The following is a 60,948-nucleotide window of genomic DNA, read 5'->3' on the forward strand; positions in this document are numbered from 1 at the left end:
TTGGTCGTCTGTCTGCAAAGCCACAATATCCCTCTGACATTCTATGAAGATCTTTTTAGAAAATAAAATAAACATCAATTGCAATAAAAGACTCAAAGATAACCTAGCAGCTTCCTGCAAACTGAACCTTAACTGTTATAATGTTTAATCAAAGAAAGAAAGAAATGCTGATGGGTTATGGTCAGAAAAACATACATTTGTTTAACAGACTCTCATCGCTCGTCTGCATTGATAACATCCACATCTTCATTGTGTTATTAGACCCTCCAAAGTCCCATGCTTCACCGGTCTGAGATGTGAATGATCATCTTCATGTTTTCCTAGCAGACTAAAGATATCTACCTCACCGTAAGATCCCACGCTAACCACTATTAGCTGTGCCCTCCTCCACATGTACATCCTGTCAGTGTGACACCGTTACAGACGTATATATGACTTGATAAGACAGCACCAATATTACCACAACAGAGCGTGTCTGTATCTAAAGGAACATGATGGAAATGTGAGACACCCCAGCTGACGTTTCTTTGGATGACTGGTAGCGTCACACACTGTACAGCCTCGGTGACTGAGATAACACATCATTATCTATTTTCAGTTGGCTTTACTGCCTAGTCTGTCATTATGTATGCAGCACAGAGATGTGGAGGAGAAGGGTTATAGACAGGAATGTGACACAGCTATAATTGTTTGGTTGTCACAGAATGTAAAATCTCCACTTTGGTGTTGATCACATCATTTCCATCTTTACTGCTGAGCATTACAGATTTATAGCCTGAACTATAAACAACTTATTTTTATGATAGCAGCACTCCTGGCATATTGATTGGCCGCTATTCTTTCTTTCCTTCTCTCTTGCTTTGTTGTTTTTTATTTGTCTGGATTCGATTTAACAAAACGTTCTCTCTAGAAACAGCATCTCCCAAGGGCAAATGTATTACAATATCCAGATGAGAAAAATGTGCTTTTTGTTTTTGATTTTGTTTGTAATTTGAGCAAAGTGGCCTTTTTAAAATGCATTGAAGTGTTTTAGAACAGTTGGCTGATTTCAGCTGAGGCAGGTAAGATCCTCAGTCTTTTTAGTGGCACTCTTGAGAGCAGCTTGAAACTGGACACCTAGCGTTGCACTTTTGTCTCCTGACACCAACTCTCACAGCTCCTCCCCCCTCTTTCACTGGAGTTTCGCAGGGCCCTTGTTTTATCTAATTTATCTTCAAAATGTGGTAATAAAAAGTGGGAGAACAACTTGCAGTTTCGGCTCCATTGTATTTGGGATTTGGGATAAGAGCCAGGCCTTCTCTGAACGGGGAGAAGTTGCGCTAATAAATGCTTCTCATGGTTTATCATCGGTGACACATGATGCAAGCTGCTGAACGTGGTTTGAACATGGTTTAATGTTTTACTTTTCCCTGCCTGTGAAAGTCTGTGTCCATATGAATGGAATGTGTGAACAACACCCAGCAGCTTTGACTGTGGCACAAAGGACGCCGAAGTCACTCCGGCATAATGTCGAGTCCAAACTGAAACATGAGGTCAGTTTGCAAAGTACACAAAACCTCAGTAAGGCCTCAAATGATTTCTGAAGTGTCCTTGGGCAAAGTCCTGCAGCACTAACCTTGTGTTTGATCTCTTGGAAGGCAAACTATGCTTGGGATATTGTGAAATCTTTCCTATTTTAAAATGAGTTGGAAATACCAGAGTGATAATGAATAACATGTTGATACAGCTGACATATAAAATGAGCTCATTTTGTGTTAAATATTCAGAAACAAATGGTTTCTTTAATGAAGCACTAGTGGTATTTATTGTAATATTTGTATTTATAGTGGATAATATGAGTCATGTGTAGAGAAGGTACGTAAATTCTTTAGTCATTAGTTGTTTTTAATACCTTCAGTAAAATAAATTTCAGCTATGAGATCAAAACAATCTAAAATGCAAACATATACTCACCAACCACTTTGTTAGGCACGCCTAACACCATGTGATTTTTTTGCTTGCATCTTTATGGTGTCGTTTCAACAAAGTGTTGGAAATATTTCATGAGGTTTTGGTTCATATTTACTTGATAGTATCACACAGTTGCTGCAATCAGCAACGATCTCATTCCTCTACATCCCAAACGTGCTCTAATGGATTGAGATTTGGTGACTGTGGAGGCTATTTGAGTACCATGAACTAATTTTTATGTTTCAGAAACCAATTTGAGATGGTTTGTGATATGGCACAATATCTGATGATGTGGTTATAAAGGGGCAGAAATGGTCATCAAGATACTCGGGTAGACTGTGGCATTTATATGATGAGTTTGTACTACAGGGTTCAAAGTGTGCCAAGGAAAAGCAGAATGTCTTCCTGTTGTTAATGCTGAAATCTGCCCCTTACATCAGCAGAAATCAAAACTCGTTGAACCGCGGATTGTTTTTTTGATCTTCTATTGTCTTATTTTGGTGAGCCCGTTTGAACTGTAGCATTAGTTCATAGTTCTTGTTCTTAGCTTCACACAGTGAAGTCTCCTGATGCGATAACCCAGCGGTCCCCAACCCCTGGGCCACAGACCGGTACTGGTCCATGAGTCGTTTGGTACCGGGCCGCGAGATTTGAGGCTCAGGTGTGAAATTTATGGTTTTCAGGGTTTTTATCGAGTTTTAGCGTAATTTTTTTAAAATCGTTTTTATTGTTAACTCGGTTTCCCTGGGTCTTTTCCCGTGTGTTATGAATAATTATTCTGTTTTTTGGTACCGGTACTGGTTTTATTTTGTTTTATTTATTCACGACACCTTAAAGGCCGGCCTGTGAACATTTTGTCGCACATAAACCGGTCCGTGACACAAAAAAGGTTGGGGACCGCTGCTATAACCTATCCTATCTGCTTTAAGATTTGACGAGTTATGTTCAGAGATGCTCTTCTGCACATCTCAGTTGCAACGAGTGAAATTTGAGCTACTGTTTCCTTCCAATTAGCTTAAAGCGGACTTTTTTCCTAACCTTTGGCATCAACAAAGCATTTCTGCCCAGAGAACTGCTAATCACTGGATTTTTTCCCAGTAGATCAACAGTTTCTGAAATGCTCAGACCAGCTCACCTGCCACATCTAAAGTCACTCAAATCAACTTTCAGCAGGTCATCATGAGTTGCTCTAATGAGATTAGCTGATTAAATATTTGTATTAACAAACAGCTGAACACATGTATCTAATAAAGTGGCTGGTGAGAAGTCCTTGAAAGACCACTACCCTCAGTTTGAGAACACACAGCTGAAACAACAAATTAGTCTTTTTTCCAGATGTTACCTTCCCAGTATCAAACATAAGATAGGAAAGTTCCCACCTAGTGTAGTGTAAATAGTGGAGTAAATATTGGACTTTGGCTGGAAACATTTGTCCATCTGAATTCTCGTGTCACTTCACATCTGCTGGATGTGGACATAAGCAACTGTTAGTTTGCTATATCAACCTCAGGAAGTGATACTTTGCTTATTAAATCTGCTTTATTTGTAGTCTGCAGCACAAGAGGAAACATGAACTACACATGAGAACGCAAACTGCAGAATATAAGGTGTGGTTTACCCCTGATAAAATCTGTCTTCTCTTCTACAGCGGGTGCCAAATTCCAGCTGCATTCCTCAGACTGCTTTGCAACAGCGATTTGGGCTTTAGTAAACGAGTAACCTCCTGCAGCAACAAGTCTTGAATGTACATTGTGTTTATAGAGAAAACAATACAGGACCTCTTTAACAGACCGGCCACTAGTCAGGGTGTTGTGGACCTCACCTTGGTAAAGTGCCACATGAGCTAGATAATCCACTCCATGTGCCTGTAACCCGACACAATGACTGAGAATGGACCATTAGTTGATGGACGACTCCCCAGTGGCCCATCAGTACAACACAACACTGCCTAATGACGGATTATTATAGTTAAGGTTAAACTAAACTAAAATGAGGAAAAGGCAATTTGAAAAATTAAATTTAAAAAAAGCTGAATGCCATGAAATTTGGTTGTGAGATGAGGCATAGGCACTCATACAGTTGAGGCAGCGTTGAGGACAATGGGGTGGAGGAGTTGGAGGTCACGTTTCAGTTCCCCGCAGCGGTTCCTCCTCTCTCTCAGCCATGCTGCAGAGCTTTCCTCCTCTTTTGGTTCAGTTGAACAGTCCTTCACAGAGAGAGACTGAGCACATCTGGAGCCGCAGCCATGGGGCCAAACACGGCGCCAGCCCAGCTCCCAGCCAACACCACAAACACACACAGAAACACATACACACACATATGTCCTAAAATGCTGCCGTGTGATGGCATTGAATAGTTTGTCTCTCACTCGTCATTTGTGCAAACGGGAGGCCAAACAGTATTTCATGTATATTTTCATTAATGCAGAAAGCTATTTTTATTCAGTTCAACAAAGCAGGCAAAGAGTTATACTACTTCAAAAAAAAAAAATCCTTCCAACTGAAGTGCTCTTTAAAAGCTTCTTAAATTAATCCTGTGAAATTAACATAAGCAGATACCATTCCTTTCTTATTGAGGCAAAGCAGACCCTCATGCACGTTAATTGTTCACAGCTTTTCTAATCCAGTCGTGCACATGTGGGACCTGATCCAGTCTGCCTGTTTCTGATTAAAACTAGTGGGACAGGAGATGCTGAGAGCGCAATCCAGAGTGCATTTTTCTCGGTTTGTGGGATCCGAAACTATTGTCTTGACTGGCCAGCTGAAACGTTTCTGTCATGCTCAGAGTTGTGATTATTGCTGATTTAACCAGCTGAATGAAAATGATACATGCCAAATACAGCTGGGTAATTACATCTGTCGAGAAGGCGCGCAATTGGTTGATTGCTCCTTTTAGGGGGAGGAACATTTTTAACGTACACCACCCTAAAATTTCTAGTCTTTGGGCTTCCACTTTTATTGGGATTCAGTATTCAGCATTCTTGGTTGGCTCCACATTTTTTTTCCTTTGGCAAGATTAAAGATTAGAAAGTACAAAATTATTAGGGCTTAAGATGAAAACAAAAAACAAAAACAAGAAAGCACAAACTGATAAGGGATTCTGCTTACATAGCATATTTTCTATGTGAGTGAAACATCAACAATATGATGGATTGCCATTAAATTTTGTCTCCTGGGGATGGCCTACTAAATCAGAGGGTCCCCTGAGCTTTGTATTTGTCAAAATGAGATAAATGAGATTGCTGTTTGTATTTTTGAGTAAAATGTCTTAGCAATCAATATATTAAGGAGGACTGGATAACTCAACAGTTTAGCTGAATGAAAATTACTCACCTGGTGCATTGGCAGGGAACCATTTCCTGCTTGATCCACAGAATTTATTCTGTGGATCAAGCTGTCAAAGCTGTCAAAAACAGAACAATTTTTTTAAAAATTTCTGGACAAATTTAAAATTTAAAGGCAATTTAAAGGATAAACAGAGGAAAACAGAAGCCAGTGCAGATGTGTCCAAAATTTGGATGTCCATATGAAGCTGAACAAGCTGTCTCCACCTCATATTGAAAATATATAACTTGACATTTGTGGTGTATTAAAACTTAAAGATATGTGTACAGGCTGCAATACTGCTTTAAACAACAAGTATAGATGCTCTATGCTAGTTATGCTTTTATTGCATTGGTTATATTTAGGGGATCTTTGTCATGCTAGAAAATGAAGCTGTTGCTAATCAGATGCTTTCAAATGCTGTTTTCCCTGTTTCCGACCCTGAGACCATTTCTGAGGAGGCTTTAGCAAACAGTACGTGGATCAACCAAAGGGCCAGATGGATCAGCAAACAACAACAACAACAACAAAATAACATCCCCTGAAAATGGTCAAGTACAAGGACTGAACTGAAACTGAGTGAAAAAGCAGCCAATGTCTAAAGTAAATCATTGAAATATCTTCAGAAAGCCTGGAAAACTGTTTCTTTTTCACCAATATTTGCTAATATTTTTGGAAGTAATTAAATGATTTATCCTCATCCAAAAGTAAATTAAAGTAAATTTTAGGGTGAGGAGCACAGTAGTTCAACAGGGACTCAGGGTAGTGCTGCTGCTGCTCCACATCGAAAGGAGGCAGTTGAGCTGGTTTGGTCATCTGACTAGGATACCTCCTGGATGCCTGAGGTATTTTGGGAATTTTCTACCAGTAGGAGGCCCCAATGCAGGCCCAGGACTCATTGGACAGGTTATATCTCTCGGCTGGCTTGGGAACAACTCGGTGTACCCCTGAAGGAGGGAGGAGGGGTAAGGGAAGCTTGGCCTTCTCTGCTCAGACGGCTGCCCCTGAAACCCAAAACCACAGAAAGGGTAGAAAATAGATGGATGGAACAAACAATTTAGGTTTCAGTAAAATAAACAAGACCTTTTAGCCTTTCTCTTATATCCAGATGAAAAGTCAAGACTTTTTTAGGGAATCTAATTTATCCTCAGTTTTAACTTTTACCTGTGCTATTGGATTGCAAATATGTCCTCACAGACTGAATACACTTTTAAACCAGAGTAAAGTGAAATGTGATTGCTGCACTGATTTTTATGGTTATGAAGCAAACAAGCAGATCCTTATTGTCTACATAAGTGATGGCTGTCAGGTGTGCTGTAAATCAGCCAAACTTGAGACTTTTTAAAAAATCAAATTAACTCCCCCCTCTTATTAAGACTCAAATATCACTGATTTACATGTACAATTAGCATTGTTGAAGGGGTACATTTCAGACTGACAGTTGTTGTCATGGTCCAAAAGAGTAATGTAATTAGAGGCCATTGTTTAAGCACACCCGCCCTGTTCAATTACTCGTGTGCAGCTGACAGTCACAGCCTGGCTGTTTGAGATGCACGACTAATGAATGACATCAGGATGTGCTGCCACCTTGCATCACTGCACAGCTGACTTTACACACACGTACACAACCATCAGCCAATGTAGAGGTTTCTTTGCAACAAACAAATAAGGAAATCTTGTTCAGTGATTTATGCTAAACAAGTGAATTCGTATTTGCTTGAAAGTTTGCAATTTCTCCTCTTAAATGTAAAACATGATCCAGTAAATGAGAGCAGAAGCAACAAAGCTTCATACTAACATTCATGAGGCCTTTTATATTAAATTTTACTGTTTTTCATGCAAAGAAAAAATAGTCTTTATTGAATTTGTTTCCCTGCTCACACCCAGCTTATAAAAATATGAGAAAGTGAAACCTTGGTGGAAAATACTGAGCTCATTGTTTTTTAGCCTTTTGCACAAAGTTGTCATCATACAACTTCCCACAGCCTCAAATCACAGAGGGACAAAGTTTTATTAAAAACAGGGAGGATCTGTTTGTATGAGCTGCTCTGATTTAATAAAGGATGCAGGGAAAATAACTATCATACATATTACAAACCTGAAATGCACACTGTGTAGTTTTGAAGTATTCAGCTGAATTTAAGTGTTCTGTTATTTTAATAAAGAAAGGGGTCAGATCAGCCTCTGTATACACTTAGCAACAACATTTGTAGCTAGTTGTTTCATGAGCTTTGATGATAAAAAAAAGACTGCAGGAGCTCCAAGCAGATGTGTAGTGATGTTTCTTTCTTTATTTAGCAGGCAACCTTCAATAATCGATATCCAGGTTTATATTTATAGATAGGAGCAGTTCAGCTGCTGGGTCTCTTTAAGATGGGTGCATTTTTTGTTATTTTGTTTGGCAAAAGAAGCATCGACCGCTGGTTGAACTGGAAAATCAAATCAACATTTGAATAATTTGCCTAACAGCTGTCCTTCCTGCCTTTAGCAGAAGAGGTCAGGTCTCAGAAAAGAATTAGAAATGTTTTGTTTTTTTTACAGAGGCTTTTATGTTGTTTGGGCAGAATGGAATATGAAAACAACATGTAACTTTAAAAAAAACAACCATTAACAAACAAAAGTAAAATATTTAATGATCAGTAAGAGCACTTTGTAAAAAATGAAAAATAAATAAATAAAAATTGCTCTTTACTCCACTGCTGCAAATCACAAAAGATACATTTAGTGTTGGAAAAACATGAGAATATAGTATCTGAGGCGGGAACAGAGTTTGCACAATTCTAATGAGCTTGAAAGTCAATATTTGACCACTTATAATCTTTAAAACAGCTTGAACTCCCTTCTTTGAATGTTGGCTGCTTTTTGTTCCATTCTCTGTCAAGATGATCCCACACTGCTTCAACGAGCCAGGCCAATCCATGACTAATAGTTTTCAATTGTGTGTTTTTCAATCCAGTTATGCTTTTACTGCACTGACAGTGTATTTGGAATCGCTGTCATGGTACCACATGGTAGATTGAAATCTGGCACTACGGTCCACATTCATAATTCCATCAATTTCATCAATTTCTCCAACACCATTGGCTGACATGAGATCCCAAACCATGATAGAGTCTCCACACTGTTTTACAGATGTCTGTAGACATTTACTGTTGTACCTCTATCCTGACATCCTCTATACATACTAATAATGATGTGATCCAAAAATTTCTAATTTGGATTCTTCACTCCATGAGAAATGCTGCCACTGATTTTAAGTACAATCCTGAATACCAAAGCCCTTTTTGTTGCTTGAATACCTTAAGAATGACTTCTTGACAGCCAACCGTTCACACTGCACACCATGCTGAAATATAACAAGTTTTTGGCTGATAATTCTTTGGGAATCACTTTGTTACTGCAAAATACTATTTTATGCCCATTAAGCTGCATTATCTTTGGCATTTTCCACAGGTTCAACTAAAGAAATGGGAAAAAAATTATCTGTTTACAAAAGGATGCTAGTAACCAAGTACCCAAAGATTGGTTGTTTGCTCATTGGTCTGATAAAGTTGTAATTAAAGTTTGTTATGGAGTAAATTTTAATAGTCACTCTGTGTGAGTGCAGTCAGCAAATGCTGCGCTCAGCTACAATTATCTGACAGCGACAGTCACATTATCCAGGTTCACCCCCTCAACCCCAGCCTGGATTAACATGGTGGATTAACATTTTACATAGAAACTATATGAAAACATTATAAAACAGGATGTTAACATTGTAGATTAAAATACAACAACCTCTTAACCCTGAGTCAAGAGAAGCCATGAGTAGATTTTTTTGGAAAACATATACAAGTGAAAAAAAATCCACATGTAAGGGTTATTATAAAAAAAAAAAAAGGTTTTTATAAAACTTGTGTTTCAGTATCTAAAATACTAGTTTGAAAAAACTAACAGAGCTCTAGCAGCTTGTGTTAATGAGTAAATTAAGTGAGTGGTTTACTTTGTGTGTGTGTTTTCTTGATGCCCTACAAAAAATGAGATGAAATTCAGTTCAAATAGTTTAAATAGACTGAGTTAAAAGGATAACTTTGTTGGGTTTCTTTCTTTGTGTGTGTGTGTGTGTTTTACTTTATATTGCTCAAGAAACCCCACAAAAGCCCCATTTCACTCAAACCATGTTCCAGAAATGTGAATCCAGTCACTTTTATTATCTCTAAAACTGCTTAAAAACAAACCCGTACATTTGTTTACTCATTATGAGTTCCACTGCCTTTGCCCTAAAGCACAGCTAATCTTTCTGGAGTCTATGCAATGCACTGTAATGAAGGAAAATGTCGCCCATTTCAAGGCCCAGTGCCCAGCGCTGTAATTTTTCACAATAGCGGGGCTAAATAAGTCTTTGGGTAGACAGACAGTAACTTTTAATTGGATCAGTTCATTGTTTTTCATCCTTTCTGAGGATTTATAGAGTAAGAAAAAAATAGAGGAAGACGCCATATTCATCCTTTAAAAACGTTTTAATTATGTAGATTTATTTGATAGACTTTCAAAATAAAAATGCAAAAAGTTGTTTAAATAAACAAAAGGTTTCTCTGCATTATTCATTCATCACCAAAAATACCCCAACCCACAAGAGCCATGTTTATTTCTCTGAGATGCTTGTATTTAAATTGTTATCTGCAGAAAATCATATAAAGAATTGATGCATGTTTTTCAGTAAAATCCTACTGGCACATTGGCTATATTTTGCTGACAAATCTGAAATTGCAGTTCTAAGACTTTAACTTTAGTAACGTATCAGATGTGTTGGATAGTCTGGCACTTTTTTGAATTTCTTTGCAGCACAACCTACCTTATTTACCACCTTTGCAAACCTGAGGTGCAATCTTATAGGTAATAAACATCAGCTTTGTATCAGGACAGCTTGGCCCGGCAACAAAACATCAATTGTTTCCAATTGGCAGAATCTCTTTTCCTCAGTCGTGGCTGCAGCCAATCAGAGGCTGGCTTAGTGGAAACGGAGCGTGTTCACCGTGGCAACCGCGCCACTCTACCTCTTCTCACTGACAGTCCCTACACCCTCCTCTCTGCCTCCATCAGACGGCCAAAATAACACCCACCGGTGCACTAACACCGGCCTTTCCAGCAGATCAGGATGAGGTAAATCCTAACATAGCAGAGGACGGGGATGCGTGTGTGCCAAATCACATTAACGCAGACAATACTGGGCTTCCTTTTAATCCATAAACTCAAAGCTCCACATTAATAGCTGAGAGTATTCTCCCATGGTTGAGGGTTGTGACTTCCAGGGAGTCTTCGTGCAGCAGATGCTTGTGGGGGAAGCAGTGATATTTGAGCCACAGCACAGATGTGGGGAATACAACTCAAGACAAGTGTGGGTGGTGCTGCGTGTTTCAGTGCAGCGAGATACAAAAGACAAACCACACTTGTTTAAATAACCCTGTGCTGACATCTGTACATGGGAACAAATGTTCACGGAGGTACTGAACGGCCAGGCCCCCAGAGGAGAGACCTGCTCGACAGAGAGCGGAGAGTGTTTACTTTGAAACGACGGCGGTGTCATGAGGAGCTGAGAGAGGTTGGGAAGCCACGTTTAGCCGATAATCTGGGTCGGACCATCTGGTCAAGAGTGTCAGTGCGTTTCTGATTTCCTGTTTTACTAATTAAAAACACAAGAAGTACCTTTTTGTGAGGAGGATGATGGATTTGATTTACTTCTTCAAATGGATAACTGAATGACATTTGTTAGAGGGTAAGCTTATGTAGCACCCAAAGCCAGTGTGGGAATACTGTATATATAATCTATACTTGTAGTATTTCTGATCACTTCCAGTTGTATCTGCCCATCTGGATGCCTCAGCAAGTCCATTGCCCTCCCAGTGTAATCGCTGTTGACACAGGAAATTTAATCTAGAAATCTTGGTGATTATGAAAGTGGTTGTAATAGGATTAAACTTGGGCTGACAGGGGTGTGACATCGTTACTACAGGGCACTACTCCATAAGTACACCACTGCTGATGGGATAAAATACGGCTTGGCTCAGGAGCTGCCTTGTGCCCACTGGTATACTGATGTAAAAATATACAGATATAGATATTTGTATCATTGAAAGCAAAGGAGCAATACATTATTTTGCCAATTTAATGTTTATGTTATGTGCCACAGGAAGTTCAGTATAGGATTTGAGGACATAACAGTAGAGGTATCTGGGTAAAAAAGAAGACAGACGGAAAGCTGGCAACACTTTTATATTAAAATTCAGAGTGAAGGAGATCATCAATATCATTGCTGAAAATAAAGGAAAGCAAAACAGCTCAGAAGATGGTGAAATCATTAACTAGGTCTTACGCAGAGCTTGCGCACATGCTTTGTGTACTCTCATCCTGTTTACTGTCAACAGGAGGCAGTGTTAGTTTCTGTCGTCAAGGGCCGTGTCATTACCCGATTCATACCCATAAAGCCGATTTGTTTTAAACATCCACAAAATGCCCTGCTAGAAACTCAGTTTGTCATACATGGTATTCTTTCTGTTACTTCCTTTCACAATAAAAGTCCTTATCATCTGTTTATGTACAGTTATTTAGACACCATTACTTTAGTAGTGCTGTAGTAGTTTTTTATCAGCGTATGCATCTAAAGATATATATAATAATCAACAAAATAAATCATGCCGTTTTAATTGAAACTGTCTTTTATAAATTTCTACATTTAAGAAACTAAAACTCGTACACATGCACACAAAGAAAAGTATGGAAGCTTGTTTGTGTCACTGAAACAGATACTTATGCCTTGCATAAGTCAAAAAATTTCAGCTTAATAACTCTAAACTTCTAAATAAATCATACAAAACTGAGAAAATAACTTCACCTTTGGAGCTTTAAAGTTGAAGTTTTGAAATGACCCCAAATTTCAATTCCTCTCTGCCTAGCTCAGTGACTGAAACAAATTTCCATAAACACAAGACTGTACTGCAACAGAACAAATCAGCTTCAGTAAGATGAAATAAATAGTTTACATTGCCGTACACATGCACATGTGTATAGGCTGCACGGCCCAAATATATCATTCTGCAGAGTCAAACACCTACACAAACAGACACAAACACAGCACCATGAATAACCTATTTGCCGAGTGAAGTCAGCAGCTTTGTGCGGTATCTTTAAAAGAATAATAATAAAAAAGATAAACACACACACACCAAACCAAAATAAATGCTCTCGATTCATTTAGCCTACCTACCTGTTAAAGCTCTACTTGTGGCACAGAGAGAACAGCGACATCTGTGCCCAGTGAACAAGAGGAGATAGACAGTGTGGAGTATAGTTAACAGACTTTACCAGTCAGACTGCCCAATCATGGTTAAGCAATGAATTGTCTAGCCTGCAATAACTATGTATTAGGGGATGAGTGAAAGTGTATTTGCGTGTTTCTTTATTTTGTGTTTAAACTTATTTAAAGTTATTTTACATTTGTTTAAATGCACTCAATGGGATCAGTATGCCAATATTTATTTTGCTAATTTAAAGGGGTTCTATTTTTCCTGATGCTCATATATACATACAGTATGTATGTAAGTAACCCCTGTAGGCAAAGAGCTGAGGTTTCAGACATCTCTAAACACTTCTCTTTTTACAGTTTTTTCCACTGTTCAGTGTTTATAATGTCAATGCAGTCAAAGCTCCACCCACAAAAGCCCCTCTCACCTCCAGTTTATAAGACACAGCCAGTAGGAAGAAAGTTAAAGGAGGAGGGGCTAAAATAGATTGATTCAGTCAACGAATGTACTGTAGGGTTTTATAAAGGGTTATTTTGAACTTCACTGAACAGAGAAACACTAGTAGGATCCAGTAATAATATTATGGAGCTGGAAATGTGGAAGTTAACATGTGAAGGTTGTGGCTTTTGTCTAAAATATATATTACATGTCTCACTCTCACTTAAAACGAATCTACAGTACAAATATCTACAGTGAGATCTGTTACTGGTATTACTGTGAATGAGATCAAATGTCCAGTCAGGCTAATGACACATCTGTGGGATAAGAGGTTTAAGATGAATGAATGTGTAGCAGCTTCATTGTGTTCAAAAATAAATTCATATGCCATTTTTAGTAAGATGATACCTGCTAGTTACAGTTGTGTGCAATTATACTCCAGAAATGGGAAATAAAAATAGGTCAAAGACCGTAAAGGCTCTATTTTTTTCTGGACTAAGGTTCTTAAAGTCTTTTTCTCTGCTCATGTATCTGCCTTTGTGGCCTGTTACCATACGGCCAGATTATGGGTTGCATGGTTCGAGCCACAAAAAGCCATTACTTAGGAGCTAAAGGCTGGAGTTAAGATTATCTGCAGGCCTCCAGGCCAAAGAGATTTGTTTCCACAAGCACAACACATCAATGTGTTTAGTAGTGAGAGGATTCTGGGGTGGCAGCGGTTAAATCCAAGATTAGGCTAATTCTGGCTGATGACCATTTTGGTTGAATTTCTGTGGAGATCCACTAACACTGAATGTGCCTGCGCATATAGAATTAAACCAATTCATTTCGTTTAGCTACAGCTGTCAGTTTGAGAAAAATAAATGAGCTTGGCACTGGTTACATGATGGTGGAAGAGATGGGGCATCAACTCGCCATGAAATGAGGTAGAGCAAGGACACTTAAAGGCAGGTGTACAGTTACGTTCTTAGTGTGCAACACTGTTCCTTTAAAAGCAGAGTGACCCAACACTACCTCCCAAGAGTACTGGGGGTCTTCTGCTCATATGTCGGTCCTTCACACCCATTGGCAATGGCTTCAAATACATTAAGAGTTAGCTATTCAACTGGGTGTCCACTAGTGACTAACCATCAGCTACAAAGAGCTGCACAGTTTGTGCATAGCTTCATATGTTGATGCAACACGTTGTCTTGTGTGCCTGTCATAATTACAGTCACTAACTAACCATATATGCACAGTTTGCCTCAATTTTAAAACTTTAATCATTTTTATTATCATTCAAATTTTCCTGGAGAGTTAATCACACATTTCTCTGCTGAGTGACAACCACAGAACACACTTATCATTGTTTTATATGGAATTAAAAATGCATTAAAACCCAGGTTGGGTTTAGGACTGCCCACTGTGACCGAGGAACACTCATATTGTGTTCTGCAGATACCTGTTCCTTCTGACACTGACCAACTGAAGCTAACTTAGAAGAAAATAAAGCTTGTGATACTTATAAATTTCAGATTTAAATCTTCTGCATGCCATCCTCCCCTACATCCATGAATCTCCTCTGCGGGTTTCTGTCTTTCCCCTGCCTGGCAGCTCCATCTTCAAATTCTTTTGTCCAAGGTATCCACCTCTGGACATGTCCAAATCATCTCAGCTTTGTCTCTATTACTTTGTCTCCAAACTGCTCAACCCGAGCTGTTGCTCTGATGCACTCTTTGCTAATTTTGTCCATTCTGGTCACTCTCAAGTATCTTCAAGTCTGCTTCCTGTCTCGTTGTCAGTGCCACTGTCTCCAATCCATGCATCATACCAAGTCTCACTGCCATCTTGTAAACCTCCCCTTTCACTGCTATCTTCTGTCACAAATCACCCCTGACCCTGGTCAAACAAGGGCCTCAGAGCCGATCCCTGATGTAATCTCACCCCCACTTTGAACCCGTCTATCTCTCCTCACCACTGTCTCGCTGTCCTCACACATATCCTGCACAACCCTCACATACGTCTCTGTCCCTCCTGACTCCCTCATGCAGTCGTACCGCAGTTCCTCTCTCAGCACCTTATCATATGATTTCTCTAGATCCACAAAGTCACAGTGTGATTCCATCTGACCTTCCTGTACTTCTCCATTCCCACTCTCCCAAGCAAACATCACATTGTCGTGCTCTTTCTCTGCATGATTCCATGATTCTTTTAACCATCTATAAAAGCATTTGTGTACAAATCTTAAAAATGATCAAGTTTAACCTTTGTCACCATCATGTGTCTCTTTCATCTACTGCTAAAAATATGACACTAATCTCAAAGCGGAAACACTCTAATGACCATTTGTATAATTATAGAAATTGAACAATAACCTCTCGTTTGGGGCTCTCCTCAGCTCTTCCCAGGAGGGTGGCACACTTCCCCCCCTTTTGGTGGTCCTCCTCGGGTCCTTGTACTCTGGGGCCTCTGGATGTCTGGGGCCTGGATCTCCTCCATACCTGCTTCATGCCCTGGGGGACGGGGCTATGGCTCCCCACACTCCCAAGCAGATCGTTACATGGAGAAACCTTTGGAATACAAGCATGCTGATCCACACAGATGTACACACGGGTGTTCACAGACGCGGACTACACCTTTCTTGGCTGCTGCCTCAAAGCACATTGTGCGCTGTCTATCTTGCGTGCTGCACAATAGCGTTTAATATTTAGTATCTACTGTTATCTACTGCTAGCTAGTTTATTGTGATGGTGCTGTATTTATTATGTTGCTCTTTTTTTGTTTGCTTTCTCTTCTGTTATTTTTCTCCATACAGGTGATCCAGGTGTTTGGTTTGTTTTTCTTTCTTTCTTCCCCCCTTTCTCACTGTCTCTTCTCCCCTCTGTTTTTCTTTCTTTCTCTCCCTCTCTTTCTTTCATTCTTTCTCCCTGTCCTATCCCCCAGTCATGTCTGTCCCGTTTGTAGCAACCGAAAATAAAATAAATACATAATTATAATAAAGGTCAATCAAATGGACCAATATGGCAAGGCCATGATGATCCACTTGGTAAAATAAATCCGCTTGGCATCTTTCTTGGCCTTAAGACAACAATTCTGATGGCTAAAGATCCAAACGGGACACACAAAAAAAGAAGAAAAAAAAAAGAAAGAAATTGAACAATAACAGCAGTTATGCAGGACAGAGTCAAACATTTTGTATTGCCAAAAATCTTGAACAACAGCGCATCATTGCCGTGGTACACTATGACTTTGTTTTTAATCCATTTTTGCCATTATTTTTTAAGGACAAATTGTATTCCTGTATTTGTCATATTCATGTTGTGCACAGTTTCATCACTGATGCTCATTTCTCTTATATTACTCAGCTCTCATGATGATAAATTTCAAATATTCCAGGATGTTTTCTTCTTTAAATGTGTTTATCTGCAGTTCATTACTAAAAGTGGCCCCTTATTTTCACACTAGCCTTGAATGTTGTTACTAGAAGACAACAGCAACTTTAAGCTGCTCTTTATTTTATGATGCACAAGGCAAGTGATGGTAATAGTCATATGTGATGTGGTTATTACTGTCAATCAATGTCTTCAAAGTGGTGTATCATTTTTAAAAATGTACTTTATGAAGTCTGAAAAAAGAATGCAGTGAAGGTTACTTGAAAAAATACACATTTTAGTCATTTAGTTTTAAAACGACAAATTTATGAACTGAACACAGACAGCTGTATGCTATATTTTGAAGCACATTTGTATTCATCAGCCAGAGATCTCTGTCTCTGACATGAGTGGGTGAGCCCCTCTTGGTTCCTCACCCGAAGGCTCTTGTTTTATTTTTCAGTAATCAAAGCCAGTAATTGATCCACACTTGGCAGCGGTGTAGTGCTGGAAGGTAGCCACGGTAGGTCGGACTAACCTACGACCTCAGGTCACTGTTTCTGGTCTTACACGACTGGCTTTAAAAAGAGATGAAATCTATCTATCAGTCACCAGATGGATATTTATCAGATGTATGTCTGACCTCTGACAGAGGCTGCATACATGCAGGAGAGGCCATCTTTCTTTTACTTTCCACACACTATATCATGCAGCTGTCTTGCACTGGTTTATCGGATTCTGTTGTAGTCAGGTCGTGGTTATAACTGGTCAGGTCAGACAGCCTCATCATAACATATGGTCGGAATTTCAAGGAGAAGCTGAGAATACCAACATTGAATTTTTATGGAAAAATAAGTAAAATGACACCCCCACGTAAATCTTACAAGCTGTTAATTTGGTTTACACATTTAGCTGCGCATACCAATAATGCCGTAGGATTAAGACGGAGAGAGCATCTGTCATTGAATTGAATGAGTCATACATGGTCGGGCTCACGGCTGACTGTTTTTTTTTTTTAACGATTTTTAATGTTTTTTATATGAGATGCTTGTTTGTTATGTATTCAGAACAAGTCGCAGGTCTGCACCTTTACATCTGCTCCAATTTAAAGATAAGTGGGATTATTTCAGTGAGTCACTGAGGGAGGAGTGGGGTGGGGCTGCTTCTGATTCAAAGAAGATTATATTATGGATTACCAGACAAAGAACAAGCATGAAGGTCAAATTAGTTATTCTGACTTTTAATACGCAATACTTTTTAGTCGTTCTCAATAACTGTTGTAGGGTCTCTTTTTTAGAGAAGTTCACAGGAAATATTTACTTAATACTTAATTAGGTGCTGCAGCCTACTTGTTCAGAATATTAAAAATACTGACTGCCCCCAGTGCTACCCCTCAGCCCCCTCCTAGAAGATGCACCCATCGTATAAATTAGAAAATCCTTGGTGACTTCCTTCTCGAGTTATTGCATTCACAGGATTTTCAGAACACTTGACCTCTTACCTTGACCTTGAGATTGAGGTCATCAAAATTCAATATTGTTTGAGATTTTCAATAGATGGACCTGTGCAATCAATTTGAAAATCCAACAATTTGGGAAACCAACAACAAGAAAACCTGGGAGAGGAAGGAGTTTTGATGGCCCGTGTTCTGGTTTAACGCCTCTTTGGAGAAGGAGTCTTTTCCAAGTGTCTCAAGTTTGATTTGTGCTATGTTATCATTAGTCATCTTCTCTAAGCAGATGATGTGCTCAGGCTGAGGGCTATTGACATCCTCAGACATCATAGAACAGCTTTGCACTTGTACATATTGACGTTTTTCCCCTCATTTCTTTTGACGGTGGGTTGCAATAGTGGTTAGTTGTTTACGCCACACAAGAAAGAAATCAATTTTCCCCACTCACATATCTTGTTATCTTTCTCCCTATCATTCAGGCCGCTGTATTGGATGTCAACAAAATATTGATATGCAATCTTTTGAGAAAAGTTTTCACAGGCCTCTGAAAACCTGCAGGATTTTTTTTTAATGTTAAGAGGACCCTGAAAACTTGCAGTCCTGTGAAAAATTAAACGTAAGCTGTGCTGCCATGTCCTTTTTAGAGAGAAATGGCTTTTCTCTTAGCAGCTCTTCAAAACATCCTGTGCTTGTTCAGTATTTGTGTAATTGTACTGTCATGAACTTTAACATTTTACATGCTAACTAAGGTCTGTCTGAGATAGTGAAACAAAAAAAAAAGAGGTGCTTACACTTTTTGCATACTCCATCTTCAAATTCTTACACCTTCTATATACAAACTACTTTTTCTTTATTTTTTTCATTCTACGGCCTTTTTATTAAATGTGTAGATCAGTTAAAACATTGAAATCAACAATCCTTCTGGTATGTTTAGGCCATATATGAGAATATTTTTCTGTAAATATTTAACTTTAGTTAAGATATCTTTTTTTGCCAAAGTCCTGCTCATAGGCCAGGAACAAACTGTCATGCTCACGTTCATGTCTGATGATTTATCTGACTCCTGAGGAAACTCCTGCTGTGTAGCACATATGTTTACTTCTGCTAGGATTTTTTTTTTCTGCTGTAGGACACCATCTCACTCTTGTACCACCCCGGTTCAGTTCCTGCTCTGTGAGCCACGATTGTTTAACTCCAGTACGAGGCACGACAGCATGGCACCGCTTCATAAACCGCAGCTTCTCTTTGATGTGTGTTTTTTTTTTATGGGCGAGGAAAGCCTCCATGGGTTGGGCTCCTCTCCGCCTTCACCACAACCTCCTTCTTTAACCCAGATGGCATCTGATTTTTAGCTTGAGTTTACTAAAGTATAGGTGAGCTCAACAAACAGGAATGATACTGGTTTATATGAAAACGTGACTGTACGTATAAATCGTTAACCAATGGGAGCTGAGGGTCAAAATGTGCAAAGCCAAAGGGCAGCATTGTACATCAAACTGCACGTGAGTTTGTGCTTCATGGGAAACATGGAGCCTGCTAACATGTAATTAGCTGTTACTATTTTGATTCTGCATCGCCCTGAAGCGGCACAGTGCTGTTGGTTGTGTGCCTTTTGCCAGGAAAGTATGAGGCTGTCATATGGTTTTTCAGCCTCATAGTGTTCTGCCTTTCTTTATTATTGAAGAGAGGACCCTTTTCCTTAAATGAATGACTTCTATGACTTGTGAAAAAAAACAATCCTGAATGAAAAGTAAGCCTTCTTAGGAAGTGTTTTTTAAGATTATTGGCAATTTCCTCAAAAAGCAAAGGAGCAAAGGGAACAGTCATGCGGTGCTCCTTAAACAGATGGTGTTTTCATCCTTCAATGAAAAAATAAAAAATATGGGACAGTTGATATGATGGGTTTTTAAAAGACTTTGGCCAACTCCTGTACAGTAAGTGGAAAGCAGGACTGTCCTCCTTAGGGACCTCTCAGTGACTGTGAGGATAAAAGCTCATTTTCCTCTTCCCTAAATCCTGCTGCACTGAACATCATCCAAACTGCAAGCTAATGCAAACTCCTGGCAGAACTTCAAAGCAGGGAGGGCTGGTGTCTGTCTCACTTCCTTTGCCCCTTTTCCTCCCCTGCCCTACCCCCCTCCAACTCCAGCAGAGTAACAGCAGACTTAAAGAAAGACACAACTGAAATCAAACTGATCCCTGACCTAGAATAGAGGAAGTGACTCTGTTTGTATAGGGGGTCAGTCATGTTTGCTCTAAAAATACAACTGCACTTGAAGGGCAGAAAACCTGAGGTGGATTGATCGAGTCCAACAAAAAAAAATGTTGTAGTTTTGAATATTAATGAGTTTTTAAAAAAAACAGACAGAAGTCAAGTTTGCTAAATGTGAATGTTAAGATGAACTTTATAGCTTTTTAGTATCATTTAGTTTTAATGGTGATAATATATTTCATCAATAATTCAGAGGTATTTTAAGTATGAGTGTATTTTAAATGCAAACAGTATAAATCTTCTTCAGTCCAAAATCACATTAAACTAGAAAGGCATTCAGGGGGTGCAGCACTCCACCAAGGTCAGTGCAGTTAATATTTTAAACAAAGTTTAATGGTTTAATGGTTTAGCCAAGTCTCCATCTCTCCAAGAAGCTTTACGACATCCAGCCTAGTAGTTGTTATATAGACAGAAAAACAGACAAGCCAACATCGTTGAAACAGCCCAGTGCTTTATCCCAAAATTACTTTTATAACCAAGAAAATGATCTAGAGAGTTTGCCAAGATTTTCCTCCTTGGCAGTGCTCCACATCTCCACCAAGATTCATGAACTTTAGCCAGTTCATTTTTCCATAATATTGCTGACAGACTGATAAATAGTACTTAAAAATCACCCCTGCTGTGGCTACGGAACAGAAACACACAATTTCATTATCAAATCATAAATGCTTTCATTACTTGTTACTAAAAACGGTCATCTCAAGTCACTAATCACAGATATATTAAGAACTTGATTCAGATTGGTTAGATGGCTTCCTTTAATGAATTGGAATAAAAGTAGTTCAGTGGCTGGACCAGTGGACCAGTTGGCTGACTTTCTGTTGGCTCCACATAAACACAAACAGCGCTTAAATAAAATAATCAGTGACTCTTCGTTTCCAGATGATTTTGAACCCCATGGATCAAATTAAAAAGGTTGCTGATCCTAGAATATTTAATATTGTTGATGATCTGGATCTGGAGCCCCAGTCACACAGGCATAGAGACTAGTTGGCAACCACTTGGCAAACACCTGTCGCTAGGGGAAAATATATAGTCCCAGACTGATTGTTGGGCGTTTCTGGTTAGCAGACAAGTTAGTCTTCCATGCAAAATAGGAGACCACAGCAATCTGTTAGTGACCAAAACAATCACAAGAAGGAAGCACGTTCTATGGGACTGATTTCACCTGGTAACTACTCGCCAACCAGTCAGGGAATACACATTTTTCCCTAGTAACTGGATGCTACCAGGTTTTTCTGACCAATTTCTAGGCCTGTGTGAGTAAGGTCTAAACATATAAAATAAGCATCACTGACTTTTGTCAGGGCACTGTCACTGACTGACAGTTTGTAAAGATGTGGGAGGGTGCTAGGTCACATTTGCAAACATACCAGTATACATGATGTCTGATGATTTAATTTAGTGGACAAATGTGATCAAAAGATAAAACAAAACAATTATAATATATGGTATTTTATTTCAGTTAAGAAATTGACAAGCACTCATCAGTCAACATATTAAAACATTTGTGCCACGTGTGCAAACTCACACGACGGCTCCTTAAAATAAATACTTTTAAGAGGAAATAATACAGACAGAATATGTGAGGCGCAAACCACACGGACGAACAAATTCTCCAAATGTCCAAGAGACGAAAGGGTCTGAAAGTTCCCAAAGTCACCCCGACTCTCCAATGAAAGGTGTTTGTATAAAACAGCTAGGTACTTTTAAAAATACAGAATCTTACAAAAAGTTTTATTTTTTCACTTCTTTAAATCACTGGAAAATATCAGCTGGTATTATGACAAGAAATCAGGAAATTTTTCCATGTATAATCATAAAAAGACAGAATGTGCTTCTGCATTTTTACATTAGTATTCACATACATCGTGAGTGAACTGCATCGAGAAAGTCTTCCACACCTCGGATGGCGCTGTGATGGAGAGTGATGTTTAGCGCAGGGCCTCTCCCCATTGTTGCATTATGCATCGATCTTGCCATCTTTTCAAAATAGCTGCAGTATACCCTCAACGCCCAGGCTACGTAAAACACACTTCACAGCCAAGTGTTCATTGTCTTTATAGGTTATATTAAAAACAGTGTTCACATTTCTGTATATAAAAACAAACCAAAAAAAGTAAAAAACAATATTCTTTTCGACAATTTGTCATCTTTCCAATGGTCCAAAAGAAAGAGAACAGCCATCAACAGGAGAGGATTTTACAAGTTACAGTACAAAAATGTGATCCCGGTGGTAGCACATGAAGCATGCATGTGTTTATGTCGCCCTGCTCAGCCCTAAAACCCTCATGCGAAGACATACTGTATAAAAAGGCCACATGGCTTTTCCTTCTTTTTTAAATGCACAGGTACTCCGACAGCTGACCTCTTTGCTCTGCTCATCCGAAGACCAACAGAAGGTGAGTTTGTTTTTATCTTATTTGGGACTCCACTGTAGATATGAAGCCTCTAAGGGTCAGTACGAGTGTTTGTTTGGTTGAAGCTACTCACACCGGGGGGGTCAAACTAGCTAAAAATACAAAGTCATGGAGAGGTCCTGTGATGGGAAGAAGAGACAGACCTGTAATTTCATTGTTGGCAGGTGAAAAAACGCTTTGAGAGATTTTGAAAGCAAACATCTCAATGCTGAAAAACCTTTGACACACCATCTTTTCTCAATGGAAAGAGAAAGTCGTACAGTCGACATGACTTTGATGTCCTGAATGTCCTTTTTGGACTTTATAGTGATGAAAGGTTTGTGAAGAAGAACCATTTCATAATATTTTTTTAACATTTTTTTAATAAAACAATCATTCCTAACCCGTTGCACTGGAGGCCGTGGTTGGCCTGATGAGCTTCGATGCTGTGTAGCTGACCATAATCATTTCATAACCAAATATGTCATCAGTCAAATGTTTGTATGAACAAAATCCAGAGATACTTGTCTGCTCTTGATAATCAGATCAATAGTTCTTGCTTTGCAAGAGACGATCTGACTGAACAACTGTTGCACTGAAACAACATGAGCAGGTCTGACTGGGAAGATAACGTTAATGTTTCAACAGCTTGCTGGATATTTATTGTTTCAGTGGTTTAAGTCTAGCAGTTGATAACACTCGTATCTTTTGTTACAGCTGGTAGGTAGTTAGCTTATCAAGAGGAAAAGCAGTTAGAAAGTGATGTATGAGTGGTTTACAGTTTCTGTGAGCATGCTAGGACTAGCTTGGTCCAACTTTACAGTACACCATACATACAAGACACCACACTGTCTGGCATTAAGGTGGACTTCAAAGAAGTATAATATGAGTGACTACTCCTCTGTGTTGTCTAAAGCCATCCACAACTGAGTAATCCCCACATGACTGTTGGCTACAGTTGCTTGAAGGCTAGCAGGAAGGCTAGCTGTTAGCCACGCTAAGATTATAAGCTATAGCAGCTGTATCTTTTCCAAAGAATTCATTTTCTTATTCAAGCCTAATCAAGTTGAGTAAGCTGGATTGGTAGTTCAAAAGGCTAACCTAGAAACTGTGATCCACTCATGCTTGCATTCACAACTACGGCCAATTTAAACTCACCAGTTAACCTAACATGCAAGTCTTTGGACTGTGAGAGGACACCGGAGCACCTGGAGGAAAGCCATGCAGAACAGCCAGCCAGAAAGTTCAAATCCAGAACCGTCTTGAATCATTATTCCATTAAAACATGAAAATGATCAATATTTGAGCTGGAAGTTTCTCACCCGTGAACACTGACCTGTTTGTGTGTTCACAAATCTCACAAGCAGTTCTTACTGCGTATTCAGGGTTCATATATACTGTATGAGCACATGTACAAAAGGCAGTTGGGCTTGAGCTTGAGTTCTCTGCTCCCTCTTCTTTAGATCATCCCAGATAAAAATGGGACATCTCTAAAACAGCTTCTTTTTTTCCTTTTTTCCTACTCTTAGTGTAGAGGCTAATGAAGCCCTTCAGCTTTATTTTATATCTGTTCCATAATCTTTTGCATGGTAAAAACAAAAACAACAAAAGCATAACTTAAGATAAACTCTTTAGGCACTGTTTGATTTCCAAGGCTTTCAGTTGTAGACTGTGATTAAAGGTCAACAAACGGAAATTGAAGAAAAAAAAAAAATTAATAATAAAAGAAACAACAGAGATTGATGGCTCTGCAGACGAAACACTTTCTCCTCTCTGATATATCAAGGTCCTCCAAGTCCACTTGCACAGCCAGACAGACTCACTACAAGCTCTGTGGTGGAGAAGTTATAAGGGCAGAAAGTGTCTAAAGCAGGGGTCCCCAATCCCAGTCCACGAGGGCCGGTGTCCCTGCAGGTTTTAGATGTGTCCTTGATCCATCACAGCTGATTTAAATGGATAAATTACCTTCTCAACATGTCTTGAAATTCTCCAGAGGCCTGGTAAAGAACTAATCATGTGATTCAGGTGTGTTGACCCAGGGTGAGATCTAAAACCTGCAGGGACACCGGCCCTCGTGAACTGGGATTGGGGACCCCTGGTCTAAAGGGTAAGTTTCAGTTCCAGTCTTTAACGAATCTTTCTCCTTCATAAACAGAAAACAAAGTTTGCATCTCAACCCATTATCTTCTGGGGAATCTCTATAGAAGCCTTGATGAAGATGCAGTTGTCCCGGATGTAGTTCCTCTTCTTGATCTCCTCGTGCGAGATGAACTTGGGGTAACCGAAGCCCAGCGTGCTCTCGTCCAGCGAGTTACGGCTGCTGCAGGGCTTCTGGAAGTTCTTCCAGTTAGGGTCGGGGTTGAAGGTCTCCGTGATGTGCTGGGGTTTTGAAAGCGACGGGTCGCTCTGGTCCAGAATGGAAAACGTCACCTTGTAGGAGAAGGGCCACTCCAGCAGGTTGTCATATTCTCCGGGTAGCACGCGGATATAGACAGAGAGGTGAGAGCCCTCACCACTCCCGTTACCATTGAGGAAGGCTGACACCTGCAGCTTGTAGCCATAGCGGTGAGTGTAGAAGGGCGGGCTGAAGAACTCATGGTTACTTCTGAGTTTGGCCTCCTGGAGTTTCCGTGAGTAGTCACTGAGTTTCCAGATGAGTACGCCATCGTGGCTTACAGACAACTCCTCCATCTCCCTCCGCAGCTCCAGGATCTCCTGCCGCTGACGACCCACCAGGTTACACATCATGGTCAGGTGGGACTTAGTGGTGTCTTCCAGGTGACGACCAATAGCCAGTTTGGGGCACTGCAGAGAACGGGGAATCTGATTATAAAAACAAAAATTGGCTTCCCATCAGTGTAAAAGAATACTTTTGTGCTAATCTTAGTTATTTATAGTATTTCTCCCAGGTTTTATATAGTAGGGGACACTTAAAACTTCCTGTGTATCAATTAATAATAAAACAAACAGTAATATGATGAAGATGAGCATGCTCAGACTGCAAAGTGAATCTGCACTCTGCTTTTGTGTTTGTACTTTCCATCAGGCCATCTTTAAATAGAACAAGTCAAGCTCTCCAGATGCTTTTTAAGTCTTAACAGAACACCAAGCCGGAGTTTGGTGCTCATCAGTCACTCTTTCTCAAGCATATTCACATTTCTCCAGATTGATGTGGGTTTTATAAATAGACAGAAATGCACTGTCAGAGTGTAGAAATGTTGATCTCATTAAAATAGACCCTACAGCCACAGCAGTGCATGTCGGAGAAGAGGAAAGGCAATACTTTGGACACATTTACCAAGGACCAGAAGTTTCCTTCTTGGACAACAAAGGCAAAACATTTGGCAAGTCATCTCTTAAGGTCAAATGATGCAGGTCTTACCCTGTGTTTGCACCCGGCATCTTTAAAGGGGCAGAGAACGAGGGCGCTACCGCAGTTGTCCTTCATATGGTTAGCAAGGTCCTCTCGGGCAATGTTGGGTGTGCCGCATTGGTTTGGGCACTGGACAGGAAAGCGAGGGCAGTGGTACTGATGGTTCTGCAGAGGACAGACAGCATGACCAGTAAGAACACAGACTGCACACCAAGGCTCAGATTAATAGCTGTACAGGGGAAAAGAAGCCCTTGAAAGTACCCCCCAAAATACACTTGGGTTTAAAAATGAGGCTACAGACATAAAAAGCAAAAAATTACTTTTATTTTAGCTTCAAAGAAAAGAAAAGAAGCTATTTGTTATCGTAAATACATTATGGTTTTAGATCTACAGCTGAATAAACCAAGTAAAGCAGTGGATCTGGTTAATTGTGATTAACATTTTTATACATTTTCATCCGTTTTATAAATGTCGGCTGATCATTTCATCAACTGATTTCATTAAAACTAGTCTATAAAATGTTTTCCATATCTTCATGTGACGTATTAGATTGCATATTATTGTAAATTAGTGTATGTTGTCATGGTAAAAACAACAGCTGTTTGAGATACCCCATTATAGACTAGATGGTGACATGAGGAAGCAGGATAACACCTATCTTTGTAAACCAATTCAGTTCAGTTCAGTTCAGTTCATTTTTATTTCAAACATTTCAAACATGAGCCTTCACAATCATTACAATATATTATTCCATTATTTGTTTGAAAAGGAGTAGGTAGAAGTATTCACTTATTTGTCCCTACCCCCTCAAGTTTTACCTCTCATTCATAAATTTTCTTAAATTAAAACAAACAACATATGAAACAAAAGCAAAGCAAAACAAAACAAAACATACATAAATCAAAAACAAGAAATTAGCAATCCCCACCAGGGTATAGTTTCTTTCATATGAAAAAAAACAGAAGGTTTATATTTGCAGATGCACAAATTATGGAAAAACAAACAACCAAAACAAAACAAAACAAAACAAAAAAAACCCCAAAAAAGAACCACAACACCATTACCAGCAACATTACCGTCCTGGGTTAACCCCGTTTTCTTCATTGTTATACTTATTTAAAATCAGGTTTTTATATTTTACTTTAAACTGTTTTATGTTTTTACTTTCTTTTATTTCTTCTGTTAGACTGTTCCATAATTTAACTCCTGCAATTGAGATAGACATAGTTCTTAAAGTTGTTCTAGCACTTTGTATTTTTAAATTCCATTTCCCTCTTAAGTTATACCCACCTTCTCTTTCTATGAACAATTTACAGATTTCTTTTGGAAGCAATTTATTTCTTACTTTATACATTATTTGCGCTGTTTTAAGCTTCACCAAGTCTTGGAATTTAATAGCTTGCATTTTGACAAAGAGTGCATTTGTATGGTCCCTGTACCCCACATTATTTATTAATCTAATGGCCCTTTTCTGTATTAAAGTTATTGTTTGTGTGTTACTTTTGTATGTATTTCCCCAGACCTCTACACAGTAGCTCATATATGGCAGTAGTAAAGCACAGTATAATATGTGCAGTGCTTTCTGATCCAGCATATGCTTTGCTTTCCCCAGGACGGCAATGCCCCGTGCCAGTTTCCCCCGAACATAAGTAATATGTGGCTTCCAACAGAGCTTGTGGTCAATGATCACCCCAAGAAATTTTATTTCATTTACTCTTTCTAAATATACATTGTCAACACATATTTCTACTTTGATGTTTCTCTTTTGGTTTCCAAACAACATAAATTTGGTTTTATCTAGATTCAATGATAATTTATTTATATCAAACCACTTCTTTAATATAGTTAATTCCTGTGTGATCATCTCCAAAACCTGTGGCAATTCCACACCTGAACACAGTATATTGGTGTCATCTGCAAATATTACAAACTTTAAAATCTCCGATACTCTGCAGATATCATTTAAGTACATAATAAACATTTTCGGACCCAGTACTGAACCTTGAGGTACTCCACAAGCTATATCCATCAAATTAGATTTATATTCATTTATTTGTACATATTGTTGCCTATTCCCAACATAGCTTTTTAACCATTCCAAAACCACTCCCCTAAACCCGTACTTTTCCAGTTTTTTTAATAGAATTTCATGATTAACCGTATCAAATGCCTTCTTTAAATGAGCAATACTGAGAAAAGCTCTGAATATCACGTGACAACGGAAAAAGCTCTTCAACTCTAGTGTGTGCTATGACCAAGATTGGATTATTACATCTTGGCCTGTCACGTGGGGGAGGGTGACACTGACTGCTCTGCCTCTGGCCAGATGTGTGCAGCAGGAGGTGCCTTCCTCATATCAAAAGCCCAGAAAGAAAAAACAGCAGCTTCACACTAAAAATCCAGCTGCCACAAGACAGAGACACCATAAATGGAAACATCCTTCAGCTACAGCAGGTTTTCTCTTTGCCATCGGGCTCCAATAGGCTGAATTACAGACAGAAGATAAAATGTGTCTCTGCACTTCATCTTGCCAAACATAATTATTTCACTAATAAAAAATAAATACATTTAAAAAAGAAATTATGGAGCCTTTTGGGGAAAATCACAGCATCTGGTCATAAACTTAATGTGAAACAGACCTGGATTGTGTCGAAGACGAACTCCTTGCCGCAGTACTTGCAGGGCTGCGTGCGTTTGGGGCACTCGGCCATGCTGTGTTGGGACAGCAGGCGACGCATCATCCTCGCCCCGCACTTGTTCTCGCAGTAAACGCTCTCTTGAGGACATACGCCCTGGTGATTCTGGAATGAGAAAAATAAAAAATTAGATCGGGGTTATGACAAAAATCTATGATTCAGACATGGAGGTGTGCATATTTGATGGTGTCTTTTATTTAAACTGCATTTTAATTAACAAAATAATGCCTGTTAAAATTGGGTTATACTGAATGTTATTGCAGTAATGAACACACCTCTCCATCCATGCATAGCTACTCTATTCAGTAACGAATCATGGGGATCTTACTGGATCTTAATCTAATAACAAAATGTTCACCAATTATATCTAATGGTGTCCAGCACAGAAAGCAAAACCTTTTTTTTTTTACCCATTTTATATTGCTAGATTTGTGAGGCAATTTAGTTCCATGTATTACCACTGGGGGTACTTTTCCAGTAGCCACGGGAACTGAACTGAATTAATTTAATAAAAATAAAAACTGTATATTTAGTTTTAAAAAATGACCTAAATAAAACAGTCTTCCATTCAAACATTTTTTTAATTTCAAATTAAAGTGTTTCTGCCACTGAACATTTGTTTTGGCATTTTGCTAACTTTCAAAACTTAAAATTTCACGTTACACAGGTCAGAATTTTGACTTTTTCCAAATTTATGCATCTTGAAATTTCAACTCATTCAGAAATAACTCCTCATTTTCAGATAATAACCTAAAATTATAAGATAGAATATAATATAATAATAATAATAATGAATAATGGATTGCATTTATATAGCGCTTTTCGGGGCCCTCAAAGTACTGTACAATTCCACTATTCATTCACTCTCACATTCACACACTGGTGGAGGCAAGCTACAGTTGTAGCCACAGCTGCCCTGGGACAGACTGACAGAAGCGAGGCTGCCATATCGCGCCATCGGCCCCTATGGCCATCACCAGTAGGCGGTAGGTGAAGTGTCTTGCCCAAGGACACAACGACCGAGACTGTCCGAGCCGGGGCTCAAACCGGCAACCTTCCGGTTACAAGACGAACTGCCAACTCTTTGAGCCACGATCGCCCTAATAATGCCTTTATTGTTACTATACAGTTGTACAATGAGATACAGAGCATGTCCTACTAAGTGCAAACATGCTTGGGGGGGCCTGTTAGCACTGCAGCACTATATACACATGGAGAGTATTAACAGAGAAAAATATATAAAATGTACAAATATACAAAATTATAAGATGATAACTCTTAAGTGTTATTATCAACTTTAAGTGGTAGGAACAAGATTTCGCTTCTAATGTGGATAAACTCATTAAATTGTTAAAAATACTGTTTAAAATTAACACCACATTGTAAGGGAATTGTTAGCTTAAATGCACGGCTAAAAGTTGTTAGCTATGAGAATTCCTAGTAACAAACTATATTTAATTTAATGTACAAAAACTTAAAATAGCTATCTATAAATATAAACTTATTGTTTAACTTAAATATATAGATAACAGTTGCTAGCTAATACCTACACTACAGTAGAGACAAACAATTTAAGCTGTTAGCTAAACTGTGGCTGTAAAATACCTACGAAATGGAATAGCTTCAAAAAGCTAACAAATAGATAAAATAGAATTATAGATAAATAAATCATATTTAATAAATGACAAGTTGAATGCAGTTGCTAAGAGTAAATGGCAACCTCGAGCTAACATTAAACAATGTGAGAAACAGTGTTAATGAAGGAGTCTTGAGTCCAAGGCTGCAAGGGTAAGATATTTAGTTATTTTCTAAGTATAACCAACTTTGGATAAGCTTTAACAACCTAATTTTTTTTGTCTTGTGAATAAATGAATTGTCTGAGTACTACTGTTAATCTCAGCAGCTTAAAGGCACATCCATACAAATACTTACATTAGATATTAGGATTATTGGTAAAGGTCAAAAGTGTATTAATGTTCCTGTAATATTGGGCAAAGGGGAAAGCAGAGTAAACAGAGGAGGGGCAGGCTGGCAGTAATGACAGAGGTGCTAGTGAGAAGCCTGGATTACTTCAGCTGTGGAAAACACTTTCAGCATGAAAGACACGGTTATATATTCTTTCTTTCTGCCAACACACGTGTTATTTCAAAATAGACCTAGACTCTCTGAGGGCTCTGACACACGTGCATTCACTTTTCCTGCTGCTTTCAACAAAGACACCTTTCATATAACCATGGAAATCATGTGTCGTCACATCATGTGTTTACAATGAGAGAGAAACCATAATAAAAATGATTTTTTTAAAAAAAAAGGTGTGAAGTGCTTACCTCATAGGCTTCGCCGGTGAACTCGCTGCCACAAAACTCACACTTGACCTTGCGCTTGGGGCAGTCGTGCTGCAGGTGGTCGGGCAAGTCGCGGCGTGTCAGCTTGACTGAGCAGCGATTGGGGCAGGGTATCACGTTGAAGGCGCAGGTGGAGAAGTGGCCCTGAGAGACACACAACAGGTCATCAGAATCACCCCACATGCTGGGTGCAGCAGTGGAGGAAGGAGGCATGTATCAGAGGGCATGGCTTCTTACCTGCAGCTGCTTCATCTGGCCAGTCCAGCGACAGCCCTCCTCACTGTGGATGCATCGGATGGGCAGAGCCAAGATCTGCTGCTCCAGCTCTGGGTCTGGGTAGATCTAAACAGAAAAGCAGGAGGAGATTGGTGTAGCAGATCCCAGGACGTGTCCCCACTGGTTAAATGCATGTGGCTTTGACAAGTTTTTGCTACATTTTTAAGCTTTGTCATTACTTTGAGGGTAGGAAATATGGGATAAATGAGACACTGGTTAAGTGAATAATGGGAAATCATAAACCAGAATACAGACACTCAGTGGCTACACACACTGGAGATTTATATTGCAAAAAGGGTAAATGTAGCCCTCATCAGACTGCAGCACAGTGACTCGAGCCAAGTACTGCAGTGATAATGAGTAAGTCTGTTGTTTTATGGGACCTCTGAAAGAGTCAGAGAGGGGAGAAAAGAGGAAAAGATTTATTTATTCTTGGTCACAGAGCGATAGGGATGAGTCAGTTTTCTGCCCAAACACCCCAAATCCTTCCCTACAGTACGCTGTCCAGAGGATTTACGGCTCTTTCGCTGCATCCCTTGTGCTGTCACACGAAGCACGGGCAGAGCACTGATCAAACAAGAAAAGCCACTTCCTCAAAATGTCACAACAGCCCTCCGAACAAATAACGGCTCCCAGAAAGTGCCCGACTGCGCTCACGTGTCTCTGCCATCGCCAGCAAGTTAAAAATTCATTTGGAAAACGATCTGCAAGGAAACCCTCGTCGTCTCTCTCATTGTTTGCAGCAGCTTTGTTAGGAGATAGATGCCTTTTCAAGTGTTTTAAAGTACATCTCTGAAGTGAAATGACATCCACAGAAAGCAACTCCATTTACACTGAAGGAGCAGTTGAGATTTCAGTGCCATAATCACATTCTCTGAGGAGAAACAAAGAGCAGAAAAAAAGTCCTCTAAAGCACACTGAAACACTCTCTCATTGTTACAGTCTTGGAATTTGCAGGAGGACGGCAATAATGACCTTTTAATAAGTTAGTCGCAGGCAGATGGGGGGGGGGGGGGGGGGTAATCTCTTTGGAGCTCCAAGTTGGGGGTTTATTCTGTCTGCTGCAGCAATTGTTGGCCGTGCACTGCTGCTACAGCAGAAACAGTGCAATCCTTTAATGACTGCAACACTGTTGTTCTGTGGGAGCGAGGTTGTGTTTGTGCACGTTTTCGAAGGACAGTGTTCAGCGAGCGTTACAACAACCCTGACAGGGACCACCAGGATGGGGTAATTTACAGGCGACTGGGAGCCTTGGCAAATAACAGCGTCTGACAGGTGTGCCATGAGCACATCCTTCCCATGGGGAGTCCCTGCTATTACAGGCGCCTTCATCGCTCTGAGCACAGCATGCAGACCTGCACTGCTGCCCCGCTGAGCCTGCTGCAGCTCGAGGTTAAACCCTGATAATTTCCTTTGTTTTTTAATGAGTTTTAAGGTCACAAAAATCACCTTATTCCTCCCCGCCTGACGGTATCAGCTTTCATTAAATCTGAACGATGATGAACTTCTATTGAGTGCAGTCATCTTTTTCTTTTTCCAGTGGCTTTGATTAAATGAGCTTTGTGCACACAGAACAAGATCATAAAGAGTAAAGCTAACAAACTGCATGGGAGACTTATCAACTGAAGCCTAACGCTGCACTGAAAAGGAGATGATCCTTTCCTGCCCCTTATCCTCGTCTTCCAGTCTCTCATTTTGCAGTGGGGGTGTGGGTGTGTGAGAGCCAGCCGCCGACTCTGCATACAGTTAGTCATTATCTTTTCCCCCTGAGCACAATCTGATTAACTGCATTTATTGTTCAGCTGAAATTTCTTCTGGACATAAAGAGATGTATTAAAAGAGGCGAGGGTGGGGTGGTACTAGTTTTAATAGATTTTCCACTGACTCTGACTCTCAGTTAAAACAAGGATCTGTAAACTTGCTTTCAAAAATACAGCTTTTATCACACCATTATGAAGTCAAAGCCATCATCCTAAAGCAGTTTTTCTGATAATTTGCATTTACATCCGGATTCATGACGCCATCTTTATCTAATCTTTGTACTCGTCAGACATCTGATTTGCATTCGTTCCTAGTCAGGCCAGTGTAGCCCAGTTTATTTACATCCTGAAGCAGATGAATGCAAACAAAACAAAAATGCTACAAAGCTAGCATTTTAATTATTCTAGCATCTAGTGGCATGTTGTTACATTGATCATCTCCAGTCTTATCTGTACTCTGTGTTTAGTGCTTTGGGCAAATGCTAGCGTGCTAAATTTCTCAACCACAGGGGTGATCACAGTTAATATATCTGCTTAAAATCTGGATGCTAACGTGGTAGAAATTCTGTACAAATGGTCAATTCTTTGATCTGGTGCACATCAGCTTGGTCGCACAAGCATTTTAGCACACTCACGTTACCTCACCGTGAGCTGTATCATGGCTATTATCACCTTTGGCCTTGCCAAATAGAACTCTTTGAAAACTTCCAGTGTACAGACATCCATAAACAAGGCGAAACTGAGTTTAAACATGTTCTGTTAAGTGTTTTGTTTAACTTAGGTAATATTGTTCAGTTTGCACATGACACAAAAGTCTGAGGTTTCAGGAACATCTTTTATGCTGTCCATGTCTCAAAGCAAGTCATTCCCCATCGGCTTTTGGCAGAGGGTATTTTTGGTCGCTCCCTTATTTCCCAAAGGAGGTCATCGGAGTGGATGGATCCACACCTTTTATCTGACACAGATTTTATACCAGGTGCTGCTTTTTTTTTTTTTTTTTTTTTTTTTTTTTTTTACATAACCATCCCATTTATCCAGACTTGGGACCAGCACTTGTGGGTCTGGCCTGGGTTTGCGTCTGCCCCTGGGATCGGAACCATACAAACCAAATGCATTAACCACTACATTATGGGGTCATTTGTTCTCGATAGACTCCCATGTTAAAATACCCCACTTCACATCAATTAAAAAAGGTTTACAACCTAGAACTAAATATATTTGACCTCTATGGATATTTTCCTCCTTCAAACCAACTAAACAGGGTCTGTTTTTTCACATACTGCAGTAGGGGGTGTAGCTGGTTTGATTGACAGAAGTGTAACTCTAGCAAACACTCAGTGTTTGCTAGGCCACAGCTGCTAATTGGAGTCAGTGAAGTGAACCACTCAGCTGCGTTTGTGCTGTTATTGCCTTTTGGAGCATTTTCAATGGAAATTATCGGGACTTGCTCTTTGGTATAGCCCGTCCAAGATATATCCACTAATTAGCATTAATTAGCAACTCCAACCTCTCATCTAAAATATGCTAATTTGCCCCTCAAAAACAAACAAACCACAAAAAAAAAAAAAAAACATGGCAGAGGACAAAACACATGTTGAGGCTTCCAAATGTGGTGGGTTTGGTTCATGTTGTTACCGTGCTGATTTTTCAACTAAGGAGGGAAAAATGTGCTTTTAAAAATACTCCTGCATGTGTGGGTTTGGCTTTAGTTCGGGATTAGGAGTGTCAGTCGTACCTTGGCATAGTCTAAGGGCAGCTGATCCTCCGGACACTTGAAGACACCCTCACTGCAACAACAAAAAGAAAAAAAAACAGAAACAAAGAAAAGTTTAGTATTGAATGAAAAGAAGACAGAGAAAACAAGTTTAAAAGCAGACATTTTAAAACCACACTGACCCTTGGACAGAGCTAAAAGGCACTTCCATAATAGTCTGAAAGAGCAGCGTTGCTCTGCCCTTAGTGCTTCTCTGTCTCTTCACATACACTTTAAAGCTGAAAAGTTCTCTGACTGATCACGCTGCATGACGCACTCTCATGCACAGTGATGTCAGATCTGTGAGCTGCTGACTTTAATGACATTGGCTCTTCTGTGTTTGACCCCTCAGAGGACACGTCTGCACAGATTTATGTGACTGCAGAGGACAAAACTACACTGTAGAGCTTCATCTGTTTTTCTCTAAAACATAAAGAAATGATTGTGAACCCCACTGTTTAGCTTCTTTTTCCATTTCTCTTTTTGCTCTAGTACCACAGCCGACATAACAAAGTTCTTGTTTTAACAGGCTTCAGTTTTTCTCAGTATACAAACTGAACCTCGCCTTCATGCTCGAGGCTCATCCTCGGGACGATTTGCCGATCTGCTCCCGTAACAGTGAGACGACTATTTTCTGCATTTTTCCCTGCAGTAGTAAAACCCCAAATAAGACTTGAACACCCACTTTACTACATACCCCCTGTGCAGTTTTTGTGGCGCCACAGAAGTGCATTCAGCAGCCCGTTTAAGGTCCAAATGACTGAGTGCCATGGCTCATTAGGGCAGCCGTCTCCCAAACTCCCAGCCCTGATGTTGTCATTAAATATTTACACTTCTAAATAATAGAGGCAGCAGCCACTAGGGGTGAGCTGCTATACAGCGCCGAGGCTCACAGCTGCACAGCAGACACTTCTACACACACAAACTTAAACAGGCAAAAAAATAAAAAAGGAGGCAATCGTGGCTCATCTCCTGAGATTTGAACCATGTTATGATTGTCTGGAGCCTCCCTGTTATTTTTGAGTCACACATGTTATTGTTGAAAGTCAGGCCATTTAAAAGATGTCACCTTGTGAATCTGCTCGTGACAAACATGATCACACGATCATGCTCAGGCTTCACACTGCTATAACGGTTTGTTTTCACACAGTTTTTCTACTCTTTTCTCTGTGTGTTGTCAAAAAGGGGTGACCTCCGTAAGTACACACGTGCCCACCCCCCCTCCCCCACCTGCTATGTAAACCTTGTATTTGTGAAGGTCAGCCAATCAGACCAAAGCTTAAAACAGCAAATTTCTTACATATGAAAAAAGTGAAGGGGTCAGGATGAAATTATTTATTTAACTGTAATTTATGCAAAGCTACTGTAGCTGAAGCTAATATTAAAAATACCGAGCTGGAAATCACTATAACTGGTCCTAATTTCAGTAGTGGTTTTGCCTAAAACTACAAAGAAAACAAAACGGCAGGGGAAATGTGTTCTGCACAAAAGCCCCGAAGCTTCATCTGACCTGTGCAGAAGCCTCTCATAACCCTGACCACGGACACATTATGCTTAAACTAATTAAGGGACAATCGTATGCAAACAGTAAGTGTATGCCTTTTGGTGCTTTAATTTGCTTGGCAGTGTCACCTGACTGCAGCTCCCAGAGGCACAGGGACATGTGACAGGGCGGGAGTGCATGTGCACCCCCCGTCTAACCAGCTGCTGTGAAACCAGAGAGTGAGCAGAAAGGGGGGGGGAGGTTAGGCCTGAGATGGAGGATGGAGGGAGGGTTGCTGAAAAAAAAAGGGGGGAGGTTAATGCATGACGAGACAGCAGTAATTCTCTTCCATTAGGGTCACTGTGTCAGCAGGGAGCTGGAGACCAATTAACAAACCCACAACGGGCTGTAAAAGGAGGTCAATCGATTAGAGGCTTCGAGAGCCCAGTCAGCATCTCGTGTGGTGTGAAATCATTTACAGTATTCGTGGCCATCGCAGATTTAGAAAGCGCTGCCTGTCCCACAACTGTAAAGCGAGAGGAGATGGGAGGCGACAGGCTCTCCGCTCTGGACAGGGGGTGATGTAGGCGCAGGCAAGGGTGGTGGGGGTTTACAGCCCGAGGCCCCATCCAACTCGGGCCATGCATCTGACACACAGAGAGGCAGACAGGCGAAAAGAGCCTAGTCACAGACTGTCAGGATAATTCCTTCCCCGGTCACAGAGAAGCTCCCACAGCTCTCACACATTCATGTGTTCGGCCCCACGAGCGATAACGCTGCCCGACTCTCTCGGGTCGCTCTCGAATCGAACTGGCTGTCGCTCCATGACAGCACATTAGCAGTGAACAGCGGGGCTGATGTGAGACACAGCTCCGGTTCAATTCATCCATCTTCTCTGCCAAACAATTTCTCTGGCTAGCTGAGCTTTGTAGAAGAAATGAAATATAACCCACAGATTTGGGTACAGTACAGAATACTCTGCTACAGGACTGCTTCAAGCGACATGTTTACTACAGCAAATGATTATTTGGATATTGATACAAATTCGTTTTAAGCATTTATCTAAGAGCACAAAGAAAAGACTGGAAAACTGGTAGAAAGATCAATGGAAAGTTGAGCAGGTTCTTATATTGTGCATTTCTACTCACTTGGAACACTCCAACCACTCCAGGATCAAACTACCAACCTCTAAGTTAGCAGTTGACCTGATCTACCTACTAAGCTATAGCCACCCTAAGGTGAGATTTGAACCCGGGACTCTACATTATCCTTGTGATACATCCTGCTCAATCCAGTGAGCTAAAAAAAGCAAAAAATTGTTTTTTCTAAATGCTTGATGGTTCCAAATGTGTACAATTTGCCATTCAAACAATTTTCTCTCGTATAGTTACAAGCACTACTTTGGACTGATGTTTAATCTGACAAACAAAGCGATCTGAGGACGTCACCGTGGGCTGCGGGGAATTGTGCACTTCTACTGGACCTTGACATTTTATAGCACTTTACACAGTGAGCAATTAGCAGATCAGTAGTAAAAAAAAACATTGCACAGGACAGCCGCAGCCTGACTAAAGCTACTATAGGGTAAACATTACTATTAAGCAAAGCCTTGAGGGTAAACTTGAACTGTGCATGTGGGAACTCGCACCCCACAAACTTCTTCTGAAACGAGTTCGTCATAAATGTGCATAACAGTCGAGATGCTGGTAAACAGCGTTTCGGGGCTGTGTCGGGGAGTCACGGGGGAGCAGCTTAAGAGCGTATAGCATGCAATTTAACGCAATCACTTCATTAAAATTTGATCTCCTCCTTCTGTCCACTCAGCTGCTCTCGGGCATTCTTAATATCACCTTAAATTCACTGGCAGGCGACACCGTCACATCGTGTTAGGGGGTAGAAAACACATTCCCCCCACTGCAGGTGAAATACACCCACCCACCAATCAGCCCTTAAATCTCTCTTCCCTCTAATTGCCCTCTCTTTCTCTCCGCTGTCCTTAAATCTTTTCAGGCCCAGATTAAACAGTCGTTCATTCATCCAGCTGATACCACGAGGACAGCCGTCACAACATGCTTCGTCACTCTGCGCGCAACTCCTGACAGGCAGACGGTGAGGAGTACAAATCCCTCAGGTTTAATCTCACCGGTGCAGAGCGGAGTGGTGTTTTTCCAAGAGACAGCGACCGGCCTGCAGGCCACACAGAGAGAACATGTTGGTGACAGTCTGCCTCAGAGTAACCTTGAAGCCTGCTCTGTATTGACTAAGAGAGAAACTCCTAAACAAACCCTTCTGTGTTTGCCATTGTGGCAGGCAAGGGCTGTCGAGACGCACAAAACAAACTAAATCAAAAGCACGAGAGCTTCGGAGAGCGCCAGTCTGTGGCACATTAACTCGCTGAGCAGACTTTTGTTATTGAGTCAGATCGCTTCGGGAGCCTTGACTGAACTGCCCACTTATCTCTCGCCGGAGCTCGCTGCCAGCTTTTATGTTCATCCTTATGCTAAACCCTTTTGTCTTTTCAAGATATAACCAGGATTAACTTTAATATGCACAAACAAAACCTTAAATTCCACCAGTGCGCTGCATGAAGGCTTTGGGTGTCACAGCTGAAAATCTTCTCGTTTCCTCTCAGGAAGTTGAGGGAAAACAAGACCTTTGTTTTATCTCATCTAAAGTTACGATAATCCCACAAATCCATCTGGTTTTGGGTTTATGAGTGCAAGAAGTCAGGACTTCCTTCGTCCAAGTCTCGTATTTTGAACAATAATGAGTACAGATTTCATAGAGACATCAGAGCATGAGTTTTATGGTTCAACTTCATTTAAATGATCTCCTTCTTTGCAAGTTTGGGATACTTGATACAAAACAAAACATGTACCTCGAGTTTCACACTGTACTTTCTAATATTTTTTTTTGTTTTCTGATGTTTCAGTTGCAGGATTAGGGTTTAAAATCACAATCAGTCTTTCTCAATACAGAAAGACACGTTTTCAATAACCATTAAGTAATTTGAGAAGATCCGTTTTAGCTATCGTCTCCAATTGTTCGGCAGGCCTGGCCAAAATGTGCCAGCGGTACTCGATGAGTCACTCTGTGAGTAGAGGCGCAACCCTCTGGGAGCTGCCGGTTGCTAACAAAGCCCCAGAGTTCAACCGCACGACCAGAACTGCAAGCGAGGCAGCAGCATTCTCTGTTTCCAGGGTGTGTCAAACTATATGTGAGGCGGGCATAGCGCTTAAGTGTAGAAGTAATGAAGATACGAAAGAGAAAGTAATAAGGAAAAGATTAGAGTTAAGGTAAATCATTTTAACCTGGGTTTTTTTTCCCGTGGGAGGGAAATAAAACAATCTAGCATGGACTGTGGACTCTGCATCCAACAAACTAGATAAAAACAAAAGTGCTAGCAGATTAAAGGAAAGGAACAACCTCCAAAACGCAAAATACAGGCAAAGATCGGACTGTACTAGAACGTCTCAACCATTTTTACACGTGGACTCCAGTGCTGAGCCTTTTCATAGGTTAGATGTGAAAATGCAAATATCCCTGCACAAAGCCTGCGTGATATCCGAGCGTGGAGGAGGGAATAGTCTGGAGAATTCATAGCAAGCGAGTGCCTCCTCAAAATTTTACCCGTGAACTTCCCCTCACCCAAAGCAAACAGACTATTTCCAGGAATTAGAACAGGAAGGACAACTACCTGTTGTTCGTTACATGTGGGCAAGAGCAACTTGGGACGCTGCCAGGACCCGATAGTTGTCATCACAATATATGGAAAGCAGAAATCTACACACGCAAGACTATCAGGGAAATTACAAGTGTGACAGCTACTACCAGTTTAATGAGAACTTCACACAGAGAATTCTAACCGTTTTTCCAGAGATTTAACAGTTCGTTCTTATGTTTTTCCAGCTGCCTCTGAAGCTGTCTGACCACAAACCACAATCGTTGTAATGTCTTCCAAATAAGAGTGGAGGAGCAGCTTTGCAACAGAGTTTTTAGAACAATGGGATCAACATAAAATACAAAAACCAACGACAGTCAAAAGGTTACACTGACATCCCTCTGCACACCACAAACTCAAAGGTTACAATTAGTATTGTTAGTGCTGCAGCTCAGAGGTCTTCCTGAAAACATCCTGCCTCTAGCCGGGTGTTCTGTCCCTCTGCCTCACGATTAGCTGCGCATCCCCTGAATAAGCCGGGTGATGTTTCCACCTGTGGAACCTGATAGACTTCGCCCACAGCTCATTTGGCTTTCCGCCGAGCTCTCTGCGGCCCTCTCATTTGTCTGAAAGAGGAGGAGCAGCTCCTACTTTCACAGAGCGCGATGACACACCGGCCTACAGGTGGATTGACGGCTCCTTTGCAGACTTTCTGTGTGGCATATTCACACATGAATGACGCCGTGACAGCTGCTTGTGTAGCGCTTAATTCCTACAGGATAAGCTGTCCATACCTGTGGTTTGTTGGAGATTATATTGTGCATAAGCCCTCTGACGCTTCTGGAAGGCAAAGCTATTGCCTACTAGGAAGCACGGTGACCTTTTCACATAGTAAAGCAATAATTAAAAGAGGTTGGCACTGAAACGTCTTGGTGTAGAAAGTTTAAACTGAGGCTGTAGAACATAAGTGTGAAATGACTAGTGAAGTAGTTATTTTATATAAAGTAAAAAACCCACACATTTCTTTGTTTACAATTTGTAAATGTGAAAGTGTTTTGTTTTTTTCTTTCATTTGACATTATCAGGTTTTGGACACCTGTCTGCCTGATAAATAAAGGCTTTCAAAGAAAAATAGCTGCAGATTGACTCAATTTTTGTAGAGAAAAACTAAACTAAACTAAAATGGATACCAAACGGTAAAATCTAACATTTTACACAAATAGCATATAGTTTTTTCTACCACTCTATTGTTGTCCTTCAGTCTGTTACGCACCTGACATTTTAGTGTCCAATTTATAATGCTGCTATTATCGTCTGAGCTAAATTTGTACAGTTTTCTGTTCCGTCTTTACTCTGTAAAGTACAGATATTATTACTGAACCTCACGCTGAGGCCATCTAATGGCTGATAGCTCAGTGATATTTACTATTTAGCAAAGGAGTCACAAGACAGTCAGTAAATTTTGGTCAAACACAGTTTCTTTATCATATGCCCCGAAAACTAAACTATAGAGAAGAATGGATGGACTATTACATTTTGCACTACTGTTTTTACCCTAAAATTATTCTTACAGTTTTTGACAGATCTCAGGAGGCTTTTTGTTGAGTTTAGCAGGATCCAGTCTGGAATATGACACCTGTAAAATCCTATCTGACTTCCTGTGTTGGTCACTAACAGCCACTGACAGCTGTTTAATATGAAGCAACAATGGCTGACAGTCTGTAGGTCATGGTCATCAGCAAGAGAGAAATAAACCACATGTGACGCTGTGTCAGATGGCGCTTCAAATAAAGGCGGAAAATGTAACTGTTTTCAAAGATTTGTTGCATAATTCCCTGTAAATTGAACTTTCACACTTTCAGTTCTCCATGTTCCTTATCCAGAAAAGGACTATTTTTGTTGCGTTACTTTGCTGAAGCAGGAATAAAATGATGCAAGTGGAAGAAAGGCACTACTACTACTACTGGAGAGAGTGTGAGTGTGTGTGGGTGGATGTCTGGCCTCGTTCCCTGGCTTCATCTCCTGCACCCCATGCAACACACTCGCTGAGAACAAATGTGTACCAAGATAGAAAAACCATTAAAGGACGGTTTTACTACGAGCTACACAGACGCCACCTACAAAAACCTGAACAAAAGAAGTAAAGTGGATTTCGAAGCTACTGGGAATTTGTTTCGTGCCTACACGCAATTTTCTGACCACACACAAAACAGTGGAGATCAGGACACCTGAGGCCATCCCTGCTCATGCCGTCATCGCTTATGCAATGTTATTCATTTCTCTGTGCAGTTCACCTCACCGTGTTGACATTTGTGAACACGAGCCATCTGTGAGAGAGTTCGCACATGTTCTCACAGCATCCAAAGGTTGACAAAAATCTGTTTGTTTTTTATTTTTTTTTAAATGTCAGCTCGGCAGTAGCACCGGAAGCAGATAAAGGTGAATGTTGCCCTGCGCTCCGTGTCATCTAAGACCTCTGACTGAGCGTACTCAAAGTGTGACCCAACAGTAAGAGAATATTTCCAGGGACTGTCCTTTAAATTTCCAAAACACAACATCAGATGTGATGTTGTGTCCTGAGAAGGCCTGCAATAAATGATCATAAATATGCACCAATAACACGTGACCTATGTCACCACTTCTTTATTTTTCAGCTGCTCCCTTAAGGCGTCGCCACATTGGATCATCTGTCTCCATCTCACACCATCCCTAACATCCTCTTCTGTCCCACCAACAATCTTTGTGGTTTTCCTCTTTGTCCTCATTCCCGGTGGCCCCAACATCCTTTGTCCAATAAATTTAACTATTCCTCCTAACGTGTATCAATAAGATACTTCATTATGTTATAAGCAGCATGTTGGTTATGTCAACGCATGCATTTGAGCAGGATTACATTTTCTGTATGAATAAAGGGGATAAACTGAAGCTAACACAGGTTTGCCATTAATGGATGAACTTTTATTGAACATATTTTGCAGTTCATAACATAATTATTCTGCTAACTTCCTTAATTTTGATGTATTTCTACACACAAAGACCTGGTTGTATTTGTAGCATTACACAATAAAGCTCCATTGATGTGTTATTGGTTTCCAGAAAACACACACCTACATCTCCTGGACAGAAATAACCTTTTGTGCGATTATAAAAAGTAGAACTCAGTCGCTCGAGAGGTGAAACCTGGCGGTCGGTCTGAATTTGAGAGCAATTAGATGACAATGACTCATCTCATCGGCCAGAGGTGTAGCTCAGACACACAGCCACGAGGAAAACACAAAGAAGAAGAAGAAGAAGAAGAAGAAAAAGAAAAAAAAAAAAAAAAACACCTTTCAGAGGGCAAGCAGGAGAGGGGAGGAAGGAAGACCATATATGGAGGGCTGAAGGGAAGAGGAGGAGTAGTTTTCTGAAAGCTGAAGGCAAGCTTGTGTGATGCATAATCCATCCTTAAGTGTGTGAGGAGGGGAGACGGCACATACAAGTAGTTATAATCCCCCCCACACTGTCTCCTTCCATCAGCGTGATCAGGCTCTGACATGAGTCTTTAACAGAAAAAGGAGGGGGGGGGGGGGGGTATAACAGAAACTGAATTCCAGCTCCTCCACTGACACTATGAATTTATAGCAGTCATAAACTCAAGACGCCCTCCTAGGTCGCACCTTCGATATTATGAAAGGAGCAAGGGTTTAATGATTGATAGCGCTCATTTCCAGGTTAAATATGAAGTTAGCTGCAGCAGCTTGTCATTTTAGCTCCAGATCAAAAAATGAAAGAGCTATCTGAAGGTTTCTGCACAGTTAAATGATAAAAGGTAAATCAGGTTCAAGAGTTTCAGGAGCCTCGCCTCGACGTCTGTTAAATGCCTGCAGGCATGTGCACAACACCGATAACTTCAAAAACACTCAATTATAAATTACTCAAGACAAGATTGATTAGGATCTAATATTCTAGAGAGCAGTATCACTCCTCTATCTTGACAAAGAAGCCAATAAGTGCATTTCCCAAATGGTCCAACTCTTCCACTAAAATGCCTCAAGTCATATGGATGTCAGTGCCAGTTATGCCAGTTTTATACCAACGCAGACTGTTTTCTAAGGAACTTGGCAGACAATCAAAGACATAATATAACAGAATGCAGTAGGATCTTTTGTTTTCCTGGTCGATTTCATCCCCCAGATTAAACGTTGGATGCAGGAGGTACAGGAAAATCAATCCACTTTCATTAACTGCTGCTGATCTGGGAGCGGGGTGGTGGGGGAGTTGAGAGAGAGAGAAAAAAAGAGAGAGGTCCCATCAATTGTACCGGGAGCTGAGCTCATGCATGCATGAGTGCAGTCACCCTCACCCACTCAGTATACAGCAAAAGTGGATAAAAAAAATAAAAAATAAAAAAATAAAAAAGGAAACGAGAGAGACCACCATAACGGAGGCGTACCCGCACGAACAGAGCCCGCACTGCGTACATGAAAGGAAAGCAGAGCTTGAAAGGAGATGCTTTACGTTTGATCTGAAGGGCGGTTTGTGGAGGGGCGGGGCGGGTGGAGGACTGCATCTGGAGATCAATGAAAGTCCTGAGGTTTAACATGTCACACATGTGAGAAGGACTTACTGGCCATTGAAGAAGTGCTAAAAGCTGCATTTAAGGTTGCAGCAGGTGAGAAATACCCCACTCTCTGTTTTACTATCCACTGTCACCAATTTGTGAAGATTCAAAAGCTACAAAGGAGCTGGAGAGTGATCAGCTATAATTCAGCAACAAATGGAAGCAGCTACATGCTCTACATTTCTCCAGACGCGTGCGATATTTAGCAGTTTTAATCACAGATGGCTGGTCTAATTTTAGTTCAGAAGGCAGATTTCTGCTCAAAAGAGCAATATGCAGCGATGACGGCTGGCTTTGAGGAGCCGCAGTTAATCTCGTGGAGCGCCTACACCGGACGGGGAGGCAAAGCCTGGCCCACAAGCCAACTGTATGCATATGGCAGCGGAGACGCAGTAGCAGACAGAGTCACCTCATTTCCCCCCTCAAAACAGCATTAATGAATCAGCTACTGGAGCCACAATCACGGAGAAGCACAACATGAAATCGCAGCACTAATGCAGATTAAGCGTGGAAGCAGCAGCGCGCTTCGAGCTATTGTGCAAGCTGCCTGTCAAAATAAGAGCATTTTCAATCAGTTTGTGACGTCTGCAATAATAAGGCATGAGGTGTGCTGCTCAAAAAAATAAAGAAAATGTTTTCATTCAGGTGTTTAGTTTGAGGCAGTCAGCTCAGTTTAAAGACTGGAAACAGGGAATCAGTCAGCCTGGCTCTTTAAAAGGTCTCTGTATCATTGTGGGTGGATTTTTCTTACTCTAGGACAGAGCTAGGCCAGCTCCACGGTCTCCCAGTGCAGCTTCATAGAACACATTAGTAGGCTGAAAACAGGAGGGGGGGCTCAGCTAGTCTGGCACAGTCCAAAATCTGCTTACTAACACCTCTAAAGCTCACTAACTAACCACTTTATATCTTGTTTGTTTAATCCGCACAAAAGCCTTCGCACAGAGCCGGGCTGTGCCCACTTCCACTATATTGAGCTGCTAGCTGCACATTCATATTCAGCAGAAATAGCATCCACACTCTTTTTCCTTTGCAAACCATTTCACATCTTCTCATAAATGTCTCTCTGAGCTGGGACACTGCCGCAGGTCAGCGTATCTGACAGATGGTTGACAGCGAGGTGAGGAGGTTAATGCCCAGTAAATCCAGAGATAAGCATATTCTGCATCATAAAGCATTTTACTTTGAACACACTTTCTCTGATTAGTTGGGACACTGGATGGGAAAATCAGTCCTTCACACAAATACTGGATTAACTCAAGATTTAAATGCAAGGACAGTTCAGCGAGTAAGACGAACTGCGATCGGTCACGATGGAGCATCTCTGCTTCGCACACAGGAATAAAAAAAACATCAAAACACAAAACTACATTTCCACACAGAGGTGTAGGCTTCTATATTCTATTAGGCTAAACGCATGCGGTCAAAATGCCTTTAAAAAACAAACAAACAGATAAAAAAAATCAAGAACATTTTATCTTCTCTGGAAGAATGACGAGGAATATGCCAGTGATTTGTTAACTGGTCCTAGCAGAGCATTTTCCCTGTGTAATGACCTCGTTTTGCTCTCTGTTGGGTTTGTTTTATGACTTTAAGAACCGCCAAGATCTGTTTCGCCCAGACGCCAAGAGGGACATTTCAACTTTAAAGAGAATTTAGGACAGACCTGGCCACCAGAGGCACGGCATCAATCAAAAGCCACTTAGAGCTAAAATTTCACCATTTAGTACCTATAGGCGCATGAGCTCATGGCAGACGAGGAGGAGAGGAGGAACTGCTGCTGCTGCTTTGCATGCTCTCAGCATAAATCACATTTTATAGCAATTCGTAAGGAGAGTGCTTCGGTTCGCTCGTTTATTATGGAGTCGACTTTCAATGCCAAGGCCCTCACCAGACAAAGAAGACTGTTGTTTTTACAGCAAGCAAATGAGCCGTATACCCTCAAGGAGAGAGCCTCAGAGAAACACAGAGCTCATCATTCATCATTTAACGCTATTATTTACTGCAGACTGACTGACAATCGCTTTGGAAATATTTAGAGCAAAGAAAACAAGCTCAGATTTTTTTTTTAAAAAAGTGAACAAATTCAGACCACAGACACATCTCAATCAAGTTCAGGAAGCAAATGATTGGTCTGCAGATTATGTCAAAGAACTTCTCCATCACAACTCCACTGAGAGACTGCAGCAGGTGGGCAATGCAGATAGCCCCTCCCACTTGTAATAGCTTATGGATCGTAGCAGATCTTTTCACTGATGTGCACCTGTTAACCTTGGAAAAGCAGGTGGAAAACATCCACCTGCTTTTATACCTTATTCTTAAAAACATCAAAAATGTGAAAGTAAATGTAATGAAAAAAACGTTAAAATGAGTCAAAACATGAAAACAATCTCCTTCCGCTGTAATTCGTATTTGGCAGTATGGCTCTGCTTTGAAAGAAGCAATGACAAGAGCATTGTTACAGGTGGAGGCAGCCTAGAACAGTGGGCTAAAGGATATCGGCTGATCCATCAGCTGATGTGCGTTAGTACTGAGATCGGTTAGTCTGCTGAGATAGTGGCTCGGAGGCCTGAACTATACGAGGCATCTAAATGTCACAGGTACAAAAATAGGAGGCTGGTACGAATCATAAATGCCATATTTGGCATATTTTCTGGTAGAAAAGCACCCCCAGCTGCTGATCCTGGATAGCATTAGTTAGCATTTTAGGAAAAAGAGTCTGACTTGTGCACAGAGAATAAATAAGCACTGTTGTTTCCTCTCATCGGGTCAGTATAATGAGCAGCAACTTCCATTAAACAAACTAGATACACCAGAAAAAGAAGCCCTGTCTTCAATAAACAGCTGTCTGCTCTTCCCAGGCCTTCAAAGATAAGTACTCCACACACACTCCCTCACAGCTGGTCTGCTATGTGTGAGAGAGATAGGAAGAGATAGCAGGTGTGGGTAAACCATTATCGGCTTTGCTGTGTGAAGAAGTTATTTTGGTCCGACCCCACAGGAACAACACAGAGGAAGAAATGTGAATTGGCCTGAGGTGGACGAGTCTAATCCGAGATAAAGAAGTTTTTATGTCTGGACCCAATGAATTTCCACAGAATTTAGTTTTTAGATTGCAACTTTGCCACAGTGTGTCTGAGGTCACAGCGAACTGAAGACTGGGGCGAGGATAAGGACTTGGATTTCCTCTTGTCAGAGTCTGCGATCTGCGTCGTTGTGATTCACTGTTATCGCAGCAGCAGAGCGCGGGAGGCACAGCCGCGAGTCTGATGTGTCATGAGTCACTTGTGTTCCTCTCAGGCAGAAAAACTGAAAACTTTTGCCTCTCAGCGCCGTCTTAACTCTCCTCCTCAATCCTGCTCACCTTAATGCCTCGCTTTACTGTCAGATATCGAAGAAATCAGCGTTACGTAACGCGAACGTCTGCTTCCGGCTCGTTTGAATTTCCACTGAACAGCGAGCGGAAAAGCTCCTTTTTCCTGATGTGTCAGTAAGCTGATTTGGGCCTGAGAGGTGTGCACATCACCGGCAGGCAGTGACAATTTTAGGTCCTGTGCTTTTGTGTCCATGGTAACTGGAAGTAGGTGTGTGTGTGCGTGTATGGTTGACAGTGAGCACACACACACAAGCACGTGTGCACTAATTCACAAAACACACACACAATCCCTTCTCGCTGCCCTTATTATCAGCTACTGGAATCGCACCTCAGACGGGCTGTGGCTCTGGCTTCTCCTTATCAGGCTCAGTCCCTACCAACCAACACAGAGAGCCCCCTCCCCACACCCCCTCCCACGTGCCTGATCTGTGAGGCACCTCAAAGCTGGGCCTCCTGCAGTTGTCCACTTCTCTGCCTGCTCTGTGGACGCGGTCTCTTTGTTCGGCGAGGCGAGGCGCTGACGTCAAATCGCCTCCTTTGTTTCAAAACGCCTCAGTTTGAATTGTTCTTCGAGCACCGAATCTTCAACCTGCCCCTGTTGCTGGGAGCAACAATGAGATAAATGACAAGATTTTTCAATCAGCGCATAAAAGAAGAGGGGGAGGAAAAATAGAGGAATTAGCAACAAATACAGATGTCATCCATTACTCATAATAAAATCTTGTTTTTTCAGCTGGAATATAAGCTGCACTGCTTGAGCTGCAGTATTAATTGGGGCGTCTGTATGGCACTTTCTGAAGCAAGACGTTAAATAAGTAGCCTTGTTACTGCAGGGCTTCTTGATTGTCAACAGTGAAATTAGTATCATTTGTTTGTCTGCTGCTTGTTGGAAACGAATAAGTAATAATAATCTAAACCCACAATCAGCTGATCTAGTCTTCTTTCTATAGTCTCTGAGCTGAGGAAGTGAAGTAAACAAACGTTCTTTCATTCTGAACAGGGTGACTGACCCATCCGGAGGTGCACCTGATCGCTTCCTGCGCCACCCCATCGGGGGTTCAAAGTTGGCCCGTTCAGAAGGAGGAAGGAGGAGGCCAGGCACAATAACGCTGCGTTGACGCATCAGTAAATGAGTTGTGAGAAAGATCCTGAGGCAAAAACACAAGGGAGTCATTGAGCTGTTTGGTTAAAGGGCCACCGCAGAAAAATAGATGAGAGGAAGATGTAGAGCCTTGGCAGGAAGGAAGCCCTCGTCACTGAAAAAAAGAGGGCAGGCGGAAAGGCTGAGGGCCAATGGACAGTGACCTTAACATTGACGGAGGGCCCTGTGAATAAATGACTATAATTCAGAGTGTGTTCACTTCAAGCGAGGGGCTTAACTGCTCTGCAGACACCTGTTCGGCTCGACAGAGGAGCCTTTCACTGAGGACAGGTGCCTCGGCAGCGAGCCGCCAACTTCCCGATCCCAGCTGCTCCGCTTTCAGACCTCGAACAGAGATTCCTCACATGCCTTCCTGTCAGCCCCGAAACCCTAAAGACTACTCCCTGGTGTAAACAAGAGGCATTGAGTCGACAAAACAAGAGCATGTGGTTTAAGGCGCATAAGCTGCACGCAAAAAGCTGCATTAGTGCACATTTCTCACTCGGGCATAGATTACAGATGTTTTATCTAAAAGTATGTGCAAGTTTCACTTCCTTCATGAATAACGAGACGTCACCTTCAATACAAAGAAGTCTGACGAAGATTCAAGTAAAATAAACTCTGCTGGCAGATTACTTCACCGATTATTTGATGAAATTTTGGTGAGAACAGTCCAAACAGCCCACTGCTGACTGTTAAATATAAAAAACTAAATACCAGAGCCAGAAAACCTCACAGTTCAGCTGCTGAAACTAGAAAATGTTCAGTATTTTTGCCTGAAAATGACTCGTTAATCAGCCCTAATTTGAGGTTTGATGGCGTCTGCTTGCACTCTCCAGATGCGATTTCAGCCTTACAGCTTCAAATGAGAAAGCGCCCTGCTGGAATAATCTGTGTGAGAGTCGAAACACGTGTGTCGGTGCGCTGGGTCCGTCAGCTCGGTGACCTGTGCACAAGACAAACACGCTGAATGAGCGGCGAGTCGATTAGTGCGAGAGGGGAGCAGATGGAGCCGGGCTGAACACTCAAACATTAAAGTATCTGCCGCTGAACCCTAAAATCAACATCGGGAACAGGCAGAGAGCATGTATGTGGTTTCATATACACATATTATTATCTGAGCCGCTTCACATAGTATGCATGTAAGCACTAGTCACGCTTTTCAGATCTGGGCCAGTTGGCTGTGGTCCAGCATCAGGGCTGGGCTGAGCAGCTCGGTCCCAGCATGCTCGCTGTGCGAGGAGCAAGGTGCTTCAATGCATAGCAGGAATGTTTTCAGCCTTTGTTTGGGTGCAAAGGGCTGCGGGATTCATTTTAAAGGAGCTCTCATAGGCAAGGGCAAGTCGAGGCATGTCTATAACGGCCTCTTATTGGGCCTCACGAACACTCAGGAATATATTCACAGGCATATTCGCACATGCAAAGCAGGCATCTACTGGGAAACATTACATCCCATTTACACAGGCTGCCACCTCTGTGGGTTAAGGTAAAAGCAAGCCAGTGGTTTTTCTGTTTGTTTGCCTTGTTTATCATGTTTTGGGTGAATAAATAAATAAATAAATAACTCAACTCTTTACCCTTTAAAAGCCAGCTAGGACTAACCCTTGAAGCTCTCTTCTGACCTGAACAGTTTGTGTCATATTTCAGGCCTGCATATAGACCAGATGACTAAAGAAGTTAGTGAGGGTGGTCTCTGCTTGGATTGCCCTGAAAACTATTGTTAATAAATCTTTATCGACATATGCCGAGGTTTCAAAACTCATCACTAAGGGTACTGGGAACGTCGTCGAATGTCGTCTTAATGAAGGAAATAACTAAACGCCAAAACTTCCGGTCCATGCATAGTTGGATTTTGGGCTTCCCGTTGAGAATTTTATGCTATGCGCATAACAAAGCATAGCATTCAGAAACCATAAATCAGTGTTATCTGAAAAAACACAGAAGATTGGTGAAATCAGTTTGATGTAGCAGGAAAATCAGTCAATTATATGGGAATTGAACAAATTTCTTGGTTATCTTCCGAAGCATTTCTTCAGTTCTTTGGAGTTTTGTTGAGGCAGCCTTGTTTGACCTGCTGTGACCGTTAACTTGCAGTTGCTAATTTTCACTAAGCTTCACACCAACCTAGTATTGTTATTAATGAGTCATTTAGTTGAATTAGTATCTCCCTAAGCCTGTTAAATTACTTTAAACTACCGCCACATAACTGTCAGTTACAGCCACGATGTAAAAAATGTTTTCTAAAGAGCAACTAATCCGTTAATTATCACCTTTAGCCCTAATTTTACCTACAAATAATCGTCCTGTTCGCCCACCTTACCTGTTTTTAACCCTACTTACAGAGTCAGTGACTGCAGTCTCATGACAGCCAATAAAAAACAACCACAACTGCGCAACAAAACCTATATTGTAACAAACTACCTCTTCATTGTAAGTACTATGAACCAAATCGGCACTTGTAATAAGCCGCAATTTGCTTTTATCTCAACAAACCTGTATTTCATTTTTAGGCTGTTATACTGGCACTTCATCAGGTAACATGAATCCATGATTTGAAGTCATTCAAGTGGATGGAAGTTGACTTACTTTCCCTAAACCACAAATTAACTTTCATCTAAACATTCTGACACAAACCACAAACAGCAGTGGAAACACTGTGTGTGGGGTCAGGTAGTCTGGCTTTATGGAGAAGTCTGTGAAAGCCTCCGAAGTCATTCAGGATGTGTTCCTGTCTGAGCTCGCATAATCGGTTCCAGGGGCCTTTCAGAAGAGGAGAATTATTATTATTATTATTATTAAAAAAACAAATAAAAAACACATCCAGATGACACAACCTGAATGCGAAACATCTCCATCAGAAAATCCACCCAAGAGCCCAAAGTGGCTCCGAGTTTCATCCGAACTCGGGCGCACGCTCTCGTTTCTTTACATCCGTCAAAATATGAATCTCATAATGACATCTTTTCTCTACTGGAGGGCCTCTGCAGCTGTGTGAACTGGCCGGGGCGCTTTCTCTCAGCAATGTCATCATCACAGCTGCATCTCTAAAGCCTCTCTCCGCTTCCTCCCAGGAGACAAGCGTCTTATCCTGAAACAGCCTCGGCTCACATCTATCCGTCAGTCTCAGGAGTGAACGACTTCCATAAACGTATTTTTGTTCTCCCTGCTGCACTTTTTTTTCCCTTCAACTTTTCGTGGGGGGGAAGAAGTGGGTTCGCATGGTATGTAAGCAAAGTCACGTGAAGCCCGTTGTGGTCGCAGCCCAAAAACAACAAATTTAATCTGACTGTGTAATAATTCTGTCTGTTTGCTGTTTATAACAAGCAACATTAAAGTTGGCTGCAGATCATTTCATCCTCTCCTGTCTAAACATGGATAATTATGGGCTATTAGATGTCAACATCCATTTCCTTACACCCATGAGACATGGCAATTTGAGGTTGTTTTCTTTTATTTTTCGGGATTATATTCTCAGACTTAGATCTTCAGCTTATGTGCAGCTAAACTGAAATAACACTGGTTGCAACAGAAATGGGTGCTTGGTTCGTACAGACACAATTATGAATCAAGAACATGCGTGAAGCCACCGGGTGTAGTTCAAAAAGCACAAAATGAACCAAACTACACTGGTTGAGGAGCTCCACTTTCATGTTGCGCTGCAGCTGAACTCGATTGCTCGGGCTGTAAACTTGGTCCACGTTAAACTTTAAACATCAGTGACTTTCCATGCAATCATTCATTTCAAAGTCCAGCCGTGTGGTGAGCTCGGGGACTTTCAGTGACTAACTTCCTTGTCAGTAATTGCTGCTAGAATTAGAAAGGTGTGGGTGTCACGCCTTCACAGCAGCTGGTGACTGCTGCTCGACTCTGCAGGTACATTTAGGTGGCATTCAGAGCACCAACTGCTCTTTTCCCAGACAAAAGCTGCAGTGTCCCGCACCGTGTTTTCTCTCTGCACGCCTCTTTATCCTCCGACTCCTTCTATGCATTGATGTGTTTAAGTTTATGGGACCCTTTCCAGCTCCATCACCCCGAGTGCAACAGCTGACAGCGGCTTGATTGCACAGCTCTGATAGGCCTTCACAGACCCCAAAGTGTAGAGCGGAGGCCTCGCCTGAACACAGCATCTCTCTGTGCGCTGCTTGCTGATCACTGTTGAGTCTCCGGATCTGGACCCAGGAAGTCTGTGCAGTGTTGGGACACCTGCGGGGGGACTGTGAATGTCTCTGTGACAGGACCGCAGGATGGAAATGGCAGCGAACACGCAGTCATTCACCAGTCATCCATGGCTCTGCTCCCATTCAGACACAGACACCCACTGGGGCACAAAGACCCAGCTGCCTCAAGTGGCAGACTTACACACAACATTGAGCACTAATACAACACAGCTCCATTAAGCCCTTTAAGAAACGTCCTGTCACTGCAGCCAGAGTGCCCCTCTATACATCCCTTTGGACAGAAGGGAATTCATCACAAAGTTAAAAGGGGGACACATTTAGATCATCGTGTGCCAAACAGGCCAAACGCTCTGAGCTCAGATCACACCTGTTTAGTGTTTTGGTTAAATCCAGAACTAGTTTAAAATTGCACAATCCATCTGAATCGTGCCTCCAAGCTTAATAATGCTGGCATTGTGAATCTGACAGCTGTGCATTACAAAGACAGACGTCAAACTCAAACAAGTGGAGCTTTTACACACCTGAGTCACATGCAAACTTTGTTTTTCTGCTCTGTTCCTACAGTCTGTTCAGGCTCTGATGATAAAACCTGCATGTACACTCAGAATATGGATGCAAAACCAACGAGGGACTCGATAAAGAATCAGACCTGTGTGGTGTATTTTAATCAATATCCATCCCTAGTCTTAGAATCACATCCTAACAAACCAGCTTCAGTAAAAGAGCAAATACAGTCTTTATAGAAACTTTATAAACCACTGATTAAACAGCTTTGAATGAGGAAATTTCATCAGCACAGAAATTGTTTACTTTTTTGGGAAATTAGGTTCCACACTGAAAACTGAATGAGAATATCCCAGACTCACATCCACACCTATGGCCCATTAAACTAATGAGCATGTCTTTGGGCTGTGGCAGGAAACCGGAGAACCTTCAGGAAACTTATTCTGGACAAGCTCCACACAGAAAGATCCCAGGAACTCAGAACCTCTCAGCTATGAGGTGACAGTGAGGTAACCACTGTACCATAGTGCCGCCCACGACCCGACCAAGAAGTCATCTGGCAAATAACTCACTTCCATATAAAAGGGCTGGCCTACTTTTTTCACATAAAGACAAAGGAAAGTAATTTTATTATAGATTTATGTTTTGAAAATAAAGGGTTTGGCTTTTTAACAAAGTAATAAAAGAGTTGTTGACTGTAGCGTTAGAGCAATTCATTAATTTATTGAAAAAGTAGCCAATCAGACAATCATTATAGCAACAATTTAGCCGTTTCATTAATCATTTAAATAGTTTATTAAGCAAAAATGCTCACGCTAAGCTTTTAATAAGTCCACTTGGCTTCTTGGAAACACTTCCAATCGGGTGACTTATCAGTTTTTTTACTACCACACTACCCACATATTAGATTAGACAGATGCTAGAGGAAGGAGAGTGAGGTACGAGGTGTTCTGTGGCTGTGCATCAGGACATCCACAGTGTAAAAAACGTGGGAGAGCACAGCTGAAAAAGCGAGTATCACCTACATCAGTGAGGAGTGGGGAAAAATGCTGTGCTACACACAGAGGACATGTCAAAGTTAAAACGAATCAAGGTCTGCTGCAAAAAACACTGGCCTGGCTTTCGGACAGTGAATAATCGAGCCGTGAAAAATTCTCACATTAGCCCACTTTGCAGCCACTCGTGACTCCGGGTAAGTCAGCAGTTGTGCTGTACGAATGCGCGGAGGGCCTGTAGGAAGAGATGCTCCCGAGCTGAACAAACCAATTACACCCCTGTCAAGGCCGTGGCGCTGCACTGCATCATCCCCACAGAGGCCCCACAGTTACACTGTGAGGCTTTACTCTGGCTCAGGAGTCCCGGCACTGCCGAGCCGTGAGGCCCGGCATGTGTGGCTCGATCATAAGCCCACCTATTAAGTGTTTATTCTCCTTTATTAGAGCCACAGTGTGGCTAAAACAAAGTCTGCCCTGGTCAGTAGACACTGAGCAACTGAGGCATGTGACTCCTATTTGATTGCAGAGTGTGTTCAAGCTGTAGGGCAGGGCTGCTTTTACCCCATGACTCCCTTTAGAAGAGTGTGTGTTGGGGGGGGGGGGGGGGGGAACCTCCAAGACTGCTGCTGCTGCACATTCCTCCCAAAGCGGAAACACAGGCCATTAGCATCACATGCTAACAGAGGCTGCTCAGACACAGTAGAGCCACAACGCTTCATGTGTTTCCTTGAGTGCCTCTCAGGGACGTTTCACTCCACTGTGACATTCTTTGAAGTGGAAATACAGGATTAGCCTCCTCGTGGTCCTTTAAATAACACTACATGGCATTTATAAGCTGCATATGAACAAAATAAATGGTTTAAAAGGTGATAGAAAACTCTATCTGAACACGCATGGCTTATATCTGCGTAGAAGTATAATACAAAATATTTATATAACATATTAGCACTGTTGCCTCATAATAAGAATGTCCTAGGTACAAATCCTGCCCCGAGTGAAGGAGTCTCCCTGTGCCTGCGTTGGCTCTCTCCAGGTATTCCGGTTTGCTCCCACACTCCAAAGACAGGCTAATTGCTGATGCTCAATTAGCCCTAGGCGTGAATGTGAGCATGAACGGACCTGCGCAGGGTGTACTGCACATCTCACCCTGTGACAGCAGGGATAGGCTCCAGCCTAGGATGTCCTCACATCGGAGCTTATTACAGCTTGCACCTGACAAGTACTGTCACATTAGGAGTAAAAGTGAAACCAGAACTCGGAGGAGACTTGGAGCATGACTAACAGAAGAAGGCATCGCATCGTGGTGCAGATCGGGATCAATTTCCTTAAAATTACAAAGATGGTGCATTAACCCTGGTAGTTGTTGCTCTCTGCATGCCCTCGTGCCATTACTGTCATTTGTGATCATCTTCGTTCTTCTCATGAGGAATTTGGTTATTAAGCATGTATCACTCACCACATAGTGTGTTATAACCCAGTTATATTGCGCCATATAAATTTCTAAATAAATTGGAGGGATTATTTCGTGAGAAAGGATGATTAACGCTCCAGCAATGTCATGCATTTGCTTACTTGCGGCTTATTGTGACAGAGCAGTGGGTCTCCGGAGATGATGACAGAGCCGTCCATGTGAAAGCGGGCATACTGGCCAAGCAAGCCTGGACTGGATGTGACATAGCCCTCAATAACTTCAGAGACAGGATCAGCTGAGTTGCACAATGGGCAATGCATTAGCTAACTACTGACTGTCAGCCTCAATAAACTTGAACCGTGCTCACAAAAGGCGCACACGCTCGACGGCCTCGACTGGCACACTTCGTTAATTAAAGAGGTGAGAACGAAGCCTGTCGGCTGTTTCATGACGGCGGAGGAGCTGCTAAAACACTATTTGCTGTTCACATAGATGTTTATTTACGCTTTAATCTACCTGGGAAGTGAAGCAGGAAATCTCCTTTGAAGCACGATCAGAGTTCCCACTGAGAAACAGTGTGACCTTGTACGTCATTTTGATTCTATTATTATAAATCTGAATGTGGAAACCGTTTATTTAGACATCTTAGTGCCACTATCACACATCTCTCTTCATGAAAAGCTCAGAAAATAGCTTTTTTTAAGTGGCTCGTAACAAATTTGGAGACATCAAGATCAGAGGTGCAGTTTTAAAAGTTTATATACATTATTCTGCAGTTTTTTTAGGCCATTAATAAAGAGATTTAATTATCTGGTGTAAGAATATATTTGTTAATAAGCTGGAAATAGATACAATGGGTGCTAAAAAGTCTAACACCTAAGTTTACTGATCAGAGGTGTGAATACTTTTAAGTATTGAATGATGTTCTGATCAATGGCCAACAGATGACCAGTGAACATTAGTAAATATTGATAAAACGACCACCCACATTTTAGCTCCTTTACTCAGGATGTGTTGTTAAAGAGGAGATGCACTTCCAGTAAGGCTCTCCACTCACTTGATGTAGGTCATGTAAACTGTACAGGGAGGAATCATATTATGTGACATCTCTACCACGCAGGGGCACAATCAAAACTTTAACAAGTTGAGAAACTTTAGTTAAATTCAGTGAGTCTGTGGGAGTTAAAGGGAAAAAAAGAGCGTAAACTGGAGGACGAACATGGAGGCGGACGGGATGAGGCAGACAAAGCGTCGGGCCAAACTCATTGATCAGCAGCAACACTGTTCCTCCCGCGCTCCCTTTGTTCAGCACTCTTTCTGCTTTTCAACCAGATGCAATCTACTGCTGTTTAGTAATCCAGAGGAGGCTTCCCGATGACTCAAAACACTGCAAACCAGCAGCTCACGACGAACTAGCTAATATATTCATAGCGTCAATCCACCTCTGTGCTGTCAATGTGTTCTGACACAGGAAGCCTGACTAAATGATCACCAAATAAGACATCAGTCTTTCCTGAAAGCAACTGGAGCTTACAGAAAAGTTATCCCAGTTTCCCTCGGGGTGTCTTCGTGTTTCATCAAGTAAAACCGAAGACTGGTCTCAGCTAAATAGCTGATTTTATAACTGACGTTAAACTGCAGATCAGCTTGACAGGAAAAATGACAAACCAAGAAACCGCAGCATTTTTATGACTCATAAAACTACATTTGAACAATTATAATGTGACGTTTAACTATAGCATAGCATCAGACACTGCAGACAGTCGTCTTCATTGTCTCAAACAAAAGCAACTTTGTGGTTTGTCTTTCTCGATTTATCTTTCCATTTAATCACTGCAGCTCAGATTTGAATCATCACAGCAGCTGTCACCCATATCCCATCCAGACTCCATAACATAAAAACAATAGAACAATAGTCTGAACGAAGAGACCAGATCTACTTTTATTCAAATCTGATGTGTGAAACAACTAATGATCATATTTCCAATAATTCAAATATTTAGCACAAAACACTACAAATGTTCTTCAGTCCCATTTCATTCACTTGAATCTATTACGCCAGCAAATTCTCAAATCGAGGAGGAATCAAGTTCTGACGGCACTTTTGCTCAAAAAAAGAAAAGAAAAATGTGGTAATCAGACAGCTTTTCCAAAACAGTGTGAGTCACATTTAGACCGCACTGTACAGATTTTTTAAAAAAAAGAAAAAAAAGAAGGAAATAAAAGCCAAGCTTATGAATGACAACTCCCACAATCAAGTCTTTAGACCTTCTAGTGTGGAGGGCAACGCAACTGTAATACACAGATCAGATCTTTTATTTAATCGGCTACTCTCTGTTCAACAAACAAACAAAAAGTTCTCAGTGTCTCAAAGTCCACAACCAACAGGGAAACAACACAAATGGAGTTAGTGTAAAATGAGATAACACAAAGAAAAGCAGGAAATTTTAAACCATTTAAAAACAGATATTTTGGTCAAAAATTAGATTTTTCCCTATCATCATTATTACTATTATTACAACTACAAATTGTACCTATCAGTGCACCAAAATATTTCAAGGTTAATTTTAACCTTTAAAATAATTTTTTTCAGTTTATAAAAAATATTTAAGTATTAACTAAATTTGTTAACCTGTTTGTTTCCTGTTTTAAATCTTTGTGATGTGGCTTTTAGGGCCATTAGCGCTTTTCTGCACACATTTTAATGCAACTAAACATCACATAAACACAAATCAGAAGTCAACAATCTGAACTCATCTACTACTTTACATGGTGACACTGCAGCCAATCAGGCTGGAGAAGAAGCTCCTGATGCAGGTGTGTGTGATCTGCAGGTAAGCTGTTGGGGGATTCTGTGTATTGCTTGAGAGTCCTGTAGGTGTAGTGGGATAATTAGCAACAGGGCCATCTTTAAAAGGAACAAAACAAAGACTCTGTTTGTAGGGATCTTAACACTGAGTCCAGTGTTGAACAGATTAAAAGGTGAGGAGGTCTGCCATCCTGCTGACCTCTCAGCGAAAGGTCCCTCAGCGGCCCCCAGATGCCCCCGACCAATGAACCACTGTCTAATCCTGGACTCAAGAACATACTCAAACACACACATACACAACCCACGCAGACTCATCCACCCCAGCCCAGAAACACAGACAGGATGGGGATGCAGGGGCCCTCTGCAGGCCACAATCACCACAGCATGAAAAATTAATGTAAAAGGGGGGAAAACCCCCAAACTTTAACATAAAGATTACACTCGGAGAAAAAAGAAATCTGCGCATTAATGAGTCTAAGCGATAATTAACAATGATGAAATATTATTCCAGGCTAAAGCTGCACATGCAGAGAGAGAGAGAGAAAAAAACACACCTGACATCAAGAGAAGGAGGGTTAAAGCCAGGCATTGTTTACCAGGCCTCATATTGTGTTACTGCTCTGGGCAGCAGCTACACAATAGACCAACATTAATGCAGACCCAGGCAAGACGGAAGAAAGGTGAGCAGGGCACACCTATGCTTTTATTTACTGCTGCTCGACCGAAACTACGCCAGTAATTTCCGGTGTCGCCTGCAAAGAGGTGGATCCCTGTGCACACAAACACACAGCATACCTCAGAAATTCTTGCAGGCAGGTGTCACAGAAACGGTGTCCACAGGTGGACACTTGGACGGGCTCCCGCATCGCTTTGCTGCAGAGCGGACACTGGAAGCGTCTCTTTGGCTTCTCCAGGAACTTGTAATCAAACCCGGGCATGGCTGCAGGTTCTATCGCTTTTGTCGGGCCTTCGGCTGCAGGTTAAAGGTACAAATGTCCTCTCGATCCCCCCGCAAACGGGGCTGTCTAGCTGCGCTGCCGTGAAGCCGATGAGGGGTTCATATCACGTCCCTTCCGCCGCCGACGGATCGGGCTCTGCAGCTTCGTCCTCCCGCAGTGCTCAGCTGTCTGACGGCAACAAAGGCTGGACGGTCCGAGACAGGCTGGAGAAGCGGTTCTTCCTCCGCAGTGTTTACGTTGGCCGGCAGAGCTGCTACAGCTGTGCGGATGACTCCTCTGGTGATGCAGAACTGACACACTGAGAGCAAAGCAAGAGCCCTCCGTCTGTTTAGGTGCACCGAGTCCCGCCTCCTCCTCCTCCTCCTCCAGGCAGGAGGAGTCAAGGAGCTGAAACGCTCTGTTCACACCATTTTATCTCTGTGATCCCCTCTTTATGAGGCTTTAATCGAGCCTTTGTCCGGCTACAGTGGGCTCTCATCGTTCTTTCATTTCACATTTGATAATTATCAATGTTTATTTATCAGCTTAGACGCCATCAGGGGTCCACATAAAGTGTCGGAGAGTGATAATAAATAAATAAATAAAAAATACTAAACATACACAGTGCCAGCTGGTGAAGTCACACGTGAGAGAGGTTTCGCAGTAAAGATGTAAATTAAATAAAGAAAAACTGAATCCAACTCAGACACCTACAGCACAGTCAGAGGGGAGAGGCGCCCCCTGGCGATGGAGCAGCACACCAGCCTGGTATTATTTCGTTTCAGGCTTAAATGTTTCATATAAATGCTTCATTAAAAATAACCCCTGACGTCTGCTGTTATATTCATTAAAAGAAATAAACATCCGGATGTCATTTCTTTCACGGGGTCACTAAAGCGCACAGCTTCACATCTGGATCGGTTTTCACCTGCTGTATTGCCACCGGATTACATCACCATTACATCATCACACAGGACAACAAAGGCAGCTGAGCCATGTCCCCAGAAAAGGTGAAGAAGTCTGGAATAATACCCACTGATTAAAAATAACTCGGTGTGTTTATAGTATTAAACTACATATTAATGACAGCGTAAAGATGAGGGTAGAGGAGGTTAATGTTTCATTTTTTGCTCACTTGTAATAAAAAAAGTCTGTCTTTTTAAATGTTCTCTACTGCAACAAAAGCC

The 60,948-nt window shown here is 41.4% G+C and overlaps 1 protein-coding gene across 2 annotated transcripts; it reads right to left on the reverse strand.

Annotated features, from left to right (window-relative positions):
• Positions 1 to 21,505: 21,505 nt before the first annotated feature.
• On the reverse strand, positions 21,506 to 60,116 carry traf4a (tnf receptor-associated factor 4a). Of its 2 annotated transcripts, none has more exons than XM_006801517.2 (7): positions 59,619 to 60,116; positions 34,651 to 34,702; positions 31,117 to 31,221; positions 30,862 to 31,023; positions 28,478 to 28,639; positions 25,848 to 26,003; positions 21,506 to 25,288 (listed from the first exon to the last, which is right to left on the reverse strand). In XM_006801517.2, the coding sequence occupies exons 1-7, from the start codon at positions 59,759 to 59,761 to the stop codon at positions 24,638 to 24,640; spliced, it is 1,431 nt and encodes a 476-aa protein (XP_006801580.1). In that variant the 5' UTR covers positions 59,762 to 60,116; the 3' UTR covers positions 21,506 to 24,637. The 2 variants fall into 2 exon arrangements, with proteins under 2 accessions (XP_006801580.1, XP_006801581.1); XM_006801518.2 differs by having other exon boundaries at positions 21,506 to 25,270; positions 59,619 to 60,115.
• Positions 60,117 to 60,948: the final 832 nt, after the last annotated feature.

The sequence above is a fragment of the Neolamprologus brichardi genome, chromosome 14, assembly GCF_056152115.1.
Source record: "Neolamprologus brichardi isolate AB-2024 chromosome 14, ASM5615211v1, whole genome shotgun sequence".
Taxonomy (NCBI): domain Eukaryota; kingdom Metazoa; phylum Chordata; class Actinopteri; order Cichliformes; family Cichlidae; genus Neolamprologus; species Neolamprologus brichardi.

What these genes read in the sequence shown, in the direction of transcription:
- traf4a (XM_006801517.2), bottom strand. Translation starts at nt 59,761, where the DNA reads ATGCCCGGGTTTGATTACAAGTTCCTGGAGAAGCCAAAGAGACGCTTC. An exon ending in TCGTCTTCGACACAATCCAG is followed by an intron (nt 26,004 to 28,477) that starts GTCTGTTTCACA and finishes TGTCCTCTGCAG; the next exon opens with AACCATCAGTACCACTGCCC. An exon ending in ATGCCGGGTGCAAACACAGG is followed by an intron (nt 25,289 to 25,847) that starts GTAAGACCTGCA and finishes TTTTATAATCAG; the next exon opens with ATTCCCCGTTCTCTGCAGTG.